At 41.7% G+C, this 67,897-nt stretch overlaps 2 protein-coding genes, 2 long non-coding RNA genes and 1 pseudogene across 18 annotated transcripts in view; 2 read left to right on the forward strand and 3 right to left on the reverse strand.

Moving 5' to 3' along the window:
- Positions 1 to 298: 298 nt before the first annotated feature.
- On the reverse strand, positions 299 to 56,623 carry MPHOSPH8 (M-phase phosphoprotein 8). 8 transcript variants are annotated; one of them, XM_059684152.1, is made up of 14 exons: positions 56,211 to 56,622; positions 36,447 to 36,602; positions 25,027 to 25,872; positions 23,452 to 23,551; positions 19,349 to 19,606; positions 14,528 to 14,653; positions 14,362 to 14,450; positions 10,711 to 10,851; positions 9,790 to 9,876; positions 8,163 to 8,317; positions 4,797 to 4,951; positions 3,094 to 3,284; positions 1,960 to 2,043; positions 299 to 1,209 (listed from the first exon to the last, which is right to left on the reverse strand). In XM_059684152.1, exons 1-14 carry the CDS (start codon positions 56,421 to 56,423, stop codon positions 1,168 to 1,170), a joined length of 2,643 nt encoding a protein of 880 aa, XP_059540135.1. In that variant the 5' UTR covers positions 56,424 to 56,622; the 3' UTR covers positions 299 to 1,167. The 8 variants fall into 8 exon arrangements, 7 of the variants coding, with proteins under 7 accessions (XP_059540135.1, XP_059540137.1, XP_059540138.1 ...); XM_059684154.1 differs by having other exon boundaries at positions 3,094 to 3,221; positions 56,211 to 56,621; XM_059684155.1 differs by lacking the exon at positions 56,211 to 56,622 and adding an exon at positions 46,611 to 46,740.
- On the reverse strand, positions 5,880 to 8,139 carry LOC132228177 (uncharacterized). The gene is made up of 2 exons (XR_009451301.1): positions 7,644 to 8,139; positions 5,880 to 7,610 (listed from the first exon to the last, which is right to left on the reverse strand). It is a non-coding gene; the product is annotated as an uncharacterized LOC132228177 (long non-coding RNA).
- On the forward strand, positions 45,446 to 46,305 carry LOC132226282 (F-actin-capping protein subunit alpha-2-like; annotated as a pseudogene).
- Positions 55,612 to 55,947, forward strand: LOC132228178 (uncharacterized). Its single transcript, XR_009451302.1, has 2 exons — positions 55,612 to 55,704; positions 55,908 to 55,947. It is a non-coding gene; the product is annotated as an uncharacterized LOC132228178 (long non-coding RNA).
- A 6,723-nt stretch (positions 56,624 to 63,346) lies between the features above and the next one.
- Positions 63,347 to 67,897, reverse strand: part of PARP4 (poly(ADP-ribose) polymerase family member 4) — a 138,498-nt gene continuing 133,947 nt past the window's right edge. For all 8 annotated transcript variants that reach the window (XM_059684146.1, XM_059684145.1, XM_059684150.1 and 5 more), the window contains 2 exons: positions 66,524 to 66,656; positions 63,347 to 63,717 (listed from right to left, as the gene is read on the reverse strand). In XM_059684146.1, the coding sequence (XP_059540129.1) occupies positions 63,540 to 63,717; positions 66,524 to 66,656 (311 nt within the window). In that variant the 3' untranslated portion in view covers positions 63,347 to 63,539. The remainder of the gene's footprint in view (positions 63,718 to 66,523; positions 66,657 to 67,897) is intronic.

Below are 67,897 nucleotides of genomic sequence, written 5' to 3' on the forward strand. Positions count from 1 at the left end.
GATCCTGGTTCAGTTGAAATAACTCAACCATTTTCCCCTTGATGACTTTTCATAGCTCATTCTTATTTCTCAGCCTAAACTCCTAAAGGAACTCTCTTATTTTCTACTCACTAGTAGTTATGACCTAATAGAAATTTTCTTAAAAAGCCCATTCCTCTTATATGTACTGGACCAAGGTACTATTGACCCCCTCTCCTTAATGATCTTATGCACTCTTGCTAACTCAAATCTCAATTTTTTTTCAAAAGCTATGAAATCAGATACAGTACTAATACAAAATTTAGCTAAAAACTACACATTTGGTATCCACATTTATTTGGGATACAAAGAAATAAGAAAGACCAACATTGTGGTACTTTAATGAGAAAACTAGGAAAAGGCAGTTTCAGTATGTAAAATAAAAATGGCTGTCTGAATTGTAAACACAATGTATAGGGGCTAATATGTGACATTCTGAAAATTTTATTAAAATTATAACTCACAATTATAAAACTAATCAGGAACTACATTTTAAACATTTCTATAATCCAGACTGAGCTTGATTTATTAGTTCACCAAATAAGAGTTTTATCTATGGAAAAGTTCAGTAACCCCACAGTCTGGCCTCCCAGGATTTAAAGTAAGGGCACGTGTAATATTTCTTTTTAGGCCTCAAAACGCTCTGGTTGATTTCTTAGGGTCTGACCTTTTCAAATAAAGGAAACATCCAAAGATGTCCTTCCAACTTGGGATGTGTGGCAACTACATATCAGAAATAGATCAGACCTTTTTGCTCCAATTTCAAGGGGGGCAAATTCACACTTTATTTACAGAAATTCACCTGGGGTAAGTAGAAAATGTCAAATTAAAAAAATTTCAAGTTAACAAAAAAAGTAATTTTCTTAAATAACCCTGTACCATTCCACATTGTGGAAAACTAAGTATGCAGTTCAGACACAACATCAACTTCAAAGCATTGGCACAAATACTTACATTTCTGTATTTTATAATATATTACATAGAACACATCATGTCCCACATATAACAGATGATAGGCCTTAAACTGCATGAGGTTTGCAGATCAAACTTTAAATTTGAAAGTGTTAGCTGTGCCAGAATTCCAGACTGCTTGGAAGGGAGTATTTAAAAATAGGTCTGAAAGCCATTCCATCCCAATTCTCTGTTTGATCATTGCAGCTGCACTCTGTACGCACCTATTAGCAATTTCACCTATAGGAAGCAAAAAAAAAAAAAAAAAAAAAATGCATATGGATCAGCACAGAGGTAGTTCTCTTTTCTTAGAAGAGGGGAGAAATATACATGCCCAAGACTTGTTCCTCTTATTTGCAATATTCCCAAATTGGTTATCAATGTAAGTGGTTAGATTATCACTATTATAATAAAAAATCCAAGTGCTGCCCTAGCCGGTTTGGCTCAGTGGATAGAGCGTCGGCCTGTGGACTCAAGGGCCCCAGGTTCGATTCTGGTCAAGGGCATGTACCTTGGTTGTGAGCACATCCCCAGTAGGGAGTGTGCAGGAGGCAGCTGATCGATGTTTCTAACTCTCTGTCCCTCTCCCTTCCTCTCTGTAAAAAACCAATAAAATATATATATATATATATATATATATATATATATATATATATATATATATATATATATAAAATCCAAGTGCTTATTATTTGATTTTGTTATTATATTTAATACTTGTACTATTATACAGACACCAGCTTCATTTTACAAAGAGAGTTTAGTGACTAGCCTAGCGACATAACATATGGCAATTAAATACCAAAGCCAAGACTGCTATAGAGACACAATATATTTTATATCTGCCATGTTTTACATTCATATTGCACTGACTTCTACCTAAGGGAGCACAGGTCTCTAGGACAGGCATACCAAGAAGCCACAACATGATAAAGTTACCTAGCATAACAATTTGAGTAGGAACAATAAATATGAGGAAAGAATTCTCACCTTAGCAGAGGGTGCTTCTGTCAACCTTATAAAGAGTTTATTGAGGCCTGCAACAGGGCTGAATGAGTAAACAAAATGACTATCCTAGGGAAAGAGACCAAAAAGGGTCAGTATTTCTTTCAACATCTACATCTAGAAATAGCTAGGCCAAATCTGAAAAGACCAGAAACCTAAGTTTTGTATTTGAATTCATGAGGTAAGCTGTGATTTCTTTAATTTCCCTTGACTTATTAAAAAGTTACAAATGAAAAAACAATATCCAGGTAAATCTTTATGATTAGAATGCATCCAGTAATATACAGCATGAGTGTTAGGAAAGAGTTCTAAATGTGACCAAGGAATCATGCATTAAGGTTCTTCAAGGGCATTTCTTATATTAACACGTTAAGCGCCCTGTCAGTCACCAGTGACTGACACTATACTTTCCGTCCAGAAGACAAAACAGGCTGGGCACTTAAACGCGTTAAAAAGGAAGGTTTACAGCCACTATGTATTTTTATTTTAAAATATTTGTAATAAAAATACAAATTTTAGCATAATGAAAGCTAAAATTAAGCATAAACTAAGCCAGTGATGGCAAACCTTTTGAGCTCGGCGTGTCAGCATTTTGAAAAACCCTAACTTAACTCTGGTGCTGTGGCACATATAGAAATTTTTTGATATTTGCAACCACAGTAAAACAAAGATTTACATTTTTGATATTTATTTTATATATTTAAATGCCATTTAACAAAGAAAAATAACCAAGAAAATGAGTTCGTGTGTCACCTCTGACACGCATGTCATAGGTTTGCCATCACTGAACTAAGCACAAATACAACAGTAGGACATTGGTTGTATTTGATTATTTGAAGCATGAACCAGGTATACTTTTCTTCTTTGTTGAATTTCCTGTAAGTGAATGTTTATAATTATAATGGTGGGAAAAGGCATAATATTTAAATTCTTATACCATAAGAATTTATATTCTGTATATTATTTTTGACAAAATTTAGGATGATTACAGGTTATTGCCTCATTTCCAACAACAGGTTTACTGAATTATAATTAACATTTTATTAAAACATAGCCATTTAAGTCATCTTTTGATTAGAAAAATGTACTTTTCAGTAATGAACTATAGAAAAATCTTACCAGAAAAACAGGAAGTTGAAATTTATCATTTAAAATTACAGCTTGTACACTACATGGTCCACAGAGTCGAGCAATAACATCTTTACCCAAAAAATTCGCGTGGAAAATGAATAGCAGGATGCCAGAGCCTGAGCAGGAGAGATGCACACACAGATTTTTAACCCAATCCTTGAACCTCCACCTTCCAGTACCTAAGGGAGGAGATGAGGTGGGGATGGGTAGGGTAGAAGAACAGACACAACTTGTGTGTCATGCCCACTCTCTCCTCCCTAGTGAAGGACTCCTCCAATTTTCTAAACCACAACTCCTGTCATTTTTTATCTATGTATTTCCTACTGATAGCTCATGGAACGGACTTTTTAAAATGTGCTTTTAAAAGAAAATAATTTTACCGCAGAAAAGAACTGGCATTTGCTGAATGCAAATGCATAGATATATCCCTGGAAGTAAACCACTGGGCATTCTATGGTCGTTGTGTTTGGGTGTGGGTTTGAGTGATTTTCTGTTTTCTTTCACATACTGTTTTGCCTTTTCCAAATTTTGTGATTAATAGAAAAAAAATCTAATTTTGGAAAAAAAAGTTAGCATGAGATTTGAAAAAACTCAAGAACACAGACAACAGTGTGGGATTGTGGAGGGTGAGGCGGTAGGAGGTGGAGGAAGATATAGATAAATGGTGATGGATGTAGACTTGGGGGGGTGAATACACAATACAGTGTACAGATGATGTGTTGTTGAATTGTGCACTTCAAACCTGTATAACCCAATAAATTCAATAAAAAGGAAAAGTTAAAAATTAAAAATAAAATATTCTACAAGGTTAATTTTGAAGAAAAGCTATTCTTTTTAAAGGAACAGTTTATTTTTAGACAGAGGGGGAGGGAGAGGGAAATTGTGAGAGTGAAGTATCAATGATGAGCTGCCTCCTGCACACCCCCAATGGGGATCAAGCCCACAAATAGGGCATGTGCTCTGACTGGGAATCAAACCTGCAACCTTTCGGGCATGAGACTATGGCCAACCAACAGAGCCACATTTGCCAGGGCCCCTATGCTTTCTTTATTCTGGTCTGGGAAGGAAGGGCACACCTTGCCAAACTATTTACGGTTTGACAGTGATTTGCCAAGTTCACCAAATAGTGAATAGTTATGAATGGCTATCAATTATTGATAGGGCTATATATTCATTTTACTTAAACAAAACAGAAAAAGCCAGAACCCAGCTTGCTACGTTTAGGAAGAGACTCAGCTTTCTGTATGTATGGCATCTGTGTCCTAGAGAAGGCATGGTGGCCAGGAAGCAGAGCTGAAGTTTATATTTTCTGCTTTTAAACTTTATTAAAGGGCAGACATATATTTTTTCTTTTTAAAAAGCCAAGACTATTACCAATAATAAAATCCAGAAGAAAAAAGAAATTGATTCTGGGCTCAGAATGTAAAAATTCAAATAAAAACTAGTATAATTACTAAGACCAAACTGCCATACTTTTTAAACAAGTTCTACAACATGCTCTGTGGACCCCTCAAAGTCACCTGGGATGGTAGCTATCAGTTGGTTTCTTTTTTCCTGCCAGAGCAACTCTGTTGATAACTGTTTTACATAATTATTATACTAATAGAATTTTAAGATTTGTTTAAAGAATGAGTTCTAAATCAGTTAACAGCTATAGTGTCACATTTCAAACAGAGAAAATGTAGGCTTACCTTCTGTTATGTTCTGTGGAGGTTTATAATTGAAATCCATTGAAAAATCTGGCCCCTCACAGAGACGATGACATGCTATTGGAAAAATTGGTTCTAGAAGAGCAAGGCGTGCTTCAAAGTAATCCTTTATCGTTTCTTCTGCTACTCTTGAAAGTCTAATAATAAAGTATGTAGTAAGAGTTACTATTAATGTAAAAAAGAATCATGAGCCATAAAATTATGAAACTGTTCAATCCAGATCAACCTTAAAAATAATATGCAATTCCCTCATCCCTCTACTCTGCACTGGGCACCTGACATGCCGTTTGTCTTACTGTCTGTCCTCTCCCAAGGATCCCGGTTCCACGAGGGCAGTCCTTACCCCCACTGCTCTCGCCATCTCCCCAGCAGTCAATAAATATCTGTCTAATAAATGATCAATTTGGAGAATCAGAAATGAGAATTCTGTTAAAAAATAAACCCGAGAATTGGCACACACACAAGCAGTCAAGTAAAATTCAGAAAACTTTTATTTAAACAGTTTTTAATGAAAGCTGTATATAAGATTACTTTATTCCTGCATTTTCTCAATTGTTTCTTCCTTATGTTTGCCCTTTTCTTTTTTTTACTTGGTGAGATTCGGCTTTACACTCAAGGATCTTTTTGTGATATTTGTCCAGATTTAGTCTAGAGCAGGGGTGGGCAAACTTTTTGACTCGAGGGCCACAATGGGTTCTTAAACTGGACCGGAGGGCCGGAACAAAAGCATGGATGGAGTGTTTGTGTGAACTAATATAAATTCAAAGTAAACATCATTACATAAAAGGGTACGGTCTTTTTTCTTTTATTCATTTCAAACGGGCCGGATCCGGCCCGCGGGCCGTAGTTTGCCCACGGCTGGTCTAGTGATGACCACCTTACTGGGGTGATGAATGACTAAGATTTCTACAGATGGCAGAAATCAAAGTATTTTGCCAATTTGCTGCCCTTTGTCATCCTTTTGGATGGGCATGAATTGAACATTGTACGTCTGCCTCAACTCTTTGAAAACTGGAGAATATGTGGAAAAATGCATTGAAATGATTTTTATGGTTTTTGCTCTGGTCAGAAGTCACAAAGGAATTAAACTTCATTTCTGGATGCTGCTGCTTCAATGATGGCTGCAAAAGGGCAGAAACTATCTCACTAAGAAGGTAACCAACTCATTTCGTTTGCCCAGCATCCCAGGAATCGCTCCATGTATCATGCAAACCAGGAAGGCTGGTCGACCTACTTGCAGGCTATCTGGATCTGTTATCCATGTGAACAAACTGAGATGAGCTGGCTTCCCAGGATTCCATGTAGCCATAAATGCTGGTCAGTCACATGCAAATTATTGGTTGGGCCCTGGCTGGTATTGCTCAGTGGGTAGCATGTTGGCCCACACATGGAAGGGTCTTGGGTTTAATTCCTGGTCAAGGGCGCTTACCTGGGTTTCAGGTTCAATCCCCGGGCCCGGTTGGGGTGCGTGTGGGAGGCAACCAGTCCATGTGACACTGTCTCTCCCCCTCCCTTCCACTCTCTCCAAAAGTCAATGGAAAAATATCCTTGCCCTAGCTGGTTTGGCTCACTGGATGGAGCGTCAGCCGGCGGACTGAGGGTCCCAGGTTTGATTCCGGTCAAGGGCATGTACCTTGGTTGCGGGCACATCCCCAGTAGGGGGTGTGCCGGAGGCAGCTGATCGATGTTTCTCTCTCATCGATGTTTCTAACTCTCTATCCCTCTCCCTTCCTCTCTGTAAAAAATCAATAAAATATAAAAAGAAAAGAAAAATATCCTCGGGTGAGGATTAACAAAAAAATAATGGGTTGGGTGAGGCTCTCATCAAAGGCTGTTAAAGGGGGCACACTCACTAAGCACATATTCCTTTATTTTGACCTTTGCCACCTTTTTTGTCTCCTGTCCAAAACTGACCTTACTTTCTGCTTAAAATATAGATCTCCTACACCTGGAATTGGAGTTACCATCTTGCAGACATGAAGACCCAAGTCAGATTCTAACTATGGTGGATGAGAGAGGCTATTCCTGCCTAAACTGCCTACCTATATACTTGGTTACATGAATAATAAACACCTTACTTGTGTTAGCTACTGTCTGTGACGTTCCTGTTATGTGTTGCCAAAATAAATGTCTTAGAATTCTTCTGAAAAAGAATGGGTAAACTGTGAGGCATCTAGACAATGGAATGATCCAGCATTAAAAAGAAATGAGCTATAAAGCCAGGAAAAGACATGGAGGATATTTAAATGCATATCAGTAAGTAAAAGAAGACCATCTGAAAAGGCTACATACTATATGATTCCAACTATGTGAAATCCCGGAAAAGGCAAAAATATGGAAACAAAAAGGTTTTCAGGGTTTAGTGGGGGGAGAGGGATGAATAAGTGGAGCCCAGGGGCAGTGAAACTATTCTGTGTGATACTATGATGGTGGGTATGTGTCATACATTTATCAAAACCCACAGAATGTACAACACCAAGGTGAACTAACAAACATGGACGATAGGTTCATTAACTGTACCACGTTGGTAGAAGAGGTGGGGGAGGCTGTGCATGTGTGGGGGCAGGGGTTATATGGAAGAACTCTTGTACTTTCTGCTCAATGTCACAGTGAGCCTGAAAGTGCTCTAAAAATTGTGTCCATTAAAAAACAAGAATGAACTAAAATTTAAGAAAATGTGAGCCAAATTAAGAGCCTAGTCAAGATTTTAAGGAGATGCTTCTAGATTAAGTCTAAAAGTTTCTAAGACCTCAATACCTGTAGAAAAGTAATTCATATGCCACTTAAATCTGTGATCTTTTTTTTCTTTAAAAAAAAAAAATCTGTGACCTTTTGAGAAGAGAAGCCCATTGGGACCTCTACTTGACAGTCTTTTCTGAGCAGTTACATATACAGACCATTCCAGTTTTTGTCTTGTGTGTGTGTGCGTGCGTGCGTGTGCGTGTGCGTGTGCAAATAATTTAGATAGAGGGCCTGCTACCAGAGGGAGATAAAATTATAGTTTAATTTAAATTAATGTTTGATAGACGGAGGAACCTAGCAAGGCCTTTCTTTCTTAATCCTCATGAGGATATGGTTTTTTATTTTGGGGGAGGAGAATGGGGGAGGGAGAGAGAAATATCAATGTGAGAGAGAAACATCTATTGTTTGCCTCCTGTACACACCCCAATTGGAGATCAGACTCATAACCTAGGCATATGCCCTGACTGGGAATCAAACCTGCAACCTTCTGGTGTATGGGATGAATGATTCTTTAACCAACTGAGCCACGTTGCTAGAGCTAGGCCATTCCTATTTTGATGTGTCCAGCCCTGTAACTTAACTATGGCACAGTCACAGCGCACTTACGTGTCTAAATGATTCTTCAGCAAGTCGTACACCAACACATTGTTACACTGCTTTGCAAAATACATTGCGCTAGTTTGGTGCTTTGACAAAATATTGCAGTCAGCTCCACATTCAATTACAAGTCGTACAATATCCAAATTTCCTCTTTTACAGGCCTAAGTCCCAAAAAAAAAAAGGAGCAATAATTAACTAAAGTTAACTACCAGTCAGTGTTTGTCCCTTTCTTCACACATGAGACAGCCTGGGAGCTCTTTGTGAAGAGAGGGAAAGAAGGGTGGAAAAAACCTGGAGTTGGGTCTCCCTGGGTATTAGAAACGTTTACATAAACAAGAGGGGTCCCGTACAGAAATCTGTGCTACATTCAAAACGATACCTCTATCCCAACCCAGAAGAAACACCAGGCCTTTTTAAGCTCCACTCTCCATCCATGTCCTGTTGTCTTATTAGGAAAGCCCTGGGAATCTAAAGTGCCTCTTAGCATCACAAAATCTCAGAATTTTCCTAGTATCTGCTCTGAGGAGACTAACAAGCATGGATACATGTCTGAATTTAAATCCAGAATGGCCCTGAGACACACTTTAAAGACCACTCTAGAGTATCTGTTTAGAACCCACTTGGTGATTTCTCAGGAAGATAGTTTTAATTCATTCTTTGAATGCTACCTCTGCTCTAAACATTGGACAATTTACAAACATAATGGAAAACAAATTCAAAAGTAGGGGTCCTGAACAAAATATTTCCACGAGCCACCAATGAAATGGAAACACAAACAGTGAGCCGGGTTTAAACCCTAAGTGTAAAACCCTAAGGCTGAAGCAGCAGGCGGGCCAGGCCTTTAGAATAACGAATTAGAAAGCAGATTCGGCAGCCCACTGTGAACCTGGTTGTGGCCATGCTTGTTTACTGACTCATAAAAGAAGGCTGAAAACAGACTGCAGACAAACGCCAATAGCTCATAAACTGTGTTTAAGGACAGGGCAGCAGCACAGCCTCCACTTGGGGAACTAAACCACTACTAGGTGTTAAAAACTACAGTATCCTAATAGCATTTTACGCCAGGAACCCAGAACTGCCCTAGGAAAAGACTAGAACATGCAGAACTTGCCCCCATAGATGCAAATGCAAAACCACTAACCATGGAGGGGTAATACAGGAGTGCACGGGGGCAGCTTTAACAACCTTCCACTTAAAACTATCTGCAAACCACAATTCCTAATACACAATGGATGAAGTGATTAATTCACCTAGAAAAACTAGATTATAGCCTCCACTTCTCCACTCCTTGGGCTCTGTGCATAGCCCACTCCAGTTCCCATTTGCACAGTTCATCCCTGTTCACAGCCACAATGATGCCACCTGTCACAATAACCCTAAGGCTGCCTGGGAGCCACAGGACTGAACCTTTTCTGGACTGTGATGTAATCCCTTAGCTCCATGCTTACTTCTCTCGCATTACTCATCACACTACATGTTAAGTGCTTCTCTGATGCTACTTTTCCCATTCATCTATCATGTGCAATCCAGAGATTATCTTGTTCCCCATCAAATCCCCAGGCCCCAGCTGTCGGAGACCCCAACATACACATCTGAGACATGGAGGGGATGAGCAATCATGTGAGGAATTTACCTTCATTAAAGCGGTCTCACCACTGCTCTGCTGGACATTTACAAAAGCTCCTGCTTCCAAAAGAATAGCCACTGTAGTTAAAAAGTTCTATTAAAGAAAAGAAAACAAATTTAATTCTTCAAATTCTTATATTCAAAAGTAAGGTATTTTTGGATGTTTTGAAACTTTTAGCCACCAGGAAAAAGACAATCTATCCCAAGAAGGTAGGTGAAATTTCCTGGTTCTTTACTATGCAGGGTCTTGTGAGAACCAGAGGTGCTGGGTGGGTTCAGTCCCCTGCCCAGCCACACTCTGTTTTGCCAGCGAGTTCAATCTGAGGGTTAACCATTGCTTTCTACATAAGACCCTCTGCATAGCAATCCTTTAGATCAGTAGTTCTCAACCTTCTGGCCCTTTAAATACAGTTCCTCATGTTGTGACCCAACCATAAAATTATTTTCATTGCTACTTCAAAACTGTAATGTTGCTACTGTTATGAATCGTAATGTAAATATCTGATATGCAAGATGGTCTTAGGTGACCCCTGTGAAAGGGTCATTCAACCACGAAAGGGATCGCGACCCACAGGTTGAGAACCGCTGCTTTAGATAGATAATATATGGGAACATTTTAATTATTTTCAATTGGAAATGATTTTTCAATCAAGACCCTATAGATTGAAACTAATTTTAGTACCTTAATCGGAGGTCCTGTTGAATATAAATCCCTTCCAACTAGATAATCATTTTGAAAATTCAACTGCAAAGTATTATTGTTGATTTAAAAGAAAGCATCCATTCATGATAAGTCATAGATAAACTGAAATGTAAAATTAAGTTGACTGTATGACTGTTATATTTCACTACAGAAACAGATTTTGTCTTATTCCAGGAGCAGGAATTCCTGTAAGACTATGAAATGGCTGCACTGTGAGTGACCAACCTTTTCAGCTGCATGAATGAGTGCGGTGGTCCCATTCTTCTGTCTGCCATTCACTTTGGCTCCCTTTCTGATGAGAAGCCTCAGTAGATCGTCCTGACCTCCAGCTGCAGCAAGCATCACCAGTGTCATCCCACTTGAATCCTTCATTAGTTTTGTGTAAGGAAAAAATGTCAATGTTTAATCATAAAAATTGTATAACTAAGTTCTTTTCATCTAGACTGTTTCAACGTGAAATTATTAAAGTACATTGATTTAAGCATCTACTTAATTTTTTTCACTAAAATATCCTAATAAAAAACAAAAAACTAATAACCTTTGGAATTTTATATATATAAATGTTACTATGGGAACCTTAATCAGAGTACACTGGATGTTCAAGGCCAATCTCAGCAAGGACATAGCAATCTTACTGTATGCACTGAGCAGGTGTACCTTTCTGAGGCCCAAATATTGATGTCACTATTTGGCAAGAAGCCTCTTTTGTCTAAGTTGGTATAAAAATGTATTACTAACCAGGTGGTACAAGGCTGTTTTTATGTAAAGGCTGCTTTTATGTAGAGCTGGGCTGCTGTGTGTGCAATGGCTCCTATGTTTGCTTAGGTTGCTTTGTGCAGCTACTGCTTAGTAAGCTACTTTGAAGAACTGCTTTGTCTAATGGCTACTTAGCAGCAATGGTTACTTGGTCTGCAATAAAGACTCTCTCTTATACGCCTTCGACTTCTCATGTCTTCTCCGTCTCATACTCGGCGTCCATGAAGGTCCAGTTCTTGGCAGAGAAGGACCTGTGCTCCCACAGTTAGCACAGTCAAGCAGGATCAAAGAGTAAGTATTCCAACAGTTATAAAATTTTACAACTTCGATGTATTATGTTCTAAAGGCACATCAATACTTTGCACAAATCTTGAAGCTATCTAGATGGCAAAGGTATTTATCTCAAATTTCAGGTCTAAAACTTTCCTTGTGTTCTAGGCAAAACTCATACATTGATTATATTCATTTAGTTGGCCCAAAGATGTAAGGCTAGAAATGACCACTGGTCACCTAAGCCCAGTGTATTCAGGACACAATGAAATGAATGTTATCTGGGTTAAAAAACCATTGCTAACTTCTGGGAAGTAAGAGTTTGACTGCTCTAAGGATAAAAAAGATTCATAAGTAAGGAACAACACTGATATGAAAAAAGTGAGTAAAACAACTGCTTTGAATAAGATAAAATTACATAAAGTTGGTGAATAAAAAGGTAAGTATTAGCTAAAATTATTTCCAATTGCTAGTTAAAATGAACACCAGATGAGAAAACCAAACCATTAATTACCATCTGATACAACCAAATTCCAAGAGTATGAATTAATTTGGTTATAATCTGAAAGTTTTAGCAGAATTTGCCAGTAAATCTGAGGGAACACTAATGTAAGAAAAATTATTTCTAGCAATAGCACTTTCTCTAGATTTATAAAAATCTAACTTTAGAAAGTTCCCTGCATGCATCTCACAAAGACTGGGTGAGTTGGAGAGTAGGGGCCATAGTCAGGGTGGTGGGAGGAGGAGGCGGCAGTGGCAGCAAATAAATGGCTCTGAAGCAGGACCAGAGTCTGAATTTCAGGAGGGTCAGTGAGCGATGTGCTTTCATAGGCCTCCCTTTTTTTAAAATCCTCACCCAAGGATACATTTAGGGAGGGAGGGAGGGAGGGAGGGAGAAAGAGGGGTGGAGGGAGAGAGCGAGAGAATGCTCGGAGTGAGGACTGAACCCACAACCTAGGTATGTGCTGTGACCAGGAATCGAACACTCCACTTCTTGGTGCAACCAACTGAACCACCCAGCCAGGGCAACAAAGCTGTTCTGAATGCTGGCGGTTCTATTCCTTTGACACTACTCACTTTTATAATACGTTTCTGTTATATGACAAAGTGCTCTAATTCCTAATGCAAAAGGTTGAATTTAGTACCTATAACTGAAGATACTCATCCACTTGTGGGTTTTTTTAAACTGGTGCTTAAAGAATCCAACCTTTGCAAATCTATATTGTTCCTCAGGCATTTTATCTTTGCTCAGATTGTTGAAAAGTGGTGGCTTGTTTTGTGACTAATGCATGTTTTACCTTGACAGATGCAATGCACTGTGTAGCTACAATTTTCTGGAAAAGTAAATCTTTTAGGAATTGTTATTCAAATCTTCAAAGAAAACATCTGATAAAACCCAACATGCATCCCCGATGCATGTTTTAAGCAGCTTAAAAAAAAAAAAAAAAAAAAAAGGCAGAGTATAGGAGCTAAACCACCAACAAGACAGAAATCAAACCTGATGCCATGACCCTGAGGGAAAATCCTACTCAGACCAAAAACAGAACAGATCACTTCTATCACCACTGTTGTTCAGATATCACCAATTTCACAAGACCAAAGAAAGAAATTTTGAAAATAAGGGAAACAAAATAGTTATTTTTAGCAAGTGGTCAAACTATCTAGAAAGTAACTTTAAAATTACCACAGTAAGAGAATTTTCTAAAGTGGCTGGAGTCACAAACACAAACAGAAATCAATAGCTTTATCACAGTTAGAAAACAAAATGTAGGAGAAAAAAGATCTCATAATCATAGCAAGATAATTACAAAATTATAACATATTTAGAAATTGATCTGAAATAATAACTATGAAGAAAAAATTGTTTTGCTTAAGGAATTAAAATAAAGAGCTGAATGTAGTTATGTTCCTAAATGGAAGACTGAAAGTGTAATGATGTTAATTCTCAGCCAAATTGATCTATATATTTCATACAATTTTAATCAAAATAATTTTTTGAAGTGTAACCTCAAATGATTAAAGATCCACAACTATAAGCAAGAAAATGAAAGAAGAAAATATATAAATCTTTTCTAAGCAAGACAAGATACCCAAAAGCCATAAAGGAAAAGATCAACAGATGTAACTACCTAAAACCATAAGCCGTCTACCCCGGCCTGGTGGCTCGGGTGGACCTTCGTCTTGGACACCATAAGCTGGTGGGTTCAATTCCTGATCAGGGCACATACCCAGGATGCCAGTTCAATTCCCATTCTGGGTGCGTGCTGGAGGCAACTGACCAATGTTTCTCTCGTCTTGAAGAAAGACATTCTCAGGTGAGAAAATAAAAATAAACAGAAACCCTCCAAGCAATAAAAGATTAAAAAAACAAAAACAAAAAACCAACAAAGCTAAAAACCAGGAAAAAAAGGGTTAATATGCTTCCATATTTAAAAACACACACAAAATATTCTCCCATTTTTTGGGGGGGGAGGCAACCAAATTTTTGGTGGCCTTGTTTGAACAAGGCTGAAAAAAAAAATTCATAAATCAGTATAAAACCCACGGCAACAATAGGAAGTCGGGCAGCTGCTGTTAATAGACAGCTCTCAATGAAACACAGTGACTTGAAACACCACCCCTAATAGCAGCAGAGATTAAACCATTGACAAAATCAGAAGGATCACAGCCGAACCAAATGGTCACTTTAGGGGTGGGAATACAGGGACTAAAATTTTCTACATTCTGCAATTTTTGAATTTTATAAAATGAAATGCAATACTTTTGTAGCTAAATAAAAAAGAAAACAATTATTTTAAAAGCTAATTTACATATTCCTTTCATGAGATTTTACAAAGATGTATTTACTACCTCTTGGTCCAGGTTATATTCTTCATTTGAATTAAGTGCAACCTTCACAGTAATATAATCCCCATTTTTCACAGCATCTCTCAATAAATCTAAAATGAAAGAAATGATATTAGGTTTCTGTATCTAGATTTATGAAAAGGATCCTCATAACTCCCACACTACTCACTACTTGGAATGGCATCTGTTACAGAAAAGTTCTCATCTTCCCCATCAAGATGCTTTTGAAAATCTTCTAGTTTCATCCATTCCAGCTGCAGGTCCATGCCCAGACTCAAAATCTGCTGTCTGCCATCTGGAACACAGAAGGGCTTTAAAATACTTTTTTCTGTACTGACTTAATCAAAACTTTATATACACCTTTAACATATGTCATTATGTAACTGAGTCTTCAATGAAATTTCTGATTTTCTTTGGCGAGTAAACATAAACTACCCATATTTAGAAGTTACAGTGCTTCAAAAGCTTAAAGATAAATTGGTAAACTATTAATTATAAAATAGTAAAATATGAATTGTAAGTATAAGATTAAGTAGCTCAAAGGAAGAGAGAAACTAGAGTCAGTAAGAGGAACTGCCAACATTTCTTTCTTTGGCCATTCTTCTTGTACATTGCTTTCAATCATTGGAAATGTGTAAATCAGACATGTGTGTAAGTAACAGTAAATGCCCTTTGATCCTTCCAGACTCGGATCACACTTTTCCTCCTGAAAGCCCTCTCTACTGAGTGTACTCCAGGCCCCACCACCACCATTAAGCAAATGCTGGTCTCAGTTGTCTGATCCCTGGACTCAGTGAGTCTTTTTTTTTTTTTTTTTTTAAATATATTTTATTGATTTTTTACAGAGAGGAAGGAAGAGAGATAGAGTTAGAAACATCGATGAGAGAGAAACATCGATCAGCTGCCTCCTGCACATCTACTGGGGATGTGACCGCAACCCAGGTACATGCCCTTGACCGGAATCGAACCTGGGACCTTTTAGTCCGCAGGCCGACGCTCTAACCACTGAGCCAAACCGGTTTCGGCAGTGAGTCTTAAGCATAACTCATTTGGGAGAAATTAAAAATGACTGAAAAGCACAAATAGTTAAAGGCTTTTACCTAAAACCAATTCCTCAAATGACACAGATGTTATGCAGTTAACCTTGCCATAGAAATGGAATTTGTAAAAGCAATGCAAATACACTTCTCCCAAAGCTCTCAACTGGAACCAGCACTGAGCATGGAGACATGACAGCACAGCCTCGAGTGACACACTTAGATCTGTACTCCAGCTCCCTGTTAGCTGTGTGACTTTAAGTTACAGAACTCACTGTACCTCCCTCTCTGAATAGAAAAAGCAGCTAACACTCCATAAGGATTGTGTAATTATTTCTGTGAATTAATGCATTTAGACTATAATGACCTGTGAGGTCACCGTCGAGGAAAGCGAGCCACCTCCTCCCAAAACTGTGGGAAACCACAAACCACAGGAAGCACTGAGGAGGCCATACAAATGAAAGGCCATATAAATGGAGAAAGGCCATCTAATTTACAGGATTGTTAAGTAACAGAACACAAGAGCTCCAAATCAAGAGCTCTCTTCCCCATGAATCTATCTGTTTTTTAAATCTGCAAGGACCTGATTCTGAGGTGTCTGAACATGCCCAGGTAAGTGCTGTTATCAACTGCTATAGTTTTATACAGCGGCCTCAACAGAACATGGGGCGATTACTGCTGATGCCCGATACATGGTCTAGTTGGGCAACCTGTCCAGTGGGGTAACAGCTATTATTCAACCCAACACAACACTGTCTGTATGGAAACAAAGAGGGCCTGCAGCAGCCAGTGGGCTGAACTCAGTAGCTTGGCTGATGATCAGTCAAGAGCCCTGGCCATTAATACTTTGCACTAATAGGTGGGCTACTCTAAAGGGGTTGACCCTACAGCTCAGGCAGTGTGAAGCCACAGGTGGATGATCATGAGTGAGCTTTTGTGGGGTCAGGACATGTGGAAACACATTTGAGTCCACCTGCAAGAGCCTAAGGCTCCTCACTTTTCCACATCCCAACACATGAGGCACTAACACCCGCTGGCAATCAGGAAAGTGAGGCCCTAACAGCTGACCCTTCAGTGGATGCAGCAGATAGGTACACAGGAGTGGCCACCACAGCGCCTGGGTCGGATGGGAGTATCGCTCCAGAAATAGTGACTTGTTAATGCAGTGACAGTATTAAACAATTCATAGGGCAACTGCCACAGGAGTTGGGGGCCACAGATTCATTGTATCAGCCCCTCCCTCCAAGTGGGGCAAACCAAAGCTATTCCCTGTTGCTATGCAAACCAGGCTGCCACTACTAGAGGATTAAAGATGTTGAGAAGACAGTGATGGGGTCACGTTTTAGAGATCACAATGTGCTAGACTGGGCAAAAGAACATGACACTGACTGGAGGCCCATCCCCCTTATGACCTGCAGGCAATAGGGCTGGTAGAAAGGAATGAGTAGTAAAGCCACAGATGATGTTACTACCAGGTAAACCGCTATACCAAGGTGGGCTAAAGTACTATCCCAGGCTTTCATACAGTTGAATGATCAGCCAGTAGGGCCCATTGTCCATATGACAGACTAGGGACCCCTGTTGAGGTACCTAATGCCATAAAGCAGGGGTGGGGAACGCCTGCCTGGCCCCGGCCCACAAAATCATTTGGTCTGCCCTGCCAAGGCATTAGGGGTGAGTTAATTAAATGTTTGACCAAATACAGCAGGCTAATTTTTCTAAGTTAATAATTTTGTATGGCTGGCAAATGATGTTATAAATATCCCAATAGCCCTTGACAGAAAAAAGGTTCCCCACTCATGCCATAAAGGAACATAAGTCACAAGAGACAGTCATTGCCCTGACTCGAATTGTGGACCAAAGTGCTGTGCTGCTAAGAACATGAAGCCCCCCTCACACCTGGGAGAGGCATCCATCATCTATAGGAATTTGCAATGAGATGTCCCACCGGGATGAGGGTGACTTGGCATCCCAGGTGAGGGGAACTACACTGGCACCCTGCTGTCCTGCCAGATGACCTGTGGAAAAGCACCTGGAAAGAAACACGCACCACAGAGAGGAGATGAGCTGGGGGTCCCAGTCTGGCATGTTCTACTCCCAGTAGTCCATTTCCTCACCCTGTGTGCTCCAGCTGACATGGATGGTATACATGTCCTGGTCAAGTTCCTAAAGTTGCTAACCCCCCTCTCCTCAAGGCCAGATTTGGTTTCCCATGGATGCCATCATTCAGCCACCATCTCTGTTCCCTCCATTGCCCTGGATGATGTTATGACACACAAGAAAGCCCCTACACTAAGCTCACCCAAGCCTTGAATGTTAGCCAACAAAGCCCATCTTTATTGAATACTGAAAAGTCCCTAAGAGAGAGCTGTCCTCTGAAGCAGGATGGCTTGGACATTACTACTGCATCACAAGGAGGCAGACCTGTGCCACTGTCCAAACACAATGTGTTCACACCATTAGTCTGCTAATGTATCACATTGAGGACACCAGTGAATGCACTGAGTGATCTGACCCCTAGCCTAGCAGACTTAATAAATCAGTGGTTCTGATCTTGGGGCTTAAAGGAAAAATTATTACTTGCTTTGGGAATCATTGTCTTAACCTGTTATTGCTTGCATATGCCTGTACTGTGGCTGTGGTGTCTGTCTCCAATGCAACCAGAGAGAGGCCAAATGAGCCACTTCCATGCTGACCCCTCAAGGGCACATTGCGGAAGAGGAGGCATGTGACATTGTAAGAGCCAGTCACAAGGGGTGGAGTGTTGGAAGAGGTCATTCAAAGGACATGACCATCGATTGAACATCATAGGCAACTGGAGGTTCCCTCAACCCTCCCAATGTATGTCCTCACCGCCGTTCTCCCACAGTGGGAGCCACTTCAGGGATGCAGCCTTGATAGCAGAAGGTATTGTGAGACCACCTGGACTGAACACATGACTGAACATCATTTAGGCCTCTCTATAAACTTTAAGACTTGGCAGGCAGTTTGGAGATCTACTTGCCTCACAGTCTCCCAAGATGAGCCTCGTATGTAAGTTCCCTTGCTTATTCTACTTGCCAACTACCCATTTGGGGTGGCTGCCTTCCAGTTTCTCCCTGCCCTCTCTGTAAAGGGTGGTTCAGATGTCATCTGGGGATGCCCAAGGGTATAAACCAACATCTACTGTGTGTGTTCACTGCCTGGTATCGTAAATAGCAGAGCTGCTATTTGGCATCTGGCCTTGGGGCAAGCCATTTCCTCCTCTCCCTTGTCTATATACAGGTCCTAGCAATTGTCCCAATTTCCTATAAGCTAATGCATCTAAAAGCATGATTTACCTGATACCCAGGGCCTAACTGTTTTGTAGTACCAAGGCAACCCAGACTATCCACTCTGCCATATATTCTGTAACATTAATTCTCTTCAACTTTTTCAAGATTCAAATGATACAGTTTTATCAGATTTATTCTGTCCTAGTTATAAGTACATATATATTGCACTCTTTCTGTTACCCTCACAGCCATGTGCCCAATATTCCACACATTGACCTCCCTCCTCAGCCAATCCCAACATCATCAGGAGAGCATTTACAAACATGCCATTTAGGAAGTGTCATTTGCTGCAGTTAAAAGGATAGAATATAAGTAAGTCTGCATTTGATAATTTTCTGAAAGAAATCTATTAGGTATACAATCAAGCTACTTAGCAAGAGTGATAAAGGCAGAATACCTGAAATTTGTACAATTTCAAAATGTGCTGGTCACATCATAGGGACTTATAAAATATTTGTGTGGTCAATTTAAAAACCACAGAATGGCCTAAGTTTTCAATATAAAAAGCTGTTTATTCAGGAAATTGAAACAAAATCGTCTGTGCCTTTATTTTCTGATATTGAGTTACAATGGGAAAAAATGAGGTGAGTGAAATCATACAGCCCTGAGAAAATATGCAAACTGACTGCAAACACTCACCAGAATTCTCGTCGGCCGGGCACATACCATCTAGAACGTCCTGATCACCTTCTGCAGCTATACATGCCCATGTGTCAGTCTCATCTCTTGTATTTCTCCTTTCTTTAAGTACCTGATTGTTTTCCTTGGTTTTATGATCTTCTGCAAAATTACAATCCAGTGGTGTTTCTTCTCTTTTCTGATTATTCTCAGGAAAATCATTTTTTCCTTCTGGAGTTAATTTAAATAAATCAAATGCATTTCTGATTTCCTTAAATGCTAGTGAAAAAAATAAAAATTGTAATGAATAGGAACCACAATTTCTGTTGTAATCAAAAGAAAATCTGGGTTTGTGTTAAAGAAACAGGTATTTCCTTAATTTTTACTAATATCTACCTTGGTTCTAAAGCATCATTAAGTATGTACTTATCAAACCCATGAAGCTGTTTCAACTGGTCTTTCTATTGGCTGCTCAATGCTTAGAAAGGGTTTACATAGAAAGTGAATGGCTGTTTTCCACTGTTATGAACCATTCCCAGTTTTGACAAGATAGTCAGCCTCAAAATAACCCCAGTCATACCACCAACTGTCCTGCTTACACATCTGCCTACAACTGTAACCTGAAGCTAACATTGTACACAATGATCTCTGGGGTGAGTGGGGAAATGGGAGGGTACCATGCCAGCACACTGACTGTGCATCTGGTAGAAATTAGCAGATGCATGTGAAACTTCCACACAACTTTTTTAAAAAAATATATTTTTATTAATTCCAGAGAGGAAGGGAGAGGGAGAGACAGACAGAAATATCAATGATGAGAGTCATTGATCGGCTGCCTCCTGCATGCCCCACACTGGGGATCGAGCCTGCAACCTGGGCATGTGCCTCAACTAGGAATCGAACCCTGACCTCCTGGTTCATAGGTCAATGCTCAACTATTGAGCCACACCAGCTGGTTCAACTTTTAACAAAAAATAAAAGTGAAAAGAAGATTGGCAAAGCACTAGATCTGACATAATAACCAGAAAAGGGGCAGATACACGGAATAGGCTGGTCCCACACCCACCTGAGGCGGTTTAAAATCGGGAGGCATGGCCAGGGGAGGTATGGCCTTGACCTAGTAACTCAGTTGGTTAGAGCATTATCCCAATACGCCAAGGATGCAGGTTTGATTCCTGGTCAGGGCACATATAAGAATCAACCAATGACTGCATAAATAAGTGGAACAATAAATCAATGTTTCTTTCTCTCTGAAAATAAATTGATAAAATAAAATTGGGCCCTGGCCAGTGTTGCTTGATGGTTAGAGTGTCAGCCTGCACATCGAAGGGTCACGGGTTTGATCCCCAGCCCTGGTCAGAACATGTGTGGGAGGCAGCCAATTTATTTGTCTCTCTCACATTGATATATGTCTCTCTCCCTTCCACTCTAAAAATCAATGGGGGGAAAAATCTAGGTGAGGATTAACAAAAAAATAAAAAAATAAATATAAGACAAGTCCCCATAACTTCTGGCTGGAAAAACCACCAGGGACTGTGGCTGAGGGAGATGAAGGGCTGCTAGAATCCCAGGCAATTCCTCTTAAAGGATCCATGCATGGACTTAGTCCAACTCACTCCCTTTAAGCTCCAGTGATGGGGTAGCAGCTTGAAAGGAAACAGGGACTTACAAGAAGGAACTGAATTTTCTGTCATGAGGGCAAGAGCAGGGGAGGGGGCAGCTTACTGCCCAAATGAAAAGTGCAGGCAGAAGCCTTATCTGAGTCTCCATTAACCTGGCTCACACTCTTTACCACACCCAGTTTGTGGACCCACCCAAGCCATTTCCAGTGGTTTTTCCTTACAAATGGCCTCTCTTGCCTTATGCTTCGAACTTACTGAAAACCTCTCAAACATGCAGCATCTGGCCCCTGCATATCCCATACCTCTTGCTAAGTGGCCTCAGGCCCAGCACTACCAACAGCCAACCTTGGTTCACAGCTTTGCCTCTCTTGGGTAACTCCAAGCCCAACATAAGTAGCAGCCATCTGCAGATCACTCTATAACTCAATGCCAGGTGGCTGACCTTGCACTTCCTGGGAGGTTCCACAGCCAGGGCATCCAGGGGACAGCTGCAAACCATACCAGATTGCAACCCTACCAACCTCAAAAGTGATACACTCAAGGGGCAGACTCATGGACATCAAAGCCCCACTGAAGCATGTATTGCTCCACAGGATCCACTCCTGCACAGCAGCTCCTCTGCTGTAGTTGCAGAAGGGTCTCACAGCTGATAGGCCCGGGAGTCCATCCCTCTCAGTGAGGCCAAAAGCAATCAACACTTAACTACAACAGGACAGTGCACACAGCTCAGACAGGAGCACACCTGGAGTGCCCAGCTCTAGTGACTCAGGAAGGTGCGCCACAGGGCCCTACAGGACACCTACGACAAAAGGCTATTCTACCAAGTCCAGGAGACATAGCAGCTCTAATACATAGAAACAAACATATGCAGACACGAAAAAAATAAGTTCCAAATGAAAGAACAAGAGCAATCTCCAGATAAAGAACTAAATGAAATGGAAGCAAACAACCAAATACAGAGTTCAAAACAATGGAACTTAGTGAGAACTTCAACAGCATGAAAAAGGACAAAGAAACCATAATAAAGAATCAGTCAGAAATGAATAGTACATTTACTAAAATGAAAAATAATTTACAAGAAATCAACAGTAGTGTAGATGATGATGAGAATCAAAGCAGCAATTTGGAATACAAGAAAGCAAACAACAACAAAACACTCAATCAGAACAGCAAAAGGAAAAAAGAATCCAAAAATATGAAGATAGTGTAAGGAGCTTCTGAGAAAACTTGGAAGCATGCAAGCATTTGCATCATGGGAGTACCAATAGGAAAAAAGAGAGAATAAGGAATTGAAAACCTATTTGAAAAAAGGACAGCCCTGGCTTGTGTGGCTAAGTGTTTAGAACTTCAGCCTATGCATCGAAGGGTTGCGGATTTGATTCCCAGTCAAGGGCAGGGAAATTGAGTTGCAGATTCAATTCCCAGCCCTGGTCAGGGCATGTGGAGGAGGCAACCAATTGATGTGTCTCTCTTGCATCAATGTTTCTCTCTCTCTCCCTCCTTCCCTGCCTCTCTCTCTCTTGCCCCCTCCCCACTTCCCTCCCTTCCACTCTCTGAATATTCTCTGGTGAGGATTAACAACAACAACAACAAAAAGATAGAAAATATCCCTAACCTGGTGAAGGAAATAGACACACAAGTTCAGGAAGTGCTGAGTCCCAAACAAGATGACCCGAGGAGGTCTAAACCAAGACACATAATTAAAATGTTAAAGACAAAGAAAGTGTCTTAAAAGCAGCAAGAGAAAAACTGTTGGTTATCTACAAGAGAGCTCCCATAAGACTGTCAGTTCATTTCTCAACAGAAACTTTGCAGGTCAGAAAGGAGGTTGCAAAAAATATTCAAAGTGATGAATAGCAAGGACTTACAACTAAGATTACCCAGTAAACCTACCAGTTAGAATCGAAGGACATATAAAGAGCTTTCCAGACAAGAAAAAGTTAAAGGAGCTCACCACCAAACCAGCATTACATGAAATGTTAAAGGGTTTTAAGAAGAAAAAAGAAGATTAAAAAAATGAACAATAAAATGGCAATAAATATGTACCTATCAACAGTTGAATCCAAGAAACAAAATAAGCAAACAAGCAGAACAAAACAGACTCACAGATACAGAGAAAATTTTGAAGGTTGCCAAGATGGGAGGGGGGGTTGGAGGAATGGGTGAAAAACGTGAAGGGATTAAAAGTACAAACTGGTTTTTATGAAACAGTCTTGGGGATGGAAAGTATAGCATAAGGAATATAGTCAACAGCATTCTAATAACTATGTATGGTGTCAGATGGCTATGAGATTTACTGATGACCACTTAGTAAGTTATATAATGTCTAATCACTGGGGTGTACACCTGAAACTAATATAATAATGTGTGTCAACTGTAACTGAAAAATAAACAGGTGATTTTTTTTAGTTCTGTGACATGGAAGATCAGGGGAGTGTCTCACAGTAAATGTAATCCCTTGTATAAAATATGGAAACGGTAAACGGCAGTATCAACACTCACTGTTTAATCCCTTCGGCTCTTTGCGGCCTTTTTCTTCCTTGTCCAAATCATGTCTTTTTTGATATTTTTCTTTGGATTCATTTTTTTTGGTCTCTTTCTCCTGAAAGAGAAACATGTAAGACCCAGAAGAGGAACATAGAAGAGCTCATACCACTTGACACTGACACCTCTGTGTGCCACAGAACCTGACCCTGATGATTAAATCTTGTTCATATAAACTGCTTCCCCAAGCGAGATTATCCCTCAACAATAATTTACAAAACGTTAAATTCAAAACCCAACACCAATGTCAAGTCTATGTTGAGTTTTTTTTACTATCAAAAATAAAGAAAATTAAAAAAAAAATGGTACCCGCCCTAACCAGTTTGGCTCGGTGGATAGAGCATTGGCCTGCAGACTCAAGGGTCCCAGGTTCAATTCCCGTCAAGGGCATGTACCTTGGTTGTGGGCACATCCCCAGTGGGGAGTTTGCAGGAGGCAGCTCATTGATGTTTCTCACTCTCTATCCCTTTCCCTTCCTCTCTGTAAAAAATCAATAAAATATATTTAAAAAAATGGTACCCTACAATCCTACTAACCAAACATGACTTTTTATTTCTGCCCATTCTTACCTTCTGAATGTTCTAATTTTGCAGATAACTTCGTTGTTTAAAATTCATTTTAAAAATTTACATTGCACAGATATTTTTATATCACTATGTTCATATGTATGTATGGTTTTCTTCACCATAAAATGTTGTACTTTTGATCTCATGATTAATATTTCTGTGGATATATAATAGCTCTCAAATTGATACAACATTTTCTTAACCATTTCCTCATAGCTAGACAGACTGGTATTAGTTTTTGTGAAAATAACACTACTATATATTTGTCTACAAAACTCTTTCTCCCTTAAAAATAATTTCCTTAAGTCTACAAAACTGGGAATAATGAATGAAAAAAAATTCACCATTTTTATAGCCCTTGATATGTGAATACCTTCATAATGTGTAAAATAGTTTCATTTTGAAAACCCATAGGAAAATAACTTTTTAAATAAGGGGGCAAATTATTTAATATATTTTTGTAAGAAAAGACTTTTAATTGTTAGTGTACTCAGGGCACTATTTGGTGAGTAAAAAGTGGTATATTCTTAAGACAACAGGGGGGAAATATGAAGTAGGATGTAAAAAGCTATAATGCTACTAGGCACACTAAATGCCCTAACAGGAGAAAAATTGTTCCTATAGTTCAGTGATGGCGAACCTATGACACGTTGTGTCAGAGGTGACACGTGAACTCATTTTTTTTGGTTGATTTTTCTTTGTTAAATGGCATTTAAATATATAAAATAAATATCAAAAATATAAGTCTTTGTTTTATTTACTATGGTTGCAAATATCAAAAACTTTCTATATGTGACACGGCACCAGAGTTAAGTTAGGGTTTTTCAAAATGCTATAGTTCCAATGTTTCCTCATTATTAGTGAAACTTCCTGACCACTCAAAAGAGCGCTAGCTAGATGGGAATATTGCTTATCCTGTAAGATTTTAACACATAGTCCTTCAACCAAACCCTCCGGGAGTACTCACTTCTCCAGCAGAGTCAGTGGACCGGAGGCCCCTCTCTTCCCCACCCACCCTTGAGCTCTTTTGTGTCTGGGCCAGTGAAGATGTCAGATTATCTGACTCAGTAGTACTTCTGCTTTTGTCTTGATTCCTCTGCTTTTTATGTGCATTTTTCTTCTCTAAAGAAAGGTTCTTGTTTTCTAGCTTTTTGTTCTCTTTAAGTTCCTCAGCCTTTCTGGGTTTCTTTTTGTTTCTCCTTCCTCTGACATCAGCATCTTCATCAGCACTTCCGGGGCTGTCCAGGTATTTATCTAGAACAGCATCTTGAGCTGCATCTAGCCCTGCTTTGTCTTTTCCACTTTTAGTCTTTAGTTTCTCTTCTCTGTTGTCAGACTGTAAATCTTCACTGTCCCCCTCCTGAAAGGGGAGATCATTAAGTAGATCTGATTCAGAGTCCAACTGAGATTCAACACATTTCTCTTTTCTTGTTTTTCTGTTTTCTTTGGAGTCTTCTTTTATTTTAGTCTTTAAATCTCTTATTTCACCCTTTTTAACTTTCTTTAGTTCCTTAGTTTCTTTTATATCATCTTTTTTGGGCTTTTTGGATTCCTTTAATTCTTCTTTGGCTTCTGAAATTCTTTTCTTTGTCCTTAAATCAAAAAGTGAAATTTCAGAGTTCTCCAAGTCTGGTTTGGATTTCTCTTTTAGTTTCCCAGGCTTTGCTCTTTTCTTCTTCAGATCATCTGGACTTTTCTCTTCTCTCTGCTTTAATTTTTTCTTTTTCTTTTTTGGAGAAGTATCTTCTTTTGTCTCACTTTGCTGATCGCTATCAGAGTTTGCCTCAAATATGTCATTATTTAAAGATAGTCTCTATAAAATAGAAAATATTTAAATACTCATTAACATAGTAATTCAAAAGTTTTTGGAAAGTAGTACTAATTATATATGGTAGAAATGTCTTTTTTCTCCCCAGCAATTTCTCGACTCCTTAAAATTATTTACCTAAACAGAAGTTGCTTAGTATTACTTATATCTCTGATTTAGCAAATAAGACTTGGTAGTGATGATGACTCTCAATTTAAGAAAATAGATAAACACAAACAGAGGAACAAAACTGTTAGCATTGCTGAAGATCTGAAACTAAAGGTCAACCCTATGAACCGAGAGTTCAAGGTTCGATTCCCAGTCAGGCACATGCCCAGGTTGCAGGCTCGATCCCCAGTGTGTGGTGTGCAGGAGGCAGCTGATCAATGATTCTCTCTCATCACTGATGTTTCTATCTCTCCCTCTCCCTTCTTCTCTGAAATCAATAAAGAAAAAATTAATAATAAAACAACTTCAAAACAAAACAAAAAGTCTTATGTATGGTGATGGTACTGGTGGTGGTGGTGGTAGGGAATGGGGTTGTACATGATTTGAACCTCAAAATACTCCAAAAACACCAAGTAATTTGTACAGACTTTCTTGGTTGCTGAAAAAGTATTTACCAATCCAAACAAAATTTTGTTTTATTTTTTTAAGATTTTAGGTCCCAGAATAGTCATAAACTTGCTGTTAAACTTCACTGTTGCATATGGAATGAGCTAAGATGGCATCCAAATCTCACCTCCACAACTGATATGCTATACAGTTGATCCTTAAACAACACAGGAGTTGGGGGGTGTTGGTGGGGGGTAACAGACTCCTGCACACTCAAAAATTAGAATATAACTTTGAACCCACTAAAACTTTACAGTCATGCTTCAGTATCCATGGGACCCCCACCTCCACAGATAAAAAGATATATGGATGCCTGTCCATTATATAAAACTAGGAGCCCAGTGCAAGAATTCATGCACCTTGAAAGGAACTGTGGGCCGCCAAGCTGCGGTGGGCACAGGGGCGGGTCTCGGCCCATCCTCTGTGCCCCCGCCTGGCCCCTCCCGCTGCGGATGCCAGAGCCCTCTCTGCTGGCAGCCCTGCTGCCACTGCCACTGCTCCTACATGCTGATGGTGCTGATTCTGCTTGCACCTGCTGACAGCTTGGAGCAATTGGGGCTGGCACCAGCAGTGGGTGCAAGCAGGACCGGCGCTATCAGCGGCTGCTGCCCTAATCACCCCTCAGGAGCAGGGGGAGGTGGAGAAGCCTTCAGGGGCAATCAAGGCCGGCAGCTGCCGCTCACACCCATTGATGGTGCTGAGCCATTGGGGCTGGTGCCAGGCGCCGGCAGCGGGTGTGAGTGCCGGGCGGGACCGTGATGCGCAGGAGCAAAGAATTTTCAGTAACCACCAGAGGCTCACCCTGATGACAGCAACTGGTGCCCCTGCCTTGGTCTGGCGCCCCCGCACACCTGCTCCACCATCTGGCCACAGCCAATGCCTGCCATGTTCCACACTCTGCAGCCTGTTGCCGATGCCCACCATGTTCTGTGCGCGCCCCCTGGTGGTCAGCGCACAACATAGCAACCGGTTGTTCACTTGTTTTGCCTTTTGGTCTATTTGCATATTAGGATTTTACACACACACACACACACACACACACACACACACACACACACACGTATATATGGCACATATCAATGTATACACAGTGGGACCTTACATCCACAGTTGAATCCGTAAATGAGAAAACTGAGAATAGGGAGGGTTGGGCTAAAGGTATATTTATTGAGAAAATCCGCACATAAATGGACCTGTGCAGTCAAACCCATATTGTTCAAGTATCAACTGTACTTCAAATTAGGTATGGACTGGAGACAGGGAGAAAAAGGTACTAATTTACAAATAAATGAACCTGTTTATCAAATTGATAATATAACCAAACACAATAATTAACCCAAATAACTTTAACACTAAACACCCTCAGTGAATTTTGTATGTACAAAAAAAACCCCTGCAACTAAATTTGGAATTTTACAGTAAGATGGGTGTAACAAATCTGAAGCTAATTCCTAATCATTGTTGTACTCAGTGCAGATAATGTTGATGGGAACCAGTATTCTCAGAGTATAAAAAGGGAGCTAGAACAATGACCAATGTGAATGAGAGAAGGACATTGTAGTGATGGACTGAAATTACATATATCAATATTAATTTATGATTTAAAACAAAAATGTATGTTTTCCTTAAAGGGCTTAGAAATAATGGTACCCCAGTAGCAGTGAATACATCTTGGCTTCTAAACCCTATTCCCCTCTAGAGAATGAGTGCTGAAGCAGAAAAGTTCATGGCAAAGCAAGGATTTGGTCAAAACTGACAAGGGAATATAAAAAGGACACAGGAACTGGCTTGAAGGGGCTCCCACTAGATAAATTAGGAACCATTTTAGCATTAAGATGAATAACAACAGGAATGGACATAACACACTGACTGAAAAGATTCCATGAGTGTACTGACACTGAGAGGGAAGGGCTTCCCTTTATAAGACACAGACTGAAAAACACAGAATAACAAATAGAAAAATCAATATTTTGCAACCAACACAGTAAAAGCTAATTGAGGCAAGAATCATCCAAGTATTTTAAAATCATGGGGTGATAGGTTGTTGGGAAATAAGAGATTCTCACAGTTTCAAAGATTACAGTCAAGCTTGGTTCTTGAACATCTCCCATCTTGAACAATTCAGTTCTCTACCAAATTGTTCACGGGTAAAAATGTCTCTGTTGTTGAACAAGCTTCAGTTTTTTACCTGACAACCCTTTCCTACTGTATATCAGCATGACAAAAAGCATCTCTCAGGTCACAAAGGAGAAAATGCTCTAGTATGAGTCAGTTTATGGCTAACATCTCAAGATATTGTGCTGTGAATATTTTTTAAAAATATATTTTTATTGACCTCAGAGAAAGGGAGAGGGAGAGATAGAAACATAGATGATGAGAGAGAACCATTGGTTGGCTGCCTCCTGCACATCCCCCCACTGAAGATTGAGCCCACAAACTGGGCATGTGCCCCTGACCAGAATCGAACCTGGGACCCTTCAGTCCACAGGCCGGTGCCCTATCCACTGAGCCAATCCAGCTAGGGCATGCTGTGAATATTTTTGTGGGTTGTTTTTTTTTTTTTTGCTTTTGTTGCTGGCAAATGGACAATTAGCACAATTTTAAAACAGAAAGAGGCCATCAAGAGTGCTAATGTTACTAATAGTGTGAAAGAAATAATGTTCTTGCACATTATTCATGGTGGCCAAGACATGGAAACAACCAAGGTGTCCTGTGATAGAAGATTGGATAAAGAGGATGTGGTACATCTACACAATGGAATATTTTTCAGCCATAAGAAAGGATGAAATACTGCCATTTGCAACAACATGGATAGACCCTGAGAATATTATGCTAAGTGAAATAAGTCAGAAAAAGCTAAGAACCATATGATTTCACTCATATGTGGGATATAAAACAAACTCATGAACACAAACAGCAGTGTGGTAGTTGTCAGAGGGAAAGGGGTGGGAGAAAAGGGGGACCTAATATATGGTCACAGATTTGACTTCTAAATTTAATTTAAAAAAAAAAAGAAAAGAAAGAAACAATGATCGATCACAGGCAATTGAAGAGGCAGAAAACTATTGATTTGGATAAATGAAAACCACTTGGCCGGTGACAGCATTTCGGAGGCAATGACATGTGAAAAAGCTAAGACGCTGCATACTGACCTCCTGAAAGACAACCTGGAAAGGAGTGTTGACACTGACTCGTTTAAGGCTAGTAGGGAGTGGTTCAATAAATTTAAGAAAAGTGTTTATTTATAGGTTCAACAGTACTGTATTTAAGAAAGGTTTTTAAAACAGAATAATTTGGGGGTCTGGGACGAATTAATTCAATTTACATGATTTCTAATGGGAAAAAATGATTTGGTTTTGGAACAAACTGCTTCTCCAACAGCCTTACGGAATGAATTAAGTTCGAAAACCGAGGTTCTACTGTACTTATTATTTTTAAAAAAATATATTTTATTGATTTTTTACAGAGAAGAAGAGAGAGAGATAGAGAGTTAGAAACATCGATGAGAGAGAAACATCGATCAGCTGCCTCCTGCACATCTCCCACTGGGGATATGCCTGCAACCCAGGCATGTGCCCTTGACCGGAATCGAACCTGGGACCTTTCAGTCCGCAGGCCGACGCTCTATCCACTGAGCCAAACCGGTTTCGGCTTATTAAATTATTTATTATCAGGTTACTTAATATTTTAAAAGTAAAAATGTATTTTTAAAAAGGGTGAAAAAAATAATGGGCCTGATTATCATTTAACTATAATTTATAATCAGCAATAAATTAGAAAACTGACATAATCCTTTTTTAAAAAATCCTCACCTGAGGACATTATCTTAGAGAGAAGAAGGGAGAGAGAGAGAAATACCAATGTGAAAGAGAAACATCAATTGGATGCCTTTTGTAGGTGCTCCAACTGGGGATCAAACCTGCAACCCAGGCAGCACATGCCCCGATGGGGAATCAAACCGGCAACCTTTCTGTGCAGTGGACAATGCTCAACCAATTGAGCCACTCCTGCCAGGCTGACATCCTATCTTGATGTAATTAATGTACACCACACTGAATCTAATCAAGAGAAAGCAAATCGTCTTATTCCAATTTTAGAAAATACTGTTTATTTGTGATTTAACATTAATTTTCATTTAATTCCAATTTAAATGATCTTCTATGAAACAACTGGCCTAAACTCATAAAAAACTGTCCACATCATGAAAGACAAAAGGCTATGGATGTGTTCTAGACTAGGACAGGAAACTAGGAAGACATGAAACGAAATGCCCTGCATAACAGGAAGCAATAAAGGACCTTCAACAAGGACAATGGGGAACACAATGATGTGTCAGCTAGACATCAGACAACAGTGTTACTGATGTAATGCTACTGAGAGGTACAGTAAGGAACCTGAATTTTCCTGAGGACGTCTCTGTTGTTATGAGACACAAGCTGAGGAATTAAAGATATAGGTTATCATGTCCTCATACTACAACTACCTGTTTTGTTCTTTTAAAGGATGTGTTTTTTATTTTATGTATTTTTTTATTGATCTTAGAAGGGGGGTGGGGGGCGATAGAGGAATAAACAATCAACTGAGCCACCACAGCCACGGTAACAAATACCATTTTCTGCATCATGTGTATTTTATGGTAAACAGCATTAACAATGATTTCTGGATTATTTTAAGAAACCATTTCTAACTTCTTGTTATACTTACTAAGTCCTAAGTAGGCAGTCCTCCCAGAATTAATGAGAGAAAGTGACAAATCAAATATTCTTACAGATGCTACTTTGGTAAAACCTCTCCTTAAGACAAAAACCTTGGTGATTGGGAATATCACGACATTCACAGGCCAACACATATGCTGCTTATATGAATGCACGCAAAGAGATGAATGAAGGCACTGGCCAGGTAGCGCACTTGGTTGGAGCATAGTCCTATACAACAAAAGGTTGGGGGTTTGATCCCGGTCAAAGGAGTACAGGAGGCAACTGATCAGTGTCTCTCTCTCTCAAAATCAATTAAAAAAAAATATATTATAAAAAAAGAAAATACAACTCTTAAAAAAAAAAGCCCTAGCCGGTTTGGCTCAGTGGATTGAGCATCAGCCTGGGGACTGAAGGGTCCTAGGTTTGATTCCGGACAAGGGCACATGCCTTGGTTACAAGCTTGATCCCAGCCCTGGTTGGGGTGTGTGCGGGAGGCAACCAATTGATGTATCACTCTCACATCGAAGTTTCTCTGTCTCTGTCTCTCCCCCGCCATTGCACTCTAAAAAATCAATGGAAAAATATCCTCAGGTGAGAATTAACAACAAAATAGAAGTCTTTTTTTAAAAAATGTTTTTACTGCTTTTTAGACAGAGAGGAAGGGAGAGGGTAAGAGAGGTAGAAACACTGATGAGAGAGAAACATCATAGATCAGCTGCCTCCTGTGTGGCCCTGATGGGGAATCAAACCACAACCCTGTGTTTGGTTAACAGGTGGAGGAAGCTCAATCACTGAGCCCACACCCATAGGCCATAAAAAAGAAGGAAATCTTACTCTTTGTGACAGCATGAATGGACCTGGAGAGCATCATGCTAAGTGAAATAAGCAAGTGAGAAAAAGGCAAGTACCATATGATTTCACTCATATGTGAAATCTAATGAATAACAGATTAACAAGCAAAACAGACACTCACAGGTAGAGAGAACAGGCTGATTGCTCGCTATGTGGGGTGGGAAGGGGGCTTGGTGAGGAGGGGGTGGTGGAGGGTTTGAGCCAAGAAGAGAAAAAACTCATGGACATGGACAACGGTGTGGTAATTGCTGTGGGGAGGGGAGGTGGAGGAGGGAATAAAGGGGATAAATGGTGTTGAACGGAAACTTGACTTGTGGTGGTGAACACACAATACAGTATACAAATGATGTGCTGTACAATTATGCACCTGAAACCTGTATAATTTTGTTAAATAATGTCACCCCAATAAATTCAATAAAGGGGGAGGAGAGTATGCCTCAAACACTGTACCAGTCATCATCAATCATTTTAAAAAATATATATTTTACTGCCCTAGCCGGTTTGGCTCACTGGATAGAGCATCGGCCTGGGGAATGAAGAGTCCCGGGTTCGATTCCAGTCAAGGGCATGTACCTTGGTTGCAGGCATATCCCCAGTAGGGGGTATGCAGGAGGCAGCTGATTGATGCTTCTCTCTCATCGATGTTTCTAACTCTCTATCCCTCTCCCTTCTTCTCTCTGTAAAAAATCAATAAAATACATTAAAATAAAAGAGGATATATAAAATACTGTCAACAATAAAAAAAAAATTTTAAAAATACATATTTTACTGATTTTTTACAGAGAGGAAGGAAGAAGGATAGAGAGTCAGAAACATCGATGAGAGAGAAACATCAGTCAGCTGCCTCCTGCACACTCCCCACTGGGAATGTGCCTGCAACCAAGGTACATGCCCTAGACTGGAATTGAACCCGGGACCTTTCAGTCCTCAGGCCGACGCTCTATCCACTGAGCCAAACCTGTCAGGACACATCAATCATTTTAAATCAAGAAAGTTGCTGTTGGGTTACACTGGAAGCTTAGTAAAGTGAAATAAAGGGATGAGAAAGCCAAAGTTGTATAATACAAGATTTCATGGGAGAAGTATGAGCAAATATCTTACTAATAAAGCAGGAAGAGAAACTGAGAAATATACTTTAGGGTGACTTCAATCACAGTTATCTAAATTTGGGGAGTAATATGAACCAAATCACTTATTAAAACATGTGCATTGCCCTAGCCCAGTGGTCAGCAAACTGCGGCTCGCGAGCCACATGCGGCTCTTTGGCCCCTTGAGTGTGGCTCTTCCACAAAATACCACGTGCGGGTGCGCACGTACAGTGCAATTGAAACTTCATGGCCCATGCGCATAAGTCGGTATTTTGTGGAAGAGCCACACTCAATGGGCCAAAGAGCCGCATGTGGCTCGCGAGCCGCAGTTTGCCGACTACTGCCCTAGCTGGTTTGGCTCAGTGGATAGAGCCTCTGCCTGTGGACTGAAGGGTCCCAGGTTTGATTCCAGCCAAGGACACATGCCTGGGTTGCAGGCTCGATCCCCAGTGGGGGGCGTGCAGGAGGCAGTTGATCAATGATTCTGATCATTGATGTTTCTATCTTTCTCTTCCTCTCCCTTCCTCTCTGAAATCAATAATATATATATTTATATATTTTAAATGCGCTTTTGTGTTTGTATGAATTTTTTTAGGGAAAGAATTTTGAATGGAGGGAGTAGACACCCATTCTAAAAAAGTGAAATATAACTAGAGCAAAAAAGTTGGGAGGAAAAAATATCTCTCCTTTAACCTGAACTAGTTTTGGAAATGGTTTCATTTATAAAAAATTTTAAAGTACTAAGCATTCTGCTTAGTAATTTAAAAACCATATTTATTAAAGGCCTTGCCACAGTAGCATAATTTTAAAACACAGGATACTCCACCCCTCTAAGTGGATTTCAAGCTATAGCCCAAGCCAAAAGGCAACCTACAGTGGTTAAGAGTGCAGTAGCCTGGCTCTGTCATTACTAATGGGTGAATTTGGGCTACTTACCTTATCAAAGCCTCAGGTTCTCATCTTAATCCATATAAAGTGCTGATCCACTGTTCAGTAAATAAAAGCTGCCTCTGTTGTTGCTGTTATTATTATTAACAACACTACACACAGTCAAAACTGGGTCATAATATTGTTTTGGTAATTTTAAAAAATACTAAGTATTTTTAAAAATGTGCTGAAAACTCAAATTGTAGGGAGAGAAGGGATCAATATTCAGTCCTTACACAAAGACCTCAATAAGAATCCGTTTCTTGTGAAAATTTTCTCTATATAGTTCTAAGTTTAAGAACCTTTGCCAGTATTTAAAAAAAAATTATTCCTGATGAAAATGAAACCTCAAAAGCAAGTGAGTTAGAATTGGTTCAATATATAAATAGAAGCTATAAATGAAATTTTCATTATAAAGAAAAACGGGAAATTTTTCCAAGACTCATAAAAAAGCCAACTGAATTATTTGTGAAAGAAGAGAATCAAGGCTAAAACAGTGGACACATCATAAACCAAATTTATGTGTTAGGTTTTCTGTGTGTATTTTTTTAATCCTCACCAGAGGGTATTTTTTCCATTGATTTTTTTAAAGGGAGTGAAAGAGAGAGAGGGACAGACAGAAAGAAACATTGATGTGAGTAAAACACATCGACTAGTTGCCTCCTGCACGTGCCCTGGTCAGGGCCCGGGCCGGGAGGAGCCTGCAACCAAGGTACGCGCCCTCGATGGGAATTGAACCCAGGACCCATTGGTCTGCAGGCTGATGCTCTATCCACTGAACCAAACTGGGCTGTGTGTTAGTTTTAACATTATTCCTCTCTAGCCCACAATCAAACATTTTTCCAAATTGCTGATGAGAAAATTTAACTTCAGTGAATTCCTTCCATCTTTTTATTCTTCCTTACCATCAGGAAGAGCTACAAAAAGCAATAAAGTAACTAAAATTAAAGCGGGAACAGAAGAGAAAAACAAAGGACCTGGATAACCAGACCTGTGAATAATCTGAAATGGATTCAAATTGATAGTTTTATAGAAAGATCTAAAAATTATATTTTAATTAGCAGTAAAATCAGATATAAAAAATATGTTAATAATGCATATTAGCTCTGGCCAGGTGGTTCAGTTGGTTGGAGCCTCATCCTGTGCACCACAAGGCTGTGGGCTCTATTCCCAGTCAAAGGTGAATATGGGAGGCAACCAATCAATGTTTCTCTTTCACATCTATGTTTCTCTCTCTGTCTCTCTCTTTTTCAAATCAATACAGAAATATATCCTCGGGTAAGGATTTTTTAAAAATACAAATGTATGCACTATATCTGTAGTAGTAATGTGAACAGCACACAAAATATTCCTTAGGTATTCAAAAACAAGATGCTCATCTCATGGATAGTTTTGACATGTCTTTTCCCTACTTTCATCTTATTCTTAACTTAAAGGAAAATATTAACATGTCCAAACTATACCTGTTTGTCAACTGCAATTACAGGTTGGCTACAGAAAGAAGAGTTGGCAGAACTCAATCAAAGCATTCTGTGAGAACTAACTGGCTATAGAGTCTGCAATAGGAATATTATCTATTTTACTAGAGGGCAGGTGCACGAAATTCATACATGGGTGGGAGGGGGGGATCCCCTCAGCCAGGCCTGTACTCTCTCTAATCTGGGACCACTCAGGGGATGTCCAACTGCCTTTTGTAATCCAGGACCACTGGCTCCTAACCGCTCACCTGCCTGCCTGCCTGATCACCCCTAACTGCTCCCCTACTGACCTGATCACCCCTAACTGCTCCCCTGCTGGCCTGATTGCCCCTAACCGCCTCTGCCTCGCCCCACACCTGGGACCTAGTATTCCCTTCTCTGGCTGGTTGCAGACACTCAGAACCTGGGCTTCCCTCCCTCTGGCCTGCCGCAGGCACCCAGGACCTGGGCTGGCTTTGCCCAGGCCGGCTGCAGCCACAAGAAACCATGGGTGGGTAGCTTTGCCTGGGCTGCAGCCGCAGGCACCCAGGACCGTGGGGCGGGCAGCTTGTCCTTCTCCCGGGCCACAGGCACAGACGCTGGCGCCCAGGACAGCAGGGCATGCGGCTTGTCCCTCTCCCAGGCCACAGGCGCTGGCGCCCAGGAGCGCAGGGCAGGCGGCTTGTCCCTCTCCTGGGCTGCAGCCTGGCTGGTCCCCATTCCTCTCTGGAGAGCTCATTTGTGCCTGGGTGGTCCCCGTTCTTCTCTCCCCAGTGTTGAGTGTTTGAGCCTTTACGGTGTGATGGCTGATGACCATTTTGCATATTAGCTCTTTATTATATAGAATTATTACTTGTAAGTTCTTTACTGCATTTTCTATATCAGTAAAATTTATAAATTTATTGTACAAAAAAAAGAGAAAGAAATGAGATAAAACATGATACCTGAATATCTTTCTTGACTGCTTTAGCTTTGTTATCCAGAACTTTCTTCCTAAATTCAAGAAGAACTTCTTTACAATCTTCAAGATGAACCTCAGGCTCCCAGGTATCATCATCTGAGGTGTATCCTTTCCACCGAACTTTGTAAAGGATTTTACCCTGTTACATAAATTAAAAATAGGCAAATAAAAGACATTACTGACTTGATTAAATTTCCAAAACAATACAATTACTGAGAACATGGAAGCAAACTTGAAATGGAGATTAATATAATTATAAAGTATGTTCATCTCCTGAAGTGGCTTAAGAAAAAAATAGGAGCACACCAAAAGCAAAAACAAAGCTTCTGCACAGCAGAGGAAATAACAAACAAGATGAAAAGGCAGCCCACTGAATGGAAGAAAGTATTTCCAAATCATGTAAGGGGCTAATATACAAAATATATAAAGAACTCATGTAACTCAACAGCAAAAAACCAAACCCATCTGATTTAAAAATGGGCAGATCTAAATAGACATTTTTTCAAAGAAGATATACAAATGGCCAACAGCAAAATGAAAAGATGTTCAAAATCATTAATCATCAGGGAAATGCAAATAAAAGCCATACAGGTATCACCTCACACGTTAGAATGGCTGTTTTCAGTAAGATAAAAAATAACTAGTATTGGTGAGGATGTGCAGAAAAGAAAACCCTATGCACCATTGGTGGGAATGTCAATCGGCGGGAATGACAACCACTGTGGAAAACAGCATGGAGGTTCCTGAAAATATTAAAAATAGAACACGATCCAGCAATTCCACTTCTGGGTATGTATCTTAAGAAAATGAAAACATTAACTCAAAAAGACACATGAACCCCCATGTTTACTCAGCATTATTCACAATAGGCAGATATGGAAGCAACCTTGGTGTCCATCAACAGATAAAGAAAACGTACATGTACACGTACACGTACGTACACACACACACATACACACACACACACACGGCGTGGCAAAAGTAGGTTTACAGTTGTTCATATGGAAAACTAGTGGCCCAGTGTAGGAATTCATGCACACTGAAAGGAAATTAGAAGAAATATTTTAATATCGCTATTCGCCCTTTCTCTAAATAGAAGGGTCAACCAAATTCACGATCATTAATGACAGATCGAAACGTGTACGATTGGTGCCAGCAAGAGCTTTATATGTATCGTGCATGCATGAGTCAACTTAACCTTTTATAGATATAGAATAAACTTGCTTAATTAGGCCTGCTTTCTGATTTAGCTAAACATTTTCCAGCCCAGTGAAGCATCCCAACTTTTCAGGTAATTATCAGCAATACAGCAGTAAATATCAACATGAAGCACATTATTATTGTAGATCACAAAGGGAGAACAAAGGGTGAAATATTTAACTGCAGCAGTGTTTTGACTATATTCTGTGCAGAGAAAACCTGAAGTCATTTTCAAGGTTTACCATTTCTTTCTTCTTTTCAGTCAGGTCAAGTTTCTAAGCTTTCTAAATGGCCGTTTTCCGGTTAATGAAAAGAAAATAGGATTCCACTGAGTCTCCTATCTACCTACTCCAGGATTTCTGTGAGGATAAAATGAGATGAGGCACAAGAAAATGCTTCACAAACATTTGGTTAAAGTGTAAAATGTCTGCACCTGGTTATAAAGCAAGTCGTGTTCCTGGGCTGAAGAAACTCCAAGGAGGCTAGTCATTGCTAGGGAGAGGAAGCTGAGCGTTCCTACGTGACGTCATTAACCGGTGCACACAGCAACTGTTTCCTGTCTGGGCTGGACTGTGGGCCACATTTTGTGCCATTGGGTCTCTGCAGCATCGGCTGCGATTTGGTGGGTGTCGCTCTGGGGTGGTGGTGTGGCCTGTGTCCCACTTGGGGGAAGCCAAGTGTTGCTTTGTAGGCAACAGGTCTGCGGTGCCATTTCTCTGTAAATGGCCACTGTGAGTCACAACAGCTCCTGCGTTGAACATGTCCTCTGGTGGTAGGTGCGCATCACAGCGACCTGTCAGATGGTCAGACACTTAGCATATTAGCCTTTTATATATATAGACTAGGGGCCTGGTGCACGAAATTCGTGCGCTGGGTGTGTGTGTGGGGGGTGTCCCTCAGCCCAGCCTGCCCCCTCTCACATACTGGGAGCCCTCAGGGGATGTCCTAGTGACGGCTTAGGCCCGCTCCCTGCTCCCCTTGGAGATAGGGCCCAAGCCATAGTCTGGCCTCCCTTTGTGGGAGGTGACCGGGCTGATCAGGGGAAGGCACCAGCCCCATCACCCCGCTGCTGCAGCCACTGCCAGTCACCGCAGCCAGCAAGGATTTTTCATCAACACGGACTCTAGTCCCTTCACCATGAAAAAATGACAACTTTCTTTAGGCATTTTCAAGATGTGTCTTTCATATAAAAAGAATTTCTTTTTTTTTTTATCCACACCTGAGGATATGTTTCCATTGATTTTTAGAGAATGTGGAAGAGAAAGGGAAAGACAGAGAGAAACATCAAAGTGAGAGGAACACTTTGATTGGTTGCCCCCTGCATGAGCCCTGACCTGGGCCCCGGCCAGGGAGGAGCCTGCAACCTAGGTACATACCCTTGGTCAGAATTGAACTCAGACCCTGCCATCGGCAGGCCAAGGCATTATCCACTGAGCCAAACCGGCTAGGGCAGGATATGACATTTCTTAGCCCTCCAGCAGCGGACCTTCGTTTTTTTCGCCAGGAGTGTGGTGAAAAACCCTAGATCACCTTTTTGGATTCTTATTACCCAAGTTACTAAAAATATTACCAGTGGCATACAGGGAGCTTAACCAATGAGCGGTCAGAAAAGGTGCTTCCTCTGTAGTTCACACCAATCGCTGGCTTAGCCACCACCCCGCCCCCCCCCCCTACTGCCCCAGGCCTGATGCCTCTGGCCCAGGCTTCAGGCCTGGGCAGGGAACCCCCATCTTCCCCCCGATCACCGGCTCATCCCACGTCCAGGCCTGACGCCTCTGCCAGAGGTGTCGACCCCCATCACCCTCCAATCGCCAGATCAGCCCCTTGCCCAGGCCTGATGCCTCCGCCAGAGGCATCAGGCCTGGGCAGGGGACTCCCAGACCCCTCTAATTGCCAGCTCCACCCCGCGCCCAGGCCTGACGCCTCTGGCCCAGGCTTTAGGCCTGGGCAGGGGACCACCCACATCCCCCGATCACCGGTTCCGCCCCCCACCCAGGCCTGATGCCTCTGGCCCAGGCGTCAGGCCTGGGCAGGGGATGCCCAACCCCTCCAATTGCCAGCTCCGCCCCCCGCCCAGCCTGATGCCTCGGCTAGAGGCATCGACCTCCACCACCCTGCGATCGCCAGATCGGCCCCTTGCCCAGGCCTGACGCCTCCGCCAGAGGTGTCAGGCCTGGGAAGGGGACCCCCATCTCCCCCCAATCACCAGCTTCTGGGGCTGGCCTGCGGCCCGGGATGGCAGCTTGCACTGACGGCTGCACTGTTCTGCCCTGCCTGCAGTATGCAAATTAGCCGCCATCTTTGTTGACGTTTAATTTGCATCGTGCTGATTTGCATCGTGACGTTTAATCGTGCTGATTAACCAATGGGAGGCATAACGAAGGTATGGTCAATTACCATGTTTGTCTATCAGATAGGGTAATACAATAATTAATGCCTAATAATACAAGAATAAACTGTTTTGCATACTCCCAACTGTAAACCGAATTTTGCCCCCCCCCCTATATATTATTCAGCCATAAAAGCATATGAAAATTGCCTTTTGCAACATGGATGGATCTAAAGCAGTGGTTCTCAACCTTTTTTTGGCCATGCCCCACTTAAGCATCTCCAAAATCCTAATGCCCACACCTGTGCCGTGCCAGCACAGCCACAAGTTCGGTGAGCCTGGGGGGGGGGGGGGGGGTCGGCAGCGAAGGATGTAGAAAAGACAAAGAGAATAAGCTGGGTCTAGGTGGATCTTCCTGTGCCTTCCTAAGGCCACAGAGAGAGATCCAGACAACAAGCTGAACCTTTATTTTATAGCCAGAGGTAAACAAGGTAGTGGTCACCATGGTTAAAATTTTCTTGTGAGTTTCACTTGTTTTAGCAGCACTTGCTGCACCTCCCACAGCCCATTAGCTATCCAGGTAAGATCTATGGAACATCATAAGGTCAAGCTTAATTATGTTAAGAGGGCTGTGCCCTCTAAGCTGGCACTTGTTTGTGGCTTTGCCAACAGGTCAATCTGAGGCTTAACCCTATAGCCGATCCTTACATACCGAGTGACATATAATTCTTATTATTCAAAAAGTGAACTCTTACTCATGTGGAGGAAGACTAAAATAAAAGGCCATTAACACATTGTATGCGGGAAACGTATTTATACGTTTTATGTATTTATACGTTCTAGCAGTGTAGTAGAGCGCGGGACACGTATTAATACATTTTTTATAGACTAGCGGTAGAATGCGGGTAACGTATAAATACGTAAACTAAAGTTATCGTAATTTTACTGAATGTTGCCATTTGCGCAAAAAATTAGCAAAAATGGCCCACGCCACCTGTTAGCGCGCGATAAAAACTACCCGCAAACAATGTGTTAAATGGGTCTAAACAAGCTTCCAAAGAACATGGCATCCATGAAAAATAAAAGAACGACAGTCGAAGAACTGAGGGAGAAATCACTAAGAAACTGTTTAAAAAACAGTAATATGAAGTGATATGAAAAAATAGCAAATAAAGTTCAAAAACATATAATAGAGAACAGAAATACGTCAGAATATATATTTATAGAGTGTATATGAGGCCCCTAGAATCATAATACAAAAAAATTTACTATTAATAACTCATTCTCTAATTGCCCTCTTTAACCCTTTTAGGTCCAACGTGGAGGCTGACTCGACAGACCAGGCACTAGGAGAAGGTCCAACGTCGAGGCTGAGGTCGACACTGCAAACCGGTTCAACATTCAATCCCGTCAATTAATTTGGACCAGACTGTTTGAATTCCAAAAATAAAATTGGACCGCAAAGGGTTAAAAATCAAATAACCCCCACTGTGGGGCGAGTGCCCCACAATGGGAACCACTGATCTAAAGAGTATTATACTAGAGAAACCAAGATGGCGACAGGTAAACACCTGAAATTGCTGCCTCGCACAACCACTTCAAAACTACAAATAAAAGACAAAACGGACATCATCCAAAACCACAAGAAGGCTGGCTGAGTGGAAATTCTACAACTAAAAGGAAAGAGAAAAGCACACTGAGACTCAGAGGAGGTGCGGAAGTAAAGTGCAGAGGCATGGAGGTGCACGCGGAAAGGGCTGGCAACTGAGGACGCGGTTGTCTTTTTCAATAGGGAGAGAGACACACACTCCCGCTCTGAACTCCAGTTCCGGGCGAGTCTCTGCGGACCCAGATTCATACGGGGAGAAACTGGACTGTCTGGCAGCGGGCGGAACTCGAAGGCGGCTTTCTCTCAGAGTTGCTTGCAGCGATTACCCTGGGACACTGAGAACCGGGGCCTATTAGGGCAGGGCTAAGGATCAGCCATAGCTGTTTGCTCTGCCCTGTTGATTCCCTGACACCCCGCCCCACCCAAGCTGTGCCCAGAGGCTTTGCATATAAATGACCTGGTCCTTTGCAATCGAAAATTACCTAACAAATTGCAGCTGGGTCAGAGAGACCCAGATCATCCAAAAGAAGGCCCAAGGCCCCACAGCAGCTTGCATTGCTTCACAGCTGGGCCTTATCTGGGCACCTCCAAATCCCAAAGAAGAGGAATCTGCAGATCTCCCTGTAGCTCCTGCTGAGTGGCCTCAGGCAAAGGCTAAATTAGCACTTCCTTAGAGATCCAAGTGCCAGTGTACCCAGTGGTCAAGTGGGACCATCCAGATTACAACTCCTCAGATCCATAAGGGACACACTCAGGGGGCAGACTCAGTGAGCACCGAAGCCCTACTGAAGCAAGTCTTGCCCCATAAGGGTGTCTCCAGCACAGAAGTTCTCCCACCGTAGAGAAAGCTGATTTTCACAGCCCATTGGCTGGAGGTCAATTCCACCCAGTGATACCAACTACAATCAAGGCTTAACTACAACAAGACTGTGCACACAGCCCACAAAGGGGTGCACCAAGAGTGTCCACGTCAGGTAATTGGGGAGGTTGAGCCACTGGGGCCCTATAGGACACCTAGCACGGAAAGCCACTCTATCAACACAGGGAAGCAGCCAAAAGGCGGAGACAAAAAACATGTCACAAACAAAAGAAATGGAGGAAAGCAAACTACTGGATATAGAGATCAAAACCACAGTTATAAGGTTTTTCAAGAATTTTCTAGAAACCACTGATAGATTTAGTGAGACCCTCAAGAAATCTAGTGAAACCCTCGAGGATATGAAAAAGGACCAAATGAAAATTAAGCATACACTGACTAAAATAAAGAATATTATACAGAGATCCAACAGCAGACTAGAGGATCCCAAGAATCAAGGCAAAGATTTGAAATACGAAGAAGTAAAAAATACCCAACTGGAAAAGCAAAAAGAAAAAAGAATCCAAAAATATGAAGATAGTGTAAGGAGTCTCTGGGACAACTTCAAGCGAACCAACATCCGAATTATGGGGATGCCAGAAGAAGAGAGAGCAAGATATTGAAAACCTACTTGAAGAAATAATGACAGAAAACTTCCCCTACCTGGTGAAGGAAATAGACTTACAAGTCCAAGAAGCACAGAGAACCCCAAACAAAAGGACTCCAAAGAGGACCACACCAAGACACATCATAATTAGAATTCCAAGGGCAAAAGACAAAGAGAGAATCTTAAAAGCAGCAAGAGAAAAACAGTTACCTATAAGGGAGTACCCATACAGCTGTCAGCTGATTTCTCAACAGAAACTTTGCAGGCCAGAAGGGAGTGGCAAGAAATATTCAAAGAGATGAACAGCAAGAACCTACAACCAAGATTACTTTACCCAGCAAAGCTATCATTCAGAATTGAAGGTCAGATAAAGAGCTTCACAGATAACAAAAAGCTAAAGAAGTTCATCACCACCAAACCAGTATTATATGAAATGCTGAAAGGTATTCTTTAAGAAGTGGAAGAAGAAAAAGGTAAAGATAAAAATTACGAACAACAAGTACGTATCTATCAACAAGTGAACCTAAGAATCAAGTGAATAAAAAGCTGATGAACAGAATAAACTGGTGAATATAATAGAATCAGGGGCATAGAAAGGGAGTGGACTGACAATTCTCGGGGGGAAAGGGGTGTGGGGGGTGCAGGAAGAGACTGGACAAAAATTGTACACCTATGGATGAGGACAGTGGGGGTGGGGAGTAAGGGTAGAGGATGGGGTAGGAACCGGGTTGAGGGGAGCTATGGGGGAACAAAAGAGGAACAACTGTAATAATCTGAACGATAAAGATTTATTTAAAAAAAAGAATTGTAATTATTTTGTGATGGTGGCTTTATTATTATAAAATGAAACATTTTTTTAGGTATGTTGAGATGGTTTGGACATATAGAGAGGATGAACGAAAGGAGATAGACGAAACAAGTATACGAGTATGGATGGGAGAGTTGGAAGGGGTCAACCTTATTGAACCTACCTCAATCAGACTGAGGATGTTTTTAGCAAAGGCCAGCTTAGGAGTACCCTAATTAAGTTAATAACAATGTACCTACCTATATAGTTTAAGTTTAAAAAATTTGGCTCTCAAAAGAAATTTCAATCATTATACTGTTGATATTTGGCTCTGTTGACTAATGAGTTTGCTGACCACTGATCTAGACCCTGTCACATTGGAATTCCTTTGTGCCTTCTCTCACTCTTCCTGAGATCTTATCTTAAATGGCTAAGTTTCAAAATTATCCAGTCAGACCCTCCCAAATCAGAATTTATGACTATATACTAGGGGCCCGGTGCACGAAACTCGTGCACTGGGTGTGTGTGTGTGGGGGGGGGTGTCCCTCAGCCCAGCCTGCCCCCTCTCACATACTGGGAGCCCTCAGGTGTTGACCCCCATCACCCTCCAATCGCAGGATCAGCCCCTTGCCCGGGCCTGATGCCTCTGGCCTAGGCGTTCGGCCCGGGCAGCGGGGACCCGCAGCTGCAGCGGCCCCGCGATCGTGGGCTTCGCTTTAGGCCCAGGCAAGGGACCCCTAGCTCCTGGGACTGCCAACTTCGACCGTGCCCAGCTCCCATTGCTGGCTCCACCCCTACTTCCTGCTATCACTGGCCAGGGCGGAAAAGGCACCTGATTCTCTGATCATGGCTGGGGGGCAGGGCAAAGGCGGCCCCAGGGCTGCCTTTGCCCTGCCCCCCAGCTCTTAGCTCCCCCCTGGGTTTCCAATCACTGTCAGTGGCAGGGGGCTTCTTCCTGCTTTCCCTTTTGCCTCCCTGCATTGTGCCTACATGTGCAAATTAACCGCCATCTTGTTGGCAGTTAACTGCCAATCTTAGTTGGCAGTTAATTTGCATATAGCCCTGATTAGCCAATGAAAAGGGTAGCTCGTACGCCAATTACCATTTTTCTCTTTTATTAGTGTTGATAGGTTGTCTCCCCAAAATGTATACCCACTTAACAGCTAATAACTCATTTTGAAAATGAACTGTATGTTAATAAACACTGACTTTATAATTATTCAAAGTATATATTCAATTTTTGGGAAGATCCTGTATAACCTCTACTTACCTTTTAAAACTTGTCTCTTGCCCTGACAGATGTGGCTTAATGGTTGCAGTGTCTGCCCACGCATCAAAGGGTCTTGGGTTTGATTCTAGTCAAGGGCACATACGTGGGTTGCAGGTTCTATCAGGGTGTGGGTCTCTCTCTCCCTCCTTCCCTCTCATCCCCTCTCACTCTCCCGGCCCCCATTTCCCGCCCCCCTCTAAATATCAATAGGAAAAATATCCTCGTGTGAAGACTAACAACAACACCAAAAAAAGGGCAAAGGAGGACAACATGAAAAGGGGAAAGTCAGGTAGCTGCTTCTGCCAGTTAGTAGCCAGAAGGAAAATGGCAGATCTGGGGGAGCAGTTGCCTGATGAGGATAAGTGGTATAGTAGCAAAACTCATCATTCATGCCCCTCCTGGGGAATTCAATGAGGTGTTTAATGATGCTTGGTTACTGCTTAATAATTAGATAATCTTCTCAGGGAAGGAGCAGCCCATGCATTTGCATATAACTTGGACCAGTTTATTCCAGCAAAAATTGAAGGTTATAATAAATAGCATTAGGTACTGATAACAAAACATGGTGACATGGGAAATGGCAAGTTTTTGGATCCAAAAAACAGAATCTGTTTCAAATTTGAAGCAACTGATCCAAGACTGTATGAAGGAGAGAAAGTAACTGAATCATGGAGAACTTCAGTAGAAACTGCTTTGGGAGCTTATGTAAAAGAACATTATCCAAATGGGGTCTACACTGTGTATGGTAAAATAAATAAATAAATAAATAAATAAACAAACAAATAGCAAACCATTATTGCATGCACAGAAAGCCATTAGTTCCAAGAAAAAAAAACTTTAAAATGGTGACTGGCAGTCAGAATGGAAGTTTACAATCATTCCTTTAACCACTTTGACAAGTGGTTGGCATCTTGAAAATTCGGTTATTATGAAGATGGTAATGTTCAGCTAGTGAGTTATAAAGATATACAAGATTCCCTGTCTAATGAAGTGCAAACAGCAAAATAATTTATAAAGATTGTAGAAAATACAGAAAATGAATACCAGACTGCCATCAGTGAGAATTAACAAAGACAATGTCAGACACTACTTTCAGACCTTATGTTGGCAGTTGCCGGTTACATGCACTAAGATTAATTGGAACAAGATTCTACAAGATTGGCAAAAAGATGCAGAATGCATAAGATAAATATTGCATGATCAAATCATTTTAGTGTCTTTGCATTAAAAAAAAATTATTGCAAAATTATTAAGAACTGTCAAGCTACCTAGTCAGATGGTTGTTGCCATTTAAAGATCACTGTAATTAGTTTGGTTAGAGCACAAAGCTTAGCTAATCAACCATTATTTTTCATTTCTTTTGTTCAAAGAGGATTGAAAATCAATTTAGTTTAAAATATCTTTCACTTTTGGTTATGCCTTTCTTACAAAGAGATGACTCCTCTGGTTTAATATCAAGTTTTTGAAGTGTTTCAAAACTTTTACTTACCATAATCCTAAAATTATTTTCTTTTGGTTTATGAAGTAACTTTTGATATTTATCCAGTTCTTTTTTGTTGTTGCAAATCCTCACTCGAGGATATTTTTCCATTGATTTTTAGAGAGAGTAGAAGGGAGGGGGAGAGACAGAGAGAAATATCAATGTGAGAGAGACACATCAATTGGTTGCTTCCTGCACACGACCCGACCAGGGCCAGGGATAGAGCCTAAAACCAAGGTACATGCCCTTAACTGGAATTGTACCCATGACTCTTCAGTCTGAGGGTTGACGCTCTATCCACTAAGCCAAGCAAGCTAAGCCTCCCCAGTTCTTTTTAACAGAGTCAATAATGGACATTCTAGTTTAAAGTGATTGATGGATTTAGCCATATATGCTGCTAAAGAGATCGTCTACCTTTTCCTTCTCACCTCTTCCATTTATGTAAGATTGAGATTAGAAGGAAAGAATTTTCTATATCAATTTGTTTAAAGCTGTCAAGGTTATTAAGCTAGCTGAGTGTTTAAATAAACATTTTAAAAACAAGGGCAAGGTCTAATGCTGTTTTGAGATTCTAGAATTAAATGAAAAAACTTATTTCAGAAATGTATTTAATGTTTTCTTGCGACAGTTACACAAATTAGCTTGAATTCCATACGTTCCTGAGTTGTTTTTAATCATAATACTCTAAAATTACAACAAAGCAAATTTATAATATATATAATCCTGAACCCCTAAAAAAATGGGTAAAGGACTTTACTAGACATTTAGAAGACATACAAATGGCCGAGAAGCACATGAAACAATGTTCAACATCACTAGTCCTTAGGATAATGCACATCAAAACCATAAAATACTACCTCACACCACACCTACTAGATGACTAACAAAACAAACAAAAGCATGAAAAATAACTTGTATTGGTGAGGATGTGGAGAAATTAGAACCTTTTAACATTGCTGGTGGGAATGAAAAATGCTGCAGTTGCTGTGGAAAACAGTTTGGCAATTCCTCAAAAATTCAACTGAATTACCTATGACCCAGCTAATTCCACCCCTAAGTATTAAAAACAGGGACTCGCCCTGACTAGTTTGACTCAGTGGATAAGAGTGTCGGCCTGGGAAAAATACCACATGATCTCACTCATTTATGGATAATAAGGACCATTATAAACTTATGAACAAAAATAGATACAAAGGCAGAGCCGCCTCCAACAGACTGTCAAACTACAGCGGGAAGGCCGGGGAGGATTGGGGGGCAGGAGGGGAGGGTAAGAGATCTACCGAAGGACTTGTATGCATGCATACCAAAGGACGTAAGACAATGGGGGGTAGGGGAGGCTAGGGGATTGTCAAGGGCGGGGGGGGGGGGGGGGGAAGGAGACATATGTAATACTCTTTGTAATACTTTAAGCAATAAAACAATTTTTAAAAAAGTGACCTAAAAAAAAAAAAAAAAAAGAGTGTCGGCCTGCAGACTGAAGGGTCCCAGGTTCAATTCCGGTGAGGGGCACATGCCCGATTGTGGGCTCTATACCCAGCAGGGGGCGTGCAGGAGGCAGCTGATCAATGATTCTCTCTCATCATTGATGTTTCCATCTCTCTCTCCCTCTCCCTTCCTCTCTGAAATCAATCTATACTAATAAAAGGGTAATATGCTAATTACACTGATGTCTTCCAGACACCCATCCAGATAAGCCACACCAGCTGCTAAGGTGCCACAGGAGCAGAGCCGGCAGCGCTGCCCTTTGTGTAGCGGTGGTGTGGGAGAGGCCGTGGCGCCAGCCAGTCCAGTGCCGGGGCCCCTTCCGCAGAGGTAGTGAGTGAGAGAGCTGCACGGTCCCTTCTGCAGAGGCAGCCACATAGGCAGTGGTGCAGGCCCGGTCCTGGTGCCACGCCTCCACAGAGGCTGGACAGGGTGCGACCTGCTGTGCCTCAACCTCCCATAGTCCCTCCCCCAGCCAGCCTAGCCCCAGATCGCCCCCTACCCACCAGTGGGCGGGTGTCGGGGCCAGCGCTAAGAAGCGAGGGCCAAGGGCTGGCAGCCGCAGTGGCCAGCAGTGGCAGCAGCAGCAGGATGATGGGGGCAGAGCCTTCCCATGATCGGCCCCGTTGCCTCCCGCAAAGGGAGGCCAGACTGTGGCTTAGGCCCGCTGTCAGTAGGGCATCCCCTGGGGGATCCCGGACTGTAAGAGGGGGCAGGCCAGGCTGAGGGACACCCCACCCAGTGCACGAATTTTCGTGCACCAGGCCTCTAGTAAAAATATTTCAAAAACACACACACACACAAAAACAAACAAACATGGACTCAAACAGATACCTGTACACTCATGCTCAGTGCAGCACTGTTCACAATGGCCAAAAAGTAGAAAAAGCCAAGTGTCCACTGATGGATGATAAATGGATAAAACATGGTCTATCCATACAATGAAATATTCAGCTTTAAAGGGGAGGAAATCCTGACATGTGCTACAACATGGATGAACCTTAATAACATTAAGCTAGAGGCCTTGCCGGTGTGGCCTAGTTGGTTGGTGCGTCGTCCTACACTGAAAGGTCATGGGTTTGATTACTGGACAGTGCACATACCCAGGTTGTGGGTTCAATCCCCAGTCAGGGTGAGTATGGGAGGCAACTGATCGATGTTTCTCACATTGACGTTTCTCTCTCTCTCCCACTCTCCTTTCCTTTCTCTCTAAAATCAATAAAAACAGCCCTAGCCAGTGTTTCTCAATAGTTAGAGCACTGGCCCTCACACAGAGGGGTCACCAGTTTGATAACAGTCAAGGACACATACCTGGGTTGCAGGTTCAATCCTTGACCTGGGTTAAGACATGTGTGGGAGACAACCAATGGTAGTGTCTCTTTCACATTGATGTTTCTGTCTCTTCCCCTCCCTTCCACTCTCTAAAAATCAATGGAAAAAATATCCTCGGGTGAGGATGAACAATAACAAAAAGGTTTCTGACACAGTATTTGTTGAATGAATGAATGAAACAAAATTATAAAGACTGACAACAATGATCAGTAAATTAAATCTGGAGCTAGAATTGAAATGTGCTCTTTAATATTTGAAAATGGTAATACCTTCACTCATTAACTAGATCAAATTTAATTGATAACTAGCATTAAATTTATAGCTGTTCAATGTTTTGACTGCCATTTTTTACCAATGAGTCAAGTTGTAAGAATACATTGAATTCCCATTAGATCTTCATCCATATCCCCAGTTTTTAATACTGGCTTTATCTTTTTTCTATACATCTATTTTTGTTCTGACCTATTTGAAAGTAAGTAGTGTGGCTCTGGCAAGGTAGCTCAGTTGGTTAGAACTGATACACCACAGTTGTGGGTTTAACATTAAGAAGCATTCAAACCGGTGAAGAATTTGTGTGAGGTTATTTGAACCAAACTGATGACAAATGCCGGGAAATAGAATCTCAATGGATTGCAATAATGCTCCAGAGAATGGCAGTTTTGCACTTTGTTTTACACATTACAATCAAAAGAGGAGATGTAAGTGGTTTACATGAAATCCATTGGTAATAAGTCAGGAAGGCGGAAGCAAAGGGGGGGTGGGATAATCTCTGGGATTGGATAAAAACTAAAATGAAGACAAACGTACTTCTTTTACTTAGGAGGGTCCAGGATAGTTTACAGTCAACAATTAACTCAACAACACTGAGGGGATTTGTGGGCTCTGCAGAGCGGTGCCTGTGCTTTGAGGGGTCCGGAAAAAGGAAAATTACTTTGACATTCCAAAGATATGTTAGCATACATGCAAAAAGATAATAGGCTCAGTTAAGGTAAAGATTGACCTTTGTCAGATACCAGCCTAGGACATGACTACCCACCATAAACTGCTTTCTGGTTAAAAAGTTTAATTTCAGACCATCCTTTGTGGTTACTTTAGGTCTCTGAGTTTGCAAGGCAACCTCGAAAGCCTTCCCTGAGCTAGTCAGGTTAGCATGTGGCCCCTTTTTGTTCACAGGCTCAATCTCTAGTCAGGGCACATACAGTATAAGAAGCAACCAATGAAAGCATAAATAAGTGGAACAACAAATTGATGTTTCTCTCTCTCTCCCTCCCTCTCTCTAAAATTAATAAATAAACATTTAAATAAATATGTAAGTAGTGTTTTTGAAAAGCTACATTGAGTAACATTTACTGCTATTATTATGCATACACAAAAATAATATGGCGGATCATTAGTTTGCATGCCGTTATTCAATAAATTAGCATATTCCAGCATTCCATCTTATAATGATGTAAATCTTCTTACGATGTTTCTATCAAGACCAAGCATACTGCTTTTAGGTGGTACTACATACTGCTAAGATTTCTTTTTGTTTCCCTCATTCATACAAGCTTCTTAAATCTTGTTTATCTCACCTTTGTTTATCTTTGGTTTTACCTTCATCTTCATAGAAGCTCCTACAAAGTTGTATATAATAGTAGGTTTTCTTTTTCATAGTTATACTAAAAAAAATGTACATACATTCTGGGCTGACAGAATCACTGTCCCCCCCACCCAGTTATGTATCTGAACCATCAAACTGTATTGATAGAGACTCTTATTATTTTAAAATTATAAGGATTTTCGAGATTATCTTTAAAAATTAAAAGTCTAAGTCTACTCTTTTTCCATTATATCGTAGTTTCTGATCCAGAATTTGATGCTTGGTCTTTTACCACTGGCAGAATGATTGAAGGCTATAATGGGAGGAAGTAGTGCTTGGCACTCAGCCTGAAAGTTTACTGCCTTGGTGATTGTAAGAATAAAGTCAGATAAGTGTTGAATGTGTTGATATAAGAAATGTCCAAACCTGTAAGAATCTTTATGAGTTTGAGCCAAACTAATGACAAAAATCTCAGCAGTTTTGCATCTTATTTTATACATTAGAAACAAAGAGGAAGACATAAGGGGGTTACATGAAATCCACTGGTGATAGGTTAGGGAGGTGGGAGAAAGCAAAATGGGGAAATCTGTGGGACTGGATAAAAAGTAAAATTAAGAGGCACATACTTCTTTTACATTGGTGGGAATAGAATAGTTAACAGTTAATAATTAATAGATAACAATAATGAGGGGCTCTGTGGACTCTGCTCTGATGGGAGATTGTGCTCTCAGGGGTCTGGAAAAAGAAAATTACCCTGACATTCCAAAGGTATATTATCAGTAGACTAGGGGCCCGGTGCACGAAATTCGTGCACTGGGTGGGTGGGTGGGGGGGTCCCTCAGCCCAGCCTGCCCCCTCTCACATACTGGGAGCCCTCAGGCGTTGACCCCCATCACCCTCCAATCGCAGGATCGGCCCCTTGCCCAGGCCTGACACCTCTCCCAGAGGTGTCAGGCCTGGGCAGGGGACCCTCATTTCCTCCCATCACTGGTTCTGCCCCCAGCCCAGGCCTGATGCCTCTGGCCCAGGCGTCAGGCCTGGGCAGGGGACCCCCAGACCCCTCCAATTGCTGGCTCTGCCCCTGGCCCAGGCCTGATGCCTCTGGCCCAGGAATCATGCCTGGGCAGGGGACCCCCATCTCCCTCTGATCGCTTGCTCCACCCCCCTGCCCAAGCCTGATGCCTCTGACCCAGGCTTCAGGCCTGGGCAAGGGGACCATCATATCCCCCCAGTCCCCGGCTCCGCCCCCCGCCCAGGCATCAGGCCTGGGCAGGGGACCCCCAGCCCCCTCCGATTGCTGGCTCTGCCCCCTGCCCAGGCCTGAGGAGTTGACCCTCATCACCCTCCGATCGCCGATCACCAGATCGGCCCCTTGTCCAGGCCTGAGGCCTCCGGCAGAGGTGTCAGGCTTGGGCAGGGGACCCCTAGCTCCCCGCGGTTGCAGGCTCCGGCCCTGCCCAGGCCTAACGCCTCTGGCTAAGGCATTAGGCCTGGGCAGGGGTCCGCCAGCTCCCCGCAATCTCACGCTCTGCCCCTGCTCCCCGCAATCTCACGCTCTGCCCCTGCTCAGGCCTAACACCTCTGGCCGAGGCATTAGGCCTGGGCAGGGGACCCCCAGCTCTCCGCGGTTGCAGGCTCCACCCCTGCCCAGGCCTAATGCCTCTGGCCGAGGCGTCTGGCCCGGGCAGCGGGGACCTGCAGTGGCAGCGCCACCGCCATCGCGCGGGTTCCGCCCCTGCCCCCGCAGGACGCCTCTGGCTGAGGCGTCCGGCCTGGGCAGCGGGGACCCGCAGCTGCAGCGGCCCCGCGATCGCGGGCTCCGCTTTAGGCCCAGGCAAGGGACCCCTAGCTCCTGGGACTGCCAGCTTCGACCGTGCCCAGCTCCCATCGCTGGCTCCACCCCTACTTCCTGCTATCACTGGCCAGGGTGGCAAAGGCGCCCGATTCTCCAATCATGGCTGGGGGGCAGGGCCGCCTTTGCCCTGCCCCCTGGCTCTTAGCTCCCCCCTGGGTTTCCGATCACTGTCAGTGGCAGGGGGCTTCTTCCTGCTTTCCCTTTCACCTCCCTGCATTGTGCCTACATATGCAAATTAACCGCCATCTTTGTTGGTGGTTAACCGCCATCTTAGTTGGCAGTTAATTTGCATATCGCCCTGATTAGCCAATGAAAAGGGTAGTGGTCATACACCAATTACCATGTTTCTCTTTTATTAGTGTAGATACAAAAAGACAATAGCCAGGCTCAGTTAAGTAAAGATTGACCTTTGTCAAGGAAGATACTAGCCTAGGACATGCCTCCTTGGCATGACTCGCTTTTAGTTAAGAAGTTTTAACTTCAGATTATCTTATGTAGTTACTTTACTAGAAGGTGTCTTGAGTTTTGTAAGGCTCACCATGCAGGCCTCCCCTGAGCTTGTCAGGTTTAGTGTGTGTATCCTTTTTTGTCCACAAGTGTATAGCCAGAATGGTTCTCCATAGTTCATGTGGGAAACTACTTCCTGAGTTTGTTCTTGCTCCTCAGTAAGACTGGATGTTGAGCAGAAAAAGTAAACCAGAAATCTTGAGAAGCAAAACTTTGGAATACATATGACAAAGATTGAATAGCCATAAAGATTAAAAAAAAAAAAAATTCTTATACAGTGGAACCTTGGGTCTCGAGCTTAATTCATCCCGGAAGGCTGTTTGAGAAGCAATTTGTTCGAAAATGGAATCATTTTTCCCCATTAGAAATTACGTAAATTTAAATATATTTTTATTAATTTCAGAGAGGAAGGAAGAGGGAGGGACAGATAGAAACATCAATGATGAGAGAGAATCATTAATTGAATGCCTCCTGCACGCTTGCCACTGGGGATTGAGCCCGAAACCCAGGCATGTGCCCTTGACCGGAATTGAACCTGGGACCCTTTAGTCTGCAGGTTGACGCTCTATCCACTGAGCCAAACCGGGTAGGGCTGAAATAATGGAAATTTAATTAACCCGTTCCAGACCCACAAATGACTCTGTTTTAACCTTTCTTATATACAGTACATTAATCTATAAACACTTCTTTTCTTAAAATTATCGAACCACCATCTAGTAGGCTTAAACAAATCACTTTCAGCACTCATTCCAGGGTTGTCTTTCAGGTCACCATCTTTGCTTGTTCATATATCACTGCCTCCGAAATGCTGTCACTGGCTAACTGCTTTTCATTATATCAAAATCTACAATAGTTTTTCTATCTTTTAAATTGTCCATGATAATTGTTTCTTTCACACCCTTAGCAATATTAGCACTCCATGCCGTTTTTATGTCTTAAAATTGATTTCCCCAACAACAAAAGCATTCTCTCATTTGTTTGTGGCCTGAGAGCTTTTTGTCATGCTGAGCTATCAGCACGAAAGGGTTGTCAGTTCAAAAACCAAAGTTGGAGGGAGACATTTTTTCTGTTAACAACTTGGTTGAGAACTGAATTATTTGAGATGGGAGACATTCAAGAAAAAGAGGTTTGACTGTAAATGAACAAGAAAATGGGCAAAGGATACAACAGGTAACTAAAAATTTTTTTAAAGTTTTATATTTTTTATATATGTATCTTAAATTTGCCATTTAGCCATATTCAAGTGTACAGTTCAGTGGCATTAAATACATTCACATTGATGTGCAATCATTACTACTGTCCATCTCCAGTACTGTTTTCATCTTCCTCTTGCCAGTGGAAATCGTGTTCTTTCAGAGTCCCAAGGAAAGAATTTCAAGAGACCTGCACGTGGGAGGTTTTGGTGTGGTAAGAATAGAAGGCTGCCTCTGGGTTCCCAATGTCCAGAAATTTTGCACCATTAGTTCAGTTCATGTCCTGTCCCAATCCAGCTAGTCTGTTTCTGGCTGTGCTCCAGCGGGCTGGTACTGCTACATCCAGTACCAAGTCCACGCAGTTGTTGGCCAGGGAAACTAACCAGGTGAGTGTGTGTTACTAAAGTGGGTGAGCGGGAGGGGGTCTTTAGGTATACTGCCTACAATTCTTTGGGACTGACAAAATTAGGAGTGCATAAATAGATGAATCCTCTTAATTCTAAAGATACTACCCTCCTAGCCAAATATTTTCTAAGTATTTGCTATGTGCCAAGTACTGTGTTAATTGCAGGTGATACAAAATAGTGAGATTGGCTCCATCTCTCACCTCAAGGCATTTACAATATATTTGGGAAAATTATGCCTAAAAATGTTCCTATCTTTACTGTATTGTGCAACTAACAATAGTATTAATGGCACTGGACTTCAATTATTTACTGGACAGAATTGTTCAATGTCAGCAAATGTGTAGCTACAGTTCCATCTCTATATCCGCAGGACCCATCACAGCCCCTAGCACACAGGAGCTGATTAAAAAGTTTGCTGAATGACTGAACAAAATAATTAAATCAAGGTAGTACAAGACGAATGGGAAGTTAATAGACAATGAAAAGAATCCACTATATGTGTGGGGCCTTTGGTTATCTCTCCCCTTCACCTCAGCCTCCAGCCTACAATTCTTTTCCTCATTTAATAACGGGATATACACTAAGCGCTAACTGCATGCTGGGCACTGGATTACGTAACAGTGATACCAAGATTAACAAAATCACATTCCCTGTATTCAAGGAGCAGGAGAACAACAATACGGAACGCTGATGCTTTAAGCGCTGAAACGGAGCCCCGAGATGGCCGCGTCTCGCTCCCGCGGAGGTCAGGATGGACCAGGCACAAAGAGGTGGACTAGGAGGGGGAGCGGGAGCGCCAGCGGTCGGACGGCCCCGGCGGCCATCAAATGATGCCCGGGAGACAGGGTGGCAGTGGGCAGTTTCGGTAGACCCTGAAATGCACCCTCTAGGGTCGAGGATGCCCAAGGCGAATGGACGTTAAAATTTTTGTTTACTTTTCAACTACAGTATATAATCCTGAAGATTTCACACCAGAAAGTTGACTACAGGTTCGGGGGAAAAAACCTGAAACGACAGCGTGGACACGGACTCTGAGCAGCAGACTAATTTCAACGTCACGTCACCCCTTCCCAGTAACGGCCCCAACCAGGTACGTCAACACCCAGCACTGTGTGAACGGTCACCGACCCTCACACGCCGCCGCCGAGACGCTGCCGGAGACCCAACTTTCACCATTTCCCGAGACTCCCCCTTCGCTGCCGCCCCGCCCCCGCCCGGCCCGGCTGACCCGCGCCCCGCCCGCTCACGTACCCCCTCGGTCTTCATGTCCAGGATTCTCTCCACCTCGAACACATCCTCCCCGTCCTCCTCGCTGTCCCCCACGGCCTCCGCTCCTTTCTTCCCAGCGTTCTTCTCCTCGCCCGCTGCTCCCTCGCCTTCGCCGACGGGCGGCTTGCTGGGGCTGTGGGCGCCCGACACGGGAACCGCAGCCATGCTTGCGCCCTCCGCAACCGCCGCCGCCATAGCAGGAGCTGGAAACCCCCGCGCGAGCGGTCGCGACGCACGCCCAACGTCCTCCGCCTCCCGCGCTCGACCTGAGCCCGTTGGGCCCACGTGACGCCACTGGAGCGGAGTCAGCAATGGCGGTCACGGAGCCCCGCAATGATACGCTCACCGACCAATCACGTCAAGGCGGACGCGCCGGAGCCCAGTGCTGTCCGCGGGAAGTGGTTGGGCGGGCCAAGGGGCGTGCTGGGCGGAAGATGAACCCGGAGGGTGCCGGAGCGCCCGGAGGGGAGGGGCGGGGACTACCGCGGCCTAGAGGGGAGGGGCGGGGACTACCGCGGCGTGAGGGGAGGGGCGGGGACTACCGCGGCGTGAGGGGCGGGGCGGGGACTATCGCGGCATGAGGGGAGGGGCGGGGACTATCGCGGCATGAGGGGAGGGCGGGGACTATCGCGGCGTGAGGGGAGGGGCGGGGACTATCGCGGCGTGAGGGGAGGGCGGGGACTATCGCGGCATGAGGGGCGGGGCGGGGACTATCGCGGCATGAGGGGAGGGGCGGGGACTATCGCGGCGTGAGGGGAGGGGCGGGGACTATCGCGGCGTGAGGGGAGGGCGGGGGCTACCGCGGCATGAGGGGCGGGGCGGGGACTATCGCGGCATGAGCGGCGGGGCGGGGACTATCGCGGCATGAGGGGAGGGCGGGGACTACCGCGGCGTGAGGGGAGGGCGGGGACTACCGCGGCGTGAGGGGAGGGGCGGGGACTATCGCGGCGTGAGGGGCGGGGCGGGGACTATCGCGGCATGAGGGGAGGGCGGGGACTATCGCGGCATGAGGGGTGGGGCGGGGACTATCGCGGCGTGAGGGGAGGGCGGGGACTATCGCGGCGGGCGGGGATAGGGGCGGGACTATGGGCTGACTGAGTCCCGGGAGGGATCGCAGGCCCTGCCATGCCTCACTGGTGGGCGGGCCAAAGCGTTCTCTGAGAGCTTCCCGGCCACTCAGACTATCCTGAGCGAGACCCAGCCTGAGCTTAGCGCCTAGGAATTCACGTGTAAGATTAGGATGTGGCTAACCCCTGTCAACAATTCAGAGTGCTGTACACTCTAGCCGTAGGCAAACTACGGCCCGCAGGCCGGATCCGGCCCGTTTGAAATGAATAAAACTATTGAAAAAGAAGACCGTACCCTTTTATGTAATGATGTTTACTTTGAATTTATATTAGTTCACACAAACACTCCATCCATGCTTTTGTTCCGGCCCTCCGGTCCAGTTTAAGAACCCATTGTGGCCCTTGAGTCAAAAAGTTTGCCCACCCCTGCGTCTAGCCAGTGTACACAATTTTTATTATCAGGCTGAAAATCATGTTTTCCAGATTCTACTTGGGTGTTTTCTATTGGACTATCTGATGGGGGTGGGGTGAGGTGGGAGCTGGGTGAAAAGATGAAAGGATTGAGTACAAATTGGTAGTTACAAAATAGTCACAGGGATGTAAAGTACAGCATAGGGTAAAGAGATTTAAAATGGTGGCCAAGTAAGTGGATGCTGCACAGACATGCTCCCAGGAACAAACTGGAATTACAACTAAAATATAGAAAAACTTCCTAAATAATCAACAGAAGACTGGCAGGAGAGAACCCTGATACCCAAGGACAGAAAGTGGAGACCCCATAGAGACTGGTGGGAGGGGCAGAGGCCTGAATGGGCTGGCCAGGTGCCCACAGACAGCAACTGAAGTTCCAGATATCTCAGCTGTGGGGGGTTGCCACTGAGCACTCTGGGATCTAATACCAAAGCTGGAACCCCCCAGCAGAGAGCACCACAACTGAGAAAGGTACACACATAACATCTGACTGTGAAAAGCAGTGGAGTTGCTGTCTGCCAGAAAGAGATGGCTGGAAATTCAGGCACCCTCTTAAAGGGCCAATGCACAAAATTCCCTGTGGAGCCACTCACTTTGTGCTCCGGCAGAGGGAGGGCAGAGTGGACTGGAGCTGTATGTGCAGAAGCCAGGATTGGGGATTTGGGGGTAGAGCTCAGAAGGCAGACACCCCCAGTTTCCTGGGCTGAGTCATTCCCTCACACAGCAGAGGACATCTTTCCCACACAGACATTTGCCTCTATGGGGGGAAGACAGTTGACCCACCCTATTGGAAAACACCTTCCCCTGACGCCACTAAGAGAGTAAAAATAACAATTAGCCTCCAGGCAGAAGCAACTGCCCCACCCTGTTGAAAAAAAACTCTCACCACACCTGAGGATGATTGCCTGGGGCCATTCAAGTCCGAATCCTATCAGTCTGTAGGCAGAGGTGGTCTCTGGAGGCTGTGAGTCTTTGCCTGATCTAATTAGTCAGAAACAGCATTTGACACTGTCTACACTAGAGACTGAGAGATGTAGAGGATCTACTTAATACATAGTCACAAACTCAAACAGACAGCCAAAATGAGACAAAGAAACAACCCTCAAATGAAAGAATAAGAGAATTCTCCAGAAGAAGAGATAAATGAAGCAGAGATAAGAAATTTATCTGAAACAGAGTTCAGAGTAATGATGTAAAGATGCTCAACAGTATGAAAAAAAGATATAGTAACTAGGAAAAAAGAATAGTCGGAAATAAAGAATGGCATAACAAATAAAGAACACATTGGAAGGAATACACAGCAGATTAGGGGAAGCTGAGGATTGAATCAGTAAATTTGAAGACAGGGTTGAAAAAATCACCTAATCAGAGAAGCAAAAAGGAAAAAACAATTAAAAAACAGGAGGACAACTTAAGGAAACTGTGGGACAACGTGAAACGTAACAATATTCAAATAGCAGGTGTGCCAGAAGAGGCAGAAACAAAGAAAGGGATAGAGAACGTGTTTGAAGAAATAATGGCAGAAAACCTCCCTACCCTGGTAAAGGAAAAAGTCACACAAGGAGGCACAGAGAACCTCAAGCAAGAGAAACCAAACAGGCCCATGCCCAGACACATCATAATTAAAATGCCAAAAATTAAAGACCAACAGAGAATCTTAAAGGCAGCAAGAGAAAAGCAAACCGTTACCTACAAAGGAGTTCCCATAAGGCTTACACCTAATTTCTTATCAGAAACTCTACAGACCAGAAGGGAATGGCATGAAGTACTACTCAAGGTAATGGAAAGCAAGGATCTGCAAAACAGATTACTATATCAAGCAAGGCTATCATTCAAAATAGATGGTCAAATAAAGAGCTTCTCAGACCGAAAAAAAAAAAAAAAAGCTAAAGGAGTACATCACCATCAAGCTAGCATTACAAGAAATGTTAAAGGGACTGCTGTAATGAGAAGAAGAAACAGAGAGAGAAACCTAGGCATACAGAATTAAAATGGCAATAAATAAGTACCTATCAAGAATAACCCTAAATGTAAATGGATTGTGTAAATATTCCAATCAAAAGGCATAGGATTGCTGAATGGATACAAAAACATGACCCAACTATATGCTGTCTACAAGAGACCCACACAGAAAGAAGAAAAGACACACACACAGGATGAGAGTGAAGGGATAGAAAATTTTTTTCCATGCAAATGAAAAAGAAAAAAAAAGCTGGAGTAGCAATACTCATATCTGACAAAATAGACTTTAAAATGAAGGCCATTACAAGAGACAACAAAGGTCACTACATAATACTAAAGGGATTGATCCAACAAGAGGCTATAACCCTGGTAAACATATATGCACCCAACATAGGAGCACCTAAATATATAAAGCACAGCATAGGGAATATAATTAATCATATTGTAATAACCATGTACGTGCCAGGTAGGTACTTGAAATATCAGGGGATCACTTTGTAAAGTATGTGATTGTCTAACCACACTAAGCTGTACACAAGTAACTAATGCAACATAATATTGAATGTAAACTATAATTAAAAATAAAATTTAAGAAAACACATCAGAGGATGTGTTAAAAGTATCTTCTCTGGGTTATAAATGACTGACAAAGGTAGTCACCCAAAGTTGCTGGAAAAGTCCACTGAAGGGTAAATGTTTTTCTCACTTTGAATCACAAATAGTCTTTATGACTTAATTTACAGGATTAACTTTTTAAATTTAACTCTGATCGGCACATCCCTATGGAGAGGATCACCAGCTTTGAGTTGGTGCATTATTTGAGTTGGTGTCATTTGTTGAGCTTACTAAATGTACTATGATGTTACTAGGCATTAGGAATACAACAAGCATAGTCTGCCTTCCAGGGACTCAGTCTATAAAAGACAGACACACAACAATTCTAATAATTAGATATATTTTAAAAAAATATTAAAAAAATAGCCTGGCTGATATGGCTCAGTGGTTGAACATGGACCGATGAACCAGGGGGTCACAGTTCAATTCTCGGTCAGGACATGTGCACCCAAGCTTGACCCCCAGGGTGGAGCGAGCAGGAGGCAGCCGATCAGTGATTCTCTCTCATCATTGATGTTTCTACTTCTCCCTCTCCTTTCCTCTCTGAAATCAATAAAAAATATTTTAAAAAATAAGTTTAAAAAAATATAACCAAATAACATTAGTTGAAGGGGGTAAGCTCATTATTTCAGAAGAATTCCAGCTAATATGTATAGAAGAAAGAATCACAATATTTCCTAAAAATGATTCAGGCAACAAAACTATTAGGTGAAAGATGGATGAGGAAATGGATGCCAAATATCTCTCCACAGATTCAGAGGAAACACACCACCACTGTGGAAACCCATTGATCAATGTAAACATTATTAAAAGTAGAACAATAACCATACTCAATGGCTTTTGTGGGCAAAAATGTTGAACCTTAATCTACTCAGGCCTTTAGACCTAATTTCCAGTCTACAAGAAACATGGAGAAAGAGAAAAGGAAGTAATTGGACAAGTCCAGAATGTGCAATATTTCATAGGACAACTAACCCTGTTTCTTCAACAAGTCAACAACAGAAGAAGAAACAAAAGAAGGTTCTAAATTTATAAAAACTTGGCAAAATATTTTAAATCTTGAAATAATTTTTTTTTTTTTAGAGAAAGAGAGAGAAAAGGAGAAAAAGAGCAAAACGTCTATTTGTTGTTCCACTTATTTATGCATTCATTGGCTGATTCTTGTATGTGCCCTAACCTGGGATTGAATCTGCAACCTTGATGTATCAGGACAATGCTCTAACCAACTGAGCTACCTGGCCAGAGCTAAAAAATTTAAGTATATATATTCATTGAAAAAATTTTCAATTAACCCAAAATATATAAGATAGAAATAAAGTTCCTACTCCCTAAAGGTAACCAGTTTGTAATATGGCATGACAGATTTTTATGTAATACATACATAGGCACCCATTTATATCACTTTTAAAGTGAGTTTTATTGCACTTTGTTCTGTGTATGTCCATATTTCGGTAAGATGAATTTCTAAAAGTTGAATTCCTTTTAGTGAAATTTATATTTCAAGGAGGGTATGATTTAAATTTTGATAAACATCTATGTTGCAAAATTTTGTTTTACTAGAATGTTTCCAGTAAATATGTAAGGAAGTCTTTGTTTACTCACATATTTTGTGTTACTGGGTATTACCAATCATTTAAATCTCTTAATCTAATAAACCATGAAAAGACTGTTTATCTTCTGTGATTATGTCATGCAGACAAGCAGGCAAAGATATGTGATATGTCAAGCCACTGTAGATTTAGGTGATTTATATAGGCAAGAAGAATGCCTAGCTGGTTTAACTCAGTGGATAGAGAGTCGGCCTGTGGACCAAAAGGTCCCAGGTTTAATTCCAGTCAAGGGTATGAACCTTGGTTGCAACCTCTTCCCTGGCCTGAGCCCTGGCCATGCAGAAGGCAACCAATCAATGTGTTTCTCTCACATCGATGTTTCTGTCTTTCACTCTCTCTTCTACTCTCCCTAAGAATCAATGGAAAAATATCCTTGGGTGAGGATTAACAAAAAAAAAATAATAAATAAATAGCAAGAGGAAGAGTAGTCAAAGAATCACCTCTCCTTGTCCCACACTTCCAAAGGAGCTAGATAATTGGGACATGCGTTGTGGTACACATCATTGTTGAGGAGCCGATTCTAGATGCAGCTAAAAGGGCGGGGTTGGAGGGTAGTCTGCAGCTGTATCCTGAGCTTCATACCTCATCAGAAATAGGAGGTGCTGAGAAACTATCTCATGACAGCCTCCCATGGAGACATGAAGGCAGGTGGGAGCTCCTTACAAGCCTCTCATCCTTCTGGTTACCAACCTGATCACAAGGCATTCTACCAAGATTCAATAAGCTGCAGTTCAAGCCCAGGGAATTAGGATGGGTCATACAGCAGGATGTTGGAAGCTACTTAAGATAAAGGCAGGGCTAGCAGTAGAAAGGGAAGTCCTGAACCATGTGAACAAGGGGAGGGATTGGGCAGTTGGTGAATGGCAGCAATGAGGACAGGTAGGAAGTAGCCAAAAGACTGTATACCAGAGAAACCAAGGTTTTATGAAAAGGTAGAGAGGAAATGGCCTAGGAGGGGTAGTGAACCTTATACCTTTCACACACACACAAATAACTGAAACTGGCATAGACCTAAATGTAAAGTGCAAAACTATAAAACTTCTAGAACATAGATGAAAATCTAGATGACCTTGGATTTAGTGTTGAGATTTGAGATGCAACAACAAAAGCAAGAGCCATGAAAGCATTGCTTGGGATACCCAGTTTCTCTAAGTAAAATAAATGTATCAGGGGATCTGCAGACCAGGACCCACACCAAGGAGAATGCATACTGGGGGATACCTAGGACCCTGGAAATGGAATTGTGGACATTGGCCAAAGACCTTGTCTCATCCCAGCTTGGTTAGTCCAGCTGGACCAGTCTGTACCAGACTCCTGAAGGGGAGAAAGCAATGAGCTTCCAGGACCATCCAGATGTGTATTTTACCACCTTAAAATATTTGAACACAAGAAATCTTAACACTGTAATTTTTATTTTACTATTGCTTGTTCATTAAAATAATTCTGCTTCCATTTATTTTTAAGGGACATTGCTACATTTGATAAAATCATAATTAAATTTCATTATAGGTATCTATTAATATTATTGATAGAAGCATGAAAAAAAGTTTAAAATACAGCTTCATCTGATTAAGCCTTGACCATAATTAAGAAACCTGAAGAGGAAAGGTGGTATTCATGGGTTGGATTCCCAATAGTTGTTTAGTGGCACAGTCCCAGTCTTTACCCAATTCAAGCCGTTGGCAGATAGATGTATACTGTCCTTCAGTTCTTCTAACCCACTCACTTGCTTTCTTTATTTTCTCAAAAGCCCAGGGAATATTCCTAGATTTAAAAAACAATGTTTCCATCAATTTCAGAATATAATTAAATATGAAATGTAATGTGGTATCAAATCTAGCACATTAGCTCAGACAAAATAATTGTCAAAAATTAAGATATTTAAGAAAAACAGTTCTCTTTAATACTTGATTAAAGTTCTTCTACCAGCCTGACATGCTTTAACTTATCAAGTATATTTTTAAGTATATTATACCCATCACTTCCCAGCTTCCACTGTGCACCACAGACTTCCTCACTGCCTCCAGAATAACTCAAGCATCTTCTAGCCTTTATACATCTGTTTATTGTCATTCTTTTCCATTCTTCTCCATTTAAATCCTATCCATTCTTCACATACAAACACAATTCTATTTTACAAACTAGGATTCCAATTCTCTCTCCTTTCACTGAACCAGGAATTCTCAACTTGGCTAGTTATTTTTGCAAAATGACTGAGAGTCACACATGAAACTGAAACTGGCATATATTTAATCCTATCACATAAACTAACTAGTAAAATGTGCATATCAAAAGCTTCAAGTTTGTGACCATTAAATGCTATTGAATATTTAAGACTGTCAAATATTCAGGTCTATTTAAACCCAGAAAAATTCTGAATTTTTAAATTAATATTAGCTGCTTCCTCTTTTGTCATCTTCTCAAACTTATTAGTAAACAAGTGGTAATATATATTAAAGTTTTAAAGAAAATTCTGTGGGGGGGGGGGGAAACTAAAAATTTGAAAGATTCTCTTCATCTTCCTGATTTTTCCCCCTATAAACTGGGAAAGGGCCATCAGAATAGTGTGGTGGTTAAGACCTGGGTTCAAATCCTAATTCTGTACTTATACAGTGGTGTCTGTGTGATATTGGGCGCCTTTCATTCCACACTGGCAGTCTCAGTTTCCTCAGTTATGATAATGATATGAGATTCTGTGGGTGTGTTGTGGGGATTAACAAAATGCATGTTGAACAGTCCCTGGCACAGAGTAGGTAGTCAATAAATATTTGCTGAATATCATGATGCCATGAACATACCAAATAGCAACAGGCCTGAAGTGGTTAAAAGATCTGTTTCTCAATAATTATTAGTCTACTTATAGTTACTAACTATAGAAAGCAACAAAACTGACTTTAAATGTTCTCACTAATCAACTGGCCTTCCTTTAATCCAGATCGTCTTGAGACTTCTGACTGACCCTCCTGATAAATGTGAAAATTTTGTTCATACACCTCCATGCAATGCTACTACATTAACATTATGTACATCATGAAGTAGGAAAAAGAGAAATAAGTTTTAAATAGGCAATAAATAGGAAATAAAAATTATTTATAAGTTTTATTTATTACAGTTCCAACAAACAATTTTGCTCTCACAGTAACAGTAATATAGTAAGAGCCATATTTTACTTTTTAAAAATCTTGCTTTAATACTTTGTGACATGCAATTCAAAAGTAGGTTCAAAGTTGTTAATACTTGATCTAGAGGCTGTCATAGCTGCAGAAGATCAAAACAGAAGTGTCTCTTTGTAAGAGGGTAAAAATAGGTCTGTTCATTTATTTTAATTTCATCTGTAAATATGTACCTCTAAGGGACAAGAACTTTTTCTTAAACATGACTCTTAAAATAGTTATAAATTATTCTTAAATATCACAAAATATCCAGGTAATGTTTAAGTTTCCCTAATTGTGTCTTTTTAATACAATGGATTTTGTTCAAATCAGGATCCAAACAAAGTCTACACATTGCCTTTGATTCATATGACCATTAATTTATAGGTTCTAATTCTCTCCTCTTTTTTGTCTTGCCATTTATTTCCCGACATCCCAGACACTGCTGAGCATATTCCCATGTATAATTTAACATGTTTAAGCTCTATTCTCTGATATTTAATCTTTATTATGTAAAATATTTACAGTTTCTAAATCAAAACAATAAAACAACGTATATTAGGAGAAACTTAGCTTTCATCCTTGTGTCCTTCCTCCTCCTAGATAATATTTTTATTAGTTTCATTAGTTTTCCCTTTATCTTGCCTTTAAAAAAGACATACGCAAATTACATACGTGTGTGTGTATGTATATGCACACGCGCGTGCACAAGGGTAGCCATTTGCATGGGGTATGATGGAGTTCTGATGGGTAAGGGATATTCATATGTGCGCTTGAGGCCTCTTGTGATAACAGGGGTCAGCTGAGGGCTAGCAGCCAGGGACCGAAAACTGGATCTCTTCACACTGCAACATTTTGGCATAAAACTTCAAGTCATCCCATCATTCTAAATTTGAATCTGGTCTTCTAGATGGTTTTGAAGTTAGATTTGTCAAGGTAAAACTTTAGAACATATTTTATTTAACAATTTCCTAGTTTAATTTATAACTTTTAAAGACTTAGACTTATAGCATATGGGTTTACATTTGTATTTTTGACCTAAGCCTGGTTCCAATAATCATATTATGGATTTTCCAAAAACATATAGAATCCATATACTATAGTGAAAAGAGTTCTAAGCCAGGTGCCAATGATATGGACTCCAGTGTAAGCTATACTTAAACTCTCTGCGTTTTCCTGTGCAACCAAAGAGACAAATATACTGTGTCGGCCCTGCCAACAGAAGAGTGCAGGCGAGACATAACCTATGAACAAATTCTCTTTGTACTTACTACAATTCTGTGTGGCTTCATATTAGGTTTAGTTAAGAAATGGTTGAAAATATAAGTCATTTGCTTAGTAATATAGTTAAATGGAAAATACTAGTATAGTTAAATGTTAAATAATATTTAAAAATATATAGTTAAGTGGAAAAAAACCTGTAAATTGAGGCGTCATCCAATTTCATCAGGGATTTGAAGACTATTCCAGCTTGTTCCAACCTGGTACGAAGAAACTGCAATACCAGAAATGTGGCAATCAGGTCCAGAAGTCGTTCTCTTCCTTTTATACCTAAAAGTGGAAAACTCTGTTATGTTTACTGGAAACTACACCTCAAACTATGCCCATTTATAAAAGTTCTATGAAAGAATTATAATATTATAAAACCATACCATAATACCAAATCATAAAACTCACTGTTACTTTTCAAGGTCCTTAATTTGTCTGCTATTTAAATAAAAAATGAGGATGATTTGGAACATGTGCCTGTCATATTATCCTGAAGGTTGTCAGGAAACTGAATAAGATTCAGTCCTCCCCTCTCTTGCCATCTATACATTTAAAAGCCTAAGCAACCGAGCGTTTGACCGGTAGCTATGATGTACAATGACCACCAGGAGGGCAGATGCTCTGACCAGTAGCGATGATGTACACTGACTACCAGGGGGTAGACACTCAATGCAGGAGCTGCTGAGCTGCAAGTAACTTGGCAGCTGTGGTTCTTGGGTGATGCACCCGGAACCAGAGAGGACGGAGCCCGATTCCGGGGTGTGTCACCCGAGAACTGCCCTCTCACAATTCAGGACCCCTTGGGGGATGTTGGAGAGCCGGTTTTGGCCTGATCCCCGCAGGCCAGGCCGAGGGATCCCACCAGTGCACAAATTCGTGCACTGGGCCTCTAGTCTTTAATACCAGAGAAGCATGAACTAAGCGGAGAAAAATTCAGTTTCTAGACTTCAGCTACAAAAAGCTCAAGAGAAAACCTAAATACACAACAAATAAACAATCAATATGGCAGACCAGTGTATCAAATTATTTCAAGTTCTGACTCTATACTTTGATCTTTCTAAATAAGGTCAGATATACACCTCCAGCCAAACCAAGTACTTCTTTCTTGTGTCCTGCTTGCCTCTTTCTATAAAACCTTGCACCCTTACTTTTTTTTTTTTTTTTTTGCTGAAGAGCCAGTTTTATTTCACACTTGGCAGGGGTGTGGTAGCATCAGTACTTACAGTGCATAAGATCACAGAAAACATGTAAAATAAAATCAATCCCAAGCAAGGCCAAGCCCACACCTTCCCAGGGTCCCTCATGGACATAATACATATATTACTGGAGGTAAAAACAACAACACATCAGTATAAACAAACTACTCTCAGACCAAATACACATCAGGTACTTAATACTGTCCAACATAACATTTTAAAGTTATTTATTGAGTTTAGATTATTTCAGTAGTAAATAAGCATTAAAAGTAAACAAACCATTAAACATAACACTGATATTTACACCATCAAGTAATGTGAACATTC

This window comes from Myotis daubentonii, chromosome 2 (assembly GCF_963259705.1).
Source record: "Myotis daubentonii chromosome 2, mMyoDau2.1, whole genome shotgun sequence".
Taxonomy (NCBI): domain Eukaryota; kingdom Metazoa; phylum Chordata; class Mammalia; order Chiroptera; family Vespertilionidae; genus Myotis; species Myotis daubentonii.

Bases quoted from the DNA above. Each gene is read 5' to 3' on its own strand.
- MPHOSPH8 (XM_059684152.1), bottom strand. From the start codon at position 56,423: ATGGCGGCGGCGGTTGCGGAGGGCGCAAGCATGGCTGCGGTTCCCGTG. The intron at 2,044-3,093 runs GTAAGATTTTTC...CTCTTTCCCTAG, and splicing joins TTCAACTTCCTGTTTTTCTG to GATAGTCATTTTGTTTACTC. The intron at 1,210-1,959 runs GTGAGAATTCTT...TGCTTCCTATAG, and splicing joins CAGAAGCACCCTCTGCTAAG to GTGAAATTGCTAATAGGTGC.